Source organism: Rosa chinensis, chromosome 4 (assembly GCF_002994745.2).
Source record: "Rosa chinensis cultivar Old Blush chromosome 4, RchiOBHm-V2, whole genome shotgun sequence".
In the NCBI taxonomy this organism is placed as follows: Eukaryota; Viridiplantae; Streptophyta; class Magnoliopsida; order Rosales; family Rosaceae; genus Rosa; species Rosa chinensis.
In genome coordinates, this window is record NC_037091.1 from 65,958,537 (window position 1) to 66,020,240 (window position 61,704).

The 61,704-nt window shown below is 38.6% G+C and overlaps 11 protein-coding genes across 13 annotated transcripts; 6 read left to right on the forward strand and 5 right to left on the reverse strand.

Moving 5' to 3' along the window:
- Positions 1–7,030: 7,030 nt before the first annotated feature.
- Positions 7,031–8,844, reverse strand: LOC112198017 (protein XRI1). Its single transcript, XM_024339023.2, has 5 exons — positions 8,359–8,844; positions 8,068–8,237; positions 7,893–7,971; positions 7,584–7,787; positions 7,031–7,502 (listed from the first exon to the last, which is right to left on the reverse strand). Exons 1-5 carry the CDS (start codon positions 8,513–8,515, stop codon positions 7,216–7,218), a joined length of 897 nt encoding a protein of 298 aa, XP_024194791.1. The 5' UTR covers positions 8,516–8,844; the 3' UTR covers positions 7,031–7,215.
- A 1,396-nt stretch (positions 8,845–10,240) lies between these two features.
- LOC112198103 (non-specific lipid transfer protein GPI-anchored 15) lies at positions 10,241–11,070 on the reverse strand. The gene is made up of 2 exons (XM_024339153.2): positions 10,652–11,070; positions 10,241–10,481 (listed from the first exon to the last, which is right to left on the reverse strand). Exons 1-2 carry the CDS (start codon positions 10,998–11,000, stop codon positions 10,465–10,467), a joined length of 366 nt encoding a protein of 121 aa, XP_024194921.1. The 5' UTR covers positions 11,001–11,070; the 3' UTR covers positions 10,241–10,464.
- A 2,278-nt stretch (positions 11,071–13,348) lies between these two features.
- LOC112200957 lies at positions 13,349–15,992 on the reverse strand. Its single transcript, XM_040517601.1, has 6 exons — positions 15,945–15,992; positions 15,131–15,286; positions 14,937–15,017; positions 14,717–14,780; positions 13,838–13,900; positions 13,349–13,746 (listed from the first exon to the last, which is right to left on the reverse strand). Exons 1-6 carry the CDS (start codon positions 15,955–15,957, stop codon positions 13,743–13,745), a joined length of 381 nt encoding a protein of 126 aa, XP_040373535.1. The 5' UTR covers positions 15,958–15,992; the 3' UTR covers positions 13,349–13,742.
- Positions 15,993–24,575: 8,583 nt separating this feature from the next.
- LOC112201064 (L-lactate dehydrogenase B) lies at positions 24,576–26,140 on the forward strand. The gene is made up of 2 exons (XM_024342066.2): positions 24,576–25,255; positions 25,516–26,140. The coding sequence occupies exons 1-2, from the start codon at positions 24,647–24,649 to the stop codon at positions 25,963–25,965; spliced, it is 1,059 nt and encodes a 352-aa protein (XP_024197834.1). The 5' UTR covers positions 24,576–24,646; the 3' UTR covers positions 25,966–26,140.
- Positions 26,141–28,435: 2,295 nt separating this feature from the next.
- On the forward strand, positions 28,436–29,708 carry LOC112197538 (probable isoaspartyl peptidase/L-asparaginase 2). Its single transcript, XM_024338264.2, has one exon. The coding sequence runs from the start codon at positions 28,496–28,498 to the stop codon at positions 29,474–29,476; it is 981 nt and encodes a 326-aa protein (XP_024194032.1). The 5' UTR covers positions 28,436–28,495; the 3' UTR covers positions 29,477–29,708.
- A 248-nt stretch (positions 29,709–29,956) lies between these two features.
- LOC112200254 (glutamate decarboxylase 4) lies at positions 29,957–32,690 on the reverse strand. The gene is made up of 6 exons (XM_024341283.2): positions 32,508–32,690; positions 32,204–32,408; positions 31,503–31,706; positions 31,210–31,424; positions 30,867–31,120; positions 29,957–30,782 (listed from the first exon to the last, which is right to left on the reverse strand). Exons 1-6 carry the CDS (start codon positions 32,591–32,593, stop codon positions 30,244–30,246), a joined length of 1,503 nt encoding a protein of 500 aa, XP_024197051.1. The 5' UTR covers positions 32,594–32,690; the 3' UTR covers positions 29,957–30,243.
- Positions 32,691–34,892: 2,202 nt separating this feature from the next.
- On the forward strand, positions 34,893–38,805 carry LOC112200821 (protein NRT1/ PTR FAMILY 8.3). 3 transcript variants are annotated; one of them, XM_040517924.1, is made up of 6 exons: positions 34,893–35,100; positions 35,226–35,305; positions 36,062–36,167; positions 36,245–36,462; positions 36,910–37,466; positions 37,752–38,805. In XM_040517924.1, exons 2-6 carry the CDS (start codon positions 35,246–35,248, stop codon positions 38,572–38,574), a joined length of 1,764 nt encoding a protein of 587 aa, XP_040373858.1. In that variant the 5' UTR covers positions 34,893–35,100; positions 35,226–35,245; the 3' UTR covers positions 38,575–38,805. The 3 variants fall into 3 exon arrangements, with proteins under 3 accessions (XP_040373858.1, XP_040373859.1, XP_024197598.1); XM_040517925.1 differs by having other exon boundaries at positions 35,226–35,296; XM_024341830.2 differs by having other exon boundaries at positions 34,893–35,296.
- A 177-nt stretch (positions 38,806–38,982) lies between these two features.
- Positions 38,983–42,644, forward strand: LOC112200822 (protein NRT1/ PTR FAMILY 8.3). The gene is made up of 5 exons (XM_024341831.2): positions 38,983–39,489; positions 40,430–40,535; positions 40,624–40,841; positions 40,954–41,510; positions 41,609–42,644. Exons 1-5 carry the CDS (start codon positions 39,439–39,441, stop codon positions 42,429–42,431), a joined length of 1,755 nt encoding a protein of 584 aa, XP_024197599.1. The 5' UTR covers positions 38,983–39,438; the 3' UTR covers positions 42,432–42,644.
- A 2,248-nt stretch (positions 42,645–44,892) lies between these two features.
- LOC112197439 (eukaryotic translation initiation factor 3 subunit I) lies at positions 44,893–47,075 on the forward strand. Its single transcript, XM_024338113.2, has 7 exons — positions 44,893–45,413; positions 45,489–45,622; positions 45,696–45,815; positions 45,910–45,999; positions 46,276–46,362; positions 46,445–46,524; positions 46,725–47,075. The coding sequence occupies exons 1-7, from the start codon at positions 45,014–45,016 to the stop codon at positions 46,798–46,800; spliced, it is 987 nt and encodes a 328-aa protein (XP_024193881.1). The 5' UTR covers positions 44,893–45,013; the 3' UTR covers positions 46,801–47,075.
- A 250-nt stretch (positions 47,076–47,325) lies between these two features.
- On the reverse strand, positions 47,326–48,316 carry LOC112197440 (short-chain dehydrogenase reductase ATA1). Its single transcript, XM_040518837.1, has 2 exons — positions 48,221–48,316; positions 47,326–48,136 (listed from the first exon to the last, which is right to left on the reverse strand). The coding sequence occupies exons 1-2, from the start codon at positions 48,283–48,285 to the stop codon at positions 47,326–47,328; spliced, it is 876 nt and encodes a 291-aa protein (XP_040374771.1). The 5' UTR covers positions 48,286–48,316.
- A 236-nt stretch (positions 48,317–48,552) lies between these two features.
- On the forward strand, positions 48,553–50,983 carry LOC112197441 (NADH dehydrogenase [ubiquinone] 1 beta subcomplex subunit 7). The gene is made up of 2 exons (XM_024338115.2): positions 48,553–49,023; positions 50,709–50,983. Exon 1 carries the CDS (start codon positions 48,713–48,715, stop codon positions 49,019–49,021), a length of 309 nt encoding a protein of 102 aa, XP_024193883.1. The 5' UTR covers positions 48,553–48,712; the 3' UTR covers positions 49,022–49,023; positions 50,709–50,983.
- Positions 50,984–61,704: the final 10,721 nt, after the last annotated feature.

Below are 61,704 nucleotides of genomic sequence, written 5' to 3' on the forward strand. Positions count from 1 at the left end.
GGCTGTCAGGATTAAACCAACATTCCTTCTTTCCTCTGATCAAACGACACAACCAAGCATTGTTATCCAAAATGTAGCATTTTCGTTGCAACCAAAAGATTATTGTAAACAATTAGCAGAACAGCATGCCAGCTAGACAAAAATAACAAATACTTGGACTACAAAACTAGAGGTTGGAGTAGCAAAATCATAATAAGAGTTGAAAACAAGCCATCAACACCTGGACTATTAAATTAACTGGTCTATATGTGTTGTCGACATACAGAGGAAGACAAACAGAAAGTAAAGCATTCAAAAGTAGGCTTATCTGATGTGTAGAACTAGAACGAGCAAATGTAAGCTAACATACTGGTGAACAAAAAGAATAGGATGCAGCACAAGGTTATTATCGATTTGCTAACTGATTTGAATATGAGAGATTTTTCTTCTTTTTCTTTTGTAGTCCTGAAGATGAGTCGGGAATAATTTAATTGTCATGAATTTTGTTGGAGTTTTGTTATATTTAAGATGATTGTTGAGTAAAAAAAAAATTCTCTCTCATTGAGTCCTTATTGGTAATTTAATATGAGTTGATAAAGTAAATTATCACTTAGAAAAATAGAGAAGTCCAAATATCAATTTTGGAAGTATGAATAGAAGCCCTCAATCTATTAATAATTGAAAGAATTAGAGATCAAAATATCAAATTTAGAGATCCAATTAAAACCACTCAAATAAAATATATCGGATAACCGAGATGGTCTACTTTTGACTTGAACACTGAATACAAGAAATAAGTGCACATTTTATGATTTTAATATGCCATTCTCTTTAATCTTTTCAGTTTGGGCCTTTTGACAATTTGCATGAACCATGATCCATCTTTCTATTTATACTTTGGGCCGTTGAAAGATATATTATCAGTACATTATTTGTAGTTGGGCCTAATTGAGAGTACTATAAACCTAGGAGTGAGGAGGATCCAGTTTGACCATTTCCCTGCCCACAGCAGCTTACTCCATATTAGGCCTTTTCTTTTCTTTTCTTTTTGAAATTTATATTAGGCCTTTTCTATGGGACCTTGAATTTTCCGGTTGAAACTTAAACCGCGTTGTAATTAACCAACCAGAATCAAGACTTTCCAGTTGAACGAGATCCCAAGAGAAATCATGTCTAGCAATTGGGTGGATTGCTCACGCACAATCACAAATCACTATTTATATATTGAGTTATATAGCTAATATTAATATTAACAATAATTATCTTATAAATTAATAACGACAATCAATGATGTACGTATTATATGCCGAATACTTTTGTTTGTCATCATACTGCATAATTTTCTTTGTCTATTGATGATAGTGTGAAGTATAGTATAGATTTCGGCTAGAAAAAGCTACACAATTGCATAAAATTGATTTTACTTACCATGCTTATGTTTGTGTCAGTTTCATGAACAAGAGAGTGTAGAAATCGGCTTGATACTGCAAATGTAGTAACTAATGAGTAAATATATATGTCACCTCCAAGGCGGAGTACGTGTGACAACAAGCCAAAGAAAAGATGTGACATGGGCAAGCTCCATGATCCAAAACCTTTCTTATTTCGGGGGCCTTGAAATTTGTGCAAGAAACTAAACTTGGAAAGAAAGCGTGTGGATATTGATAGAAGTGGAATGAAGTGACTTGTTCAAAGGCCATAAGGCGTAGACGTGTGTGGGGAATGAATTGAACTGTGAACCGGGAGCAGACTAGGTTTACAAAGCACTGCTCAATAATTGTGGTTGTTGGCTACTCTTACTCGGCTACCTTGCTATGTTTAAAATATAGAGAGAGAATGAGAAGCAGTCCAACTCCAACTTATATACATCTCGCAAAAAAGGAAAAGCAAGAAGATCGAGCTCGCGCGCTCCCACCACAGTACGTACTTAAAGACGCGTGGCCTACTCGGTTAAGCCAAATAAACGCGGCTCAAACACTCTTATTTATATTTTTGCTTCCTCCTGCTGTCGGTATCGATTTTCACCGTCTCTCTTTTCGACTCACCGAGCTACCTTCATTCCTTCATTGAACTGCAGCTAAGCTACAGCTAGCTAGCTCCGTCATTTCTCAACCACAACTGGCACTCACTCGTATCAGCACTACTCGGAGTCATGGCTACTACTGTCGTCTGCAACTCATCAGTCCCCGGACCACCACCACCGAGGGCCGTGGCAACCGCCATTCACGGCGGCGCTTCTGCAATGGTTGCCCATCGCTGGATTCCGAAACGCGGCCAAGTTCTCCGCAAAGTTCTCAAGACTGTCTTCTCTTGTGTCTGCATTAAGAAAGAGGCATCATCAGTGTATCCGGTAGTTAACTAGCTAGGAGCATGTCGTCTCTCTCTCTCTCTCTCTCTCTCTCTCTCTCTCTCTCTCTATCTGATCAATTCCAAGAGGCCTGACCTTAATTTTCCAGCTAGTGTGATCGACTTGGTACTATCGCGCCATTTTCGATTTCATCTAGCTAGCTAGCTAGAACTGTTTAATCATAGTGTTGGGTCAATTCCATTGCTGCATCATACTCGTTCTTGCACTGTACCAGTTTCTTACATTCCTTTTTGTTCAACATAAGGATGTCCCCATTTGAATGTTGATACCATATGTGACCAGTTTTTTGTTGCCGAGGGACTCGATCGCCTTTCGAGTTTCCTCGAGAATTTACTCGATCTGTTGTAACCCTGTAACGTAATGTAATGCATGCTCATATTGTTAATTAGTCCTGAATAATTCAAAATTGGGTCTCACTTTTTCTAGCTAGCTTCTCTCTGTTTCATCTTTACGTTCTTCTTTTTCCATGAAAATCTCTCTGTTAGATCTAAGATGACAAAACCAGGGCCGTTGTTCTTGTTTCTATGTTTTTAATTATTATATTATAGTAAGTTACAAGTAGTATCCATTCTCAAAAAACAAAAAACAAAAAGTTACAAGTAGTACCACAGAGAAATTCTATGGCGGCCGTACTAGCCATTGACTGCGACATGACTTGAACATGAGATGGGCAACCGGGTAAAGAATCTGGAGCAGGACCCGCCGGAATACCCGAAAACTCTATCTGACGTGGCGTGAGCTTATTGCTTGAGAACTCTTTTTAAGAGGATTAATGAATAGAATCTTTGACTTGACTAATATGAGTTTGACTATTGACCATGTCCTTGGTGTAGTTGAAAGGAGCATGGTTGGACGAGATTCAAGTTTAGAATTTAGACTTTACTTAATTGATCCGATCAACTACGACGACCGTGTACGATTGTACCACGGCTAGAATGTGGTCCGTGTTCGGATTGTTTGAGCTCGGTTCGTAAAATAAATTAGCGAAGTTTGAAGTTGAAACCACATCAACAGAATAATTAAAATGAACCATGATATATTCGGTTTCAAAAGGTTATGGAGAGTTCATTTAGTTGGGTCAAAATGCTCATCTCATTTAGAAAAAAGATTCGTTACTTCTTTAAAGAGATTGTAACATGTGTTATATTTTCATATACATTATTTTATTCAGTTCATGTAACATCTTGAACAATTTACATTCATTTGTATGAAAGTACACTATACTAAGAATTCACATCAACATACTGTAAATGCTGAAGTCTTTTGTAAACTTATAAGCCGAGTGTATTATTTGAAAATTACTTCTTTTTTTTTTTTCAAAACTTTATTTTTGGACAAATTCCCCTGAGAAAATGAAGAAGTCAACCACACAATGGCGATATGGAGGAGTTGGGTGCTTCCTTAAATTAACTATAGGTTATGGCCCAATACCTAGCTATATGGACTCAAAAAATCAAGAATACTTTATAGGCGTAAATATGAGTTGCATTTGGATAAGAGTAAGACTGATGGGAGATATAGGAGAGAGAATCTTGCGTGGGGCAACCCTAAGCCCCGTGGTGGAGCGGACCAATCACTACCAGTAGGGGGGTGTTTTGGGTATTGCATTTTATGGAGTAGGAGCAGTTTCGAAAAAGAGAGAAAATTTTATTTCTTCTGATTGGTTGGTCCTAAAGCCACGTGGTGGGGAAACCTCCACCTAAAAATTTCTCTATAAGATCCATTGCCAGTTTCTGTTGTACATTTCTATGTTAGGAACGGCCCAAGCTCGCACAAGATCAACGGTGTGTATATTAATAATGAGGCTGGCTAGATTTCTTGCATGTTTCATACATATTCCAAAGCCGTATAAATGTCTTACACCCACACATGCTGCATGTTGTCAATATAAATTGTCTACGTGTATAATTAGAAAATTTGCTATATGTATTAGGTAGGTTATCGAGAGTGTTAGGTGGTTTTCACATTGGCGAGAGATAATCAGGTCAAACTTATTTAAGAATAATGCTGACTCTTCAAAGTAAATCAATTCGTAAATGAAAGTCGTGTCATTTAAAAGAATATTTTTTAGAATATATGTTTTTTTTTAATCAAACCAGACAACTTTCATTTAACTCAAGCTAGAATGACACGGATACATACCTTCCCTTGCCATCTATGGGCAAGTCTAGGACGTGGCATGCTAGCACCACTCATTAGACAATCAGTACTCACAAATGAAAGCAAGCCTATAACTATGAAAAAACTAGAACATAGTACCTAGGCATAGTTCAACAAGAAACTAAAATCTCTCCTCGCCATCCAAGTTACGACTAAGAGGTTTAGTTGAGTCCAGCCTCATGGATCCCAAATTCGAAACCCCCTAGAACTAGATCCCAAAACTTTGATCATCAAATCCGTAGTAAGTTTTGGCACCAAATTTTGTTTGGGCACCCAAAAGAAATGGGACACCCAAAAACAATTGGGCCACCAAATCGATTTGGGCCATACAACTAATCTGGGCACCCCTCCACCGGCCGCACCACCATTCCTGGGCTTCGACCTTGCCGGCTTCGGGTATAATCGAAACACAGAAGGTCTCGTCACTGCACGATCCAGACGATGTATACATTCACCCTCTGCCGCAGCCATTGAATGGGAATTCTTCGCCGTCCCCTTTGCATATCGGACACCATGTGCCCCGCCAGCTTGCACAACTCCGATCGGCCTAGCGACCGCACCGGTCACGTTTACAGGTTGGAGTGCACCAATGCCCCTCACTCTGGTATAGGGATTGGAAACTTGTCTCCACCAGTCACCTATAGTTTTCAGACCACCTTGATCAGCACCCCGGTTCCTCGTAGCCACCATAATTGGGTCGAATAAGAGACTAGCCATCGCTGCTCCAGTATATGCTCCTTCAACCCAGATCAGGTCCGATTTGAGCCGCGCCCTACCCGGGCTAATCGAAAAATCCCATTCTCGCACCCATCCAGTCTTGGGTCTACTCTGACGTGAAGCAAACATTGTGATGAAACTCTGCAGGCTCGATTTGGTGGTCGCCGCATAAGATCGGTGTTGGAGGGCCATCAATAAATGGCTTAGGAGGGAGGCCGACGCCAGCCGCCATTGGTGAAGCGCAGAGCTCCAGAGCTTAGGGTTTGGGGAGAGTCGAGACATTTTTTAGGGTTGTAGTATACTACTTTTCAGAATATATGTGTCTTCACTCTTGTCCTATATATGGGTGTACTTTGATTTTTCTTTTCTTTTCTCTTTTAACTACTTTTTTTTTTTTTTTTAGAATTCCTCTTTTAACTACTTTATTTTGAAATATTGTATATCTTGAAAAACAATGCTTATCCTTTATATTTCTATACCAAATTACCAATATTGAACTGGTAGGTCTTTTAATTTCTTATAAACAGCATCGCACTAGTCTGCTCGATCTGTGCGGTGTCTTTTACCTGGACCTGGACCTAGATTCTGCAAATCCAAAAGAAATTTGGGAGGGTATAAAGGTCAAAAGTTTCTTCACCTAAAACCAATAATCATTGATATAATGGGACAAAACACCAAATCACACGTCACTCTCTTGTCACTGGCACCAAGTAATTCGGCCACGTAACTACACATGCTTAATTGGCTATGACTAGCTTTAAGCATGTGATGTGCTCCTTCTTTTGTGAGCTTGGTCTACTTCTCAAATTCTGACCAACCGATATATGTATTAAAGCTCTGTATAACAAAGGTCAAAAGGAACCAAGGGTGGTGATGAAGGGAAAGCAATATATTCAAATAGAATCTTGTAAATATATATAAGTTAATTTGTATGGCCCCCTATGTTAGATATTGTCCTAAATCAAGTGAAGTTTGAAATGGTGGGGTGTTGACCTATGACTATATGCCAAGAAGACAATGAAACACATGAAGACGAAGAATGTATGCATTTGGTGAAGGATCAAAATATAAAAAGCCAATGGCCATCCCCATCCCAATGCCTTAAAGTCTTGGTCTGATATATAATGTATAAATTACCCTAATTAATAAATAATGCGGACAATCGATTTTAATTTTAGTGCTAGCTAGCCAGGTAGCTAGTTGAAATCTAGGACAAAAGAGGTCTGCAGCAGGTAGCTAATTAAAGGTCATTAGGTAAAGGATAAAGATGGAGATGGATGATGATAAAGCTTTCATAACCAACATGGCAACATCCATTAAGATTATGAATCATTCCTTATCCCCCAATAATTGTGGCCATTGGGAGTTAGTGTTCTAATTAATCAATTAACTATTCAACACCTCAATATACATCATATTACATTAATGGATCTACGTTGTGAGCAATATTTTCACTATCATCTAATGTATACAATCAAATTTCTCAAATTTTAACCTCAAACGTGTGGACTAATAATCTAACATTAGAAAGTAAAATGCTTGAGGGAATTAATATTTCTTTTTCTTGACATGGTCGATGACCTTTAGGTCTCCTTTACCCCTTGCGAATGAGGAACAAGGTACGTACTGCAGAACCATTACCTTTCACATTGTTTGTGCCGGACAATGTATCACTAGCTTTAATCTTTGACGGACCATTTTCGTTTCTATTCTCTATTCCTTTTCTTCTTTCAGAGTTCAGACTTCCGCTTTTTCTTTTTCGCTTTCCTCTTTTTCCTTACATGCACCATTATGAAGATCACTTCAGAATTAATCACAAGTGTTCTTCCAACTTAATGCCTCAGTACAAAGTTAACCTTTAATAATAGAGCGGACAGTAAATTCTTAACTTAGCATGTTCTATACAATTCATTACATAAATATATAATTAACTAGCTAAAGTAACTCCACTAATGAAGTGCATGACATGATCGATCGACTCGACTGACTTTTTAACCTTTGGTTCTGATAATAGTGATTGTGCCTCTTCCCTGTGTTTGAATTCTGGTAAGGGCCACCACAGCTTTACCAGAAAGTCCTGGACCATCAGGATCAGATACGCATGGCCGACACGCAAAGTCCCCAACGGGGTGTCGTACTGGTCGCGTTGGTGGCATTGAAATCCTCTCGTTGATGTCGTTTAGCGTCACGTCACCTTCTACTCCTCCCGGTTTCACAACCGCAAAGGGATACACCACCCTCGACGTTATCACCGGCCTCTTCTTATTTCTCTTCTCATCTGTTCGAGACGAAACGGCCAGCGTTATTTACTTATCTATTTTGTTGAACTTTAGACGGAATATGAGAAAGATTTAGATACCTGCAGCCAGAGGAGCATTAGCGGAAAAGAGGTTCTCTTTCTCGGCAGCCATGGAGTTGGTGTTGGCTGATTCTTTGCAAGAAGAAGATGAAGACGAGGAATCAATAGCTTCTTCTCTTGCGTTCATCTTTGTATCGGCTATGTTGGTCTCATCCTCACAGATTCTGCTCACTGGTGTAGTACTCATACTTGTAGGATCATCCCCTAGTAAATCCCATCGCTAACTTAATTAGTAAAACGAAATCAACTAAAGTAAAAAAGAACACACACACACACACACACACATATATATATATATATATTATCTACCTGATAGCCCAGTAGAGGTGATTAGTTGGCTAATGCTGTCAAAACTCTCAAGCACTTCCCAGTCTGAATTCCAGTGTCTCTGTGTACATAATTAACACCATGTAGATGTAATAACAAGTTTCGAAAACTGTGCATGCAGTACGAAATAAAACGAAACACCGATTGAATTTAGTACCTTTGAAGCAACAGCGGTGGAGTCTCTGATTTCGTCATCGTTAAACAACAGCATGCGTCTTCTTTTCGAGCGCTCACTGAATTCTACCAAAGCGTCTTCCAAGTAACCGGTCGAGAAATCCGACTCGAGAGTAGAAGAAAATGGTGGTGCGGCATTAAAGTCATCCATCACTGCATGAACATGTGTCCCAATTCCAAGTTTAGTTAGTATACATAAAAATGTAAAGCATCCATTAAAACGAAGAACATGATTGAGTAGAGAAAAACAGTGAAAGGAAAAAGAAAGTGGTACCTAAAGACATCCTGTCTGAGCTGAGAACTCCAAGGTTGAAGTTGTGGCAATTATCCCAATTCCCTCCTCCCAGTCCTAGACCTAGACCTAGTCCTGGTCCTCCTAGGGCTAGGCTACTGCTAGAGTAAGCCATGGACATGGAGTGAAGCTCACCCATCTCTCTTTCTGTTGGTGAAAGAGAAGAGACTGAGAGAGAGTGAATGACCCATGAAATTCGATGGGAAATGCTTCTATTTATGTGCAAAGAAAGCAATGGAGAAAAAGTTAAAGAATGAGTTGATTTTAGAAGAAGCAGTCATCAGTCAACGGCGGGGATAGAAAAATAAAATTAAAAAACAAAGTTGGTGTCTCTTGGGATTCGGAAAATATAGTCACTTTTGATTTTGTTGTGGGGGACTAAATAATTGCAGAGGGTACTCCTATGATGGTGTTGCATACTTGCGTTAAAGATATGCTCTAATAGTCTAATCTATATAAACTAGTCTACGTACTGTTAGTGTTCGAAGACACAATTCAAATTTCAGCTTTTTCTTTTTGGTTTCCTTCAGATTATATATGCTTCCCAACCGTTCCTCTTTTCGGGACTTTTTCTACACCTTGTCACCATTTTCTTCCAAATTTTGTTTCTTTTTCTTTTGTTGGTTGGTTTATAATGAAGCTTTGGGTCCACTGCTTGGCATGCCTTGTGAAAATGAAATAGATATGAGGAGGAAGAACAGAAGAGTTCATTATCATAGTCATATATTCGGTATATTTGGTGGGTATGGGACCAACCTTTTCATCATGAAGTTTGAGGGTCCAAACTTTGTCTAGAGTGAGGCATCATCACCCCCATTGTATTTCGTGTGTGATCAGACGGCAGAGAGCATGTTTGTTTGTTTTGATGAGAAGATAATGAGACGGCCAATGTGACCAATAGATTTGTCTGATCCTAGAATAATAATCACCATGTAGGTAAGGTTCAACAGAGTAAGAGTATTTTAGTTTTTATTTTTATTTATTTATTATTTTATGTGCAAGACATGAAGTATTTGTGGCATAGTATTATTCACTCACTTATGTGACATATTTTTATTGGCCGGTGGCGGTCTGATCAATCCGATGCTCAGGCAGCCCCTTCTTCATGTGATGGGTTTAGTAGACTTATTGTTCAGTGCTTTGTGCCAGAAATTGACCGATGGTTAATCAAACGGTGGGGAAGACTGAAGAGAATTTGAAAACTTCTTTCTGGAAAGTATAATCATATAGCTAAGGCCCATGCACAGCTGGAGTCATAGAAAATTTGCTGCTAATGATAATCAGTGTTTTCACCGTTAAGTGTATTTTTAGGATTTTTAACACTAATCTGCTATTACTTACCCGTGTAGGAGAGAATTTGAATTCAGTGAAAGGGGACCCAGAACTGCATGTGTTTTTGCTAACATTATAGGGGTTCTGTTATTCACTTTCATTCATCGAACTAGCCAAACTTTCAAAATTTCCGTAAGGAAATCATTATGGTTTGTTTTGGTAATGGCAATAATTAATAGGTCAGTGTTTAGCCCTAGCTGAAAAGAAAAAGAAATTGTTCAGTCTTTCATTCATAGAAATGTACAATCTGAATATATTGTTTTAGGTACGTTCATTTTGATTCATTGGTCATTAACCTCCATCAGTTTTTTAATTCATTCAATTATGTAATTTCCAATGTGAAGCAAGGAAGAAGAAAGAAACAAAAAGCATGAAATAGGTCATTCGAATTAAGTGTGGAAAAAGATCGATGACGTTATATTAATAAGTTTTAGAAGTAATTCTTTTGCTAAGCCAGACTGCCATTTTTTTTTTTCGAGTTTTCATTCCTCAGTGCATGGCTCAATTCACTATTTTGTACCTTCCAAATCCGTTACAGCAAATTAAGCATGCAATAATTAATACTAGAATTTATTAAGTAGTACATATATAAACTGAACTCAATGAGTATATGCTTGAAAGGGTCACCAATTAGCTCACTATAACATGACCCTTCATTACATTTTATTCCAACTTTAACACGGTTTTTTTTTTTTTGCCAATCTCGTTTCACATTATTGGATTTATTGCTAGCCAGCCTTTCTCTGTGATTGTGGTTTATGGGACAACGTACCCTGCATACATAAAATTTCAAGGTTATCCACAAAATAATGCAGATTATAATGTTCCCCTAAGAACAATAATAGTGCAAAAGGCATCAAAGTACAAAGCAAATTAAAGCAAAAAGATTATTGCATTATTTGAACAAAAATTAATTATGATGTATGCATGACATATTACTTACTTCCACACTTCTTTCCTACAGGTCGGTTCCTGATGTTGCATCTCTTTGGAATAGTGATGGCAATTGCAGGATTTATACGAGCTTGCTTTGCCAAAGGTGACAACAAAACAGCACAAAGGCATTTCGGGGCAGCCTTTACCAGGGCACCAACTTTGGTGCAGCAAGTTGGAGGAACCTTAGCCCTCGCGTTTCCGGCAGCACTCAAGCACGGGCTCAAGCTAGTCGCCGCAGACCTGATCGGGGTCCTTCCACATTCTCCAGCAGCGCCAACTTCCTCGACGAAGAATTGCGTAGCTACCAGAAACACAAACGCAAGAACAAGGCAGGCTTTAGTAAAGTTGGAGTTCATATTTGCTAGCTAGACTTGCGATTCTTGATATAATGGTGATCTTTAGCTTGTACAGCTCTATGGACTAAGCTAGCTGGGCAAGGCATTATATATAGCATGTAGGAAATGGTGATTTTGCATTTAGTGGGGTGGTTGTGAAAGTGCGGAAGGATGACTATAGGGTTCGTGCTTTAGTTTATTCAACATGTAATCATGAACTGAATGAATTGCATGGAATGTTCACACCGATCGAGCAACTCAAGAGTGGTACTATGACTGGGTGAGTAGTTAGTGATACTTTAAGAAGGTGACACATCAATCTTTAAGATTTTAATTAGTTACCTGGTAGCTGGCCAGAGTATTTCTGAATTCTGATATTTCACGAGCTAGCTTTTTCTCCAGCATGTTCTATACTTCCCATGAACTTGAGCTACATAGGTGGAAGTAATGGCATATAAAACCAGGGCACGTGGAATAGGCATTAGCCAATCTTAGGCCCATGCCAATAGTCCACTACAAAATAGAATATAGAGTTATTATCATGATACCTGAACTATATCTCAATCTTATTGATGGTACCTGAACTTCAATTTTGACCACAACTAGTACCCGAACTTTTCGATTTCATTTTAAATGGTACCTAGAGCCACCTCCGATCACTATTCCGACTAAAAACGGCATGGGAGGCGATCATAGTGATGATTTTTGATGATTTCGAGGGTTGCGATCATATATAGTGATGAATTTTTGGTAATAGACTTGCCTTGAACTTGTTTTTTTGTTTTTTGTTTTTTTAGATTTGGCTTTTTTGGCCGGAATAGTGATTGAAGGTGGCGTTAGGTACCATTTAAAATGAAATCGAAAAGTTCAGGTACTGGTTGTGATCAAAATTGAAGTTTAGGTACCATCGATAAAATAGAGGATAAGTTCGGGTACCATTTGTGATAATAACCCTAGAATATACTAGCAAGATAGCCCGGCGATGCTGCGGGTTTGTTTGCTTGTCGCGGTGTTTCTAATCCAACATTATTATATTTTGTCTGAATTTCTTATATTTCTGAATTCAAGTGTACAATGAAATAGGAATCCCAAAAAGAAAAAGAAAAGGAAAAAAGATGATGTAGAAGCCAAGATTACAAAAATAATGCAACTGATTATTCAAAAAAGTACATGGAAGTACCTATACCTAGAAACCAATCTAAAACAAATCCAAAGACGGAATTATGGTCAGAAATCAACAGCACCTAAAATCCAGATGCAATAATAAAATGTCAAGTATAAAAAACTCTGATCTAAAAATTAGCAGAGAACCAAAATCAGGGGGGAGGGGAGAACAATAAGTTGTGAAGTTCAATATATTGACGACATAACTAACAGAATCCAACATTCATAAAAGAGGGATATAACAATCACCAAAGCTATAGTAATTAATTCTCTAAACCTTTGCATACTTAGACTTCATATGTTGAAATTCCTTGGCTAACGTCCTCTGCATGTGCTCACAATGAACTAATTCTCTAACTCTCTACACTGTGTTCCTGCAATAAATAGAAAGAAAGTTACAGTCTTGGCTTCCTCTACATATTCAATTTCTCAATCAGAGCATGTAGTCTTTTTATATGTAGTACTTCTTTCTTTTACTTAATTTCACAACATCAGCATCAATTTTTTCGACGTAGGAATTAATGACTGTGTAAGAGCCTTATCTTCGAGAGGTTCGAATGATCTTTCATATCCCAGTAGTTTCAAACTTTCAATGCAACAACTTGGTCTACCCCAAAAATCTTAGCTAATGCAAGGTGAATCATAAGCATGTCATATTGCAAATATTGAATACAGATTCTCACAACTCTAAAGGAATGGATAAAGAGCAGGGCCAATCATTAACAACTTTTACAAAATCGGATAACATATCAGATGTCTTTTTACCCAAAAGAGTTTGAAGTACAATACTACCTTTTAGACACAAAAATAGTCAGTAATAAGGGTGGGCATTTTGTACTGACAATGCGGTTACCGACCCGAACCGCACCGAACTAAAACGGTGTCGTTTTATGATCACACCACACAGAACAGTATAAAAGTGGTTCGGTTGCGGTTTCGGGTCATAAACCGACCTACACCGATTTTATTTTAATTACATTTTATTTATTTATTATATCTCTATTGATGGAAATGTTGGTTTTCAATATATAAGAAATCCATTTTTGATTAGGTTTTCAGTTTGTAATAAGTTACTATGTTTGCTTGATCATTGATATATATATATATATATATATGTAATAGTTGCTATGGTCTTTCTGCAAGTTGCTTGATATTTGGGTGACATTTGCCAATTTGTGTGGACTCTAAATGCATTCAACATTTATTTATGCCTTATTGAAATTGTTAGGTAAAAATAAGCCTGATTTTGGCCCTCTCTTTCTAGTTGAAATAAATCGCTCCAAACTGAAACCGACCCGCACCGCACCGCACAGAAAAATGGTGTAACCGAAATAATCGGTCCAGTCCTTTTGTAATGCGGTTGCGGTTTGATATATAGGCCAACCGAAAAAAACGGTTTGGTTGCGGTTTGGGCCTCAAACCGAACCGAACCGCACCGCGCCCACCGCTAGTCAGTAATAGCTGCTCTTAAGTGTCATGACATATCTTAGAGACCAAAAGTACTACCGAGTGATTTACCTTCCAGCTTTCTCATCACAAACCCAATAGTGAACACCATGTCAGCCACTGTATACCCAAAGAATGTCATTGAAACCAAAGTCATCTGCAGAAAAGAAGTTCACAAAAGTGAAAATTCAAGGGTTTTAAGTTCTAACAACAAATAGATCAGATGCCAATGGAAAAAATATTCCTACCTCAAAGCAATTGTCATATGCGGCCAGCACTCCAGGCACACATCAGCTCCTGAGCAGCAACATCTAAGATCATCATAAAAAATAGTTTGTCAAACATGTGGTAAACCATTCATGTCAAAAGTTCAGTTAGACTCTGACTATTTACAATCTTCATAATTCAAATGGTTGATTCCCTTACTATATCAAAAATCAATTACCTCTCCTCAAGGTAGCAACCGTTTTACGCATAAGAATGCATCATGTTCAATTTTTTTGAAATTTGACCCAGTCAAACTTAGTTTCCCTATGAACCCATCATGTTCAATTTTGTATGTCAACAATGATACTCTCCGTGCACTGGTACTTCTGCTCCTCTGGTTATTTTGATTTAACAATCTAAACTTTTTTTTTCAAATTTCACTTGTTATGAAGTAAGGTAACTTGGTCATTGTTGCATCTTGTGTATAACTCTTTGGAAACATATATGATCCTTCAACTGAATTCGTAGTAAGTTTCAATTATACCATGTTTTCTTATTTAACCTTTATTCCTTCAGTATGGGATAAAAAAAATCCTTGTGTTCATTCCATTGAGTTTGTGTATTACTTTCCATGTTAGACTCGAAAAATAAAATACTCAATTAAACAGAAGCAATCCCTTCTGTCATTTTGATACCAACAATGTAATATGAAAAGTGTGAATTATCATTTGGCAAATCATAAGCAAAGTGATAAAAGAAAGGAACAAACTTGAAGCAAAAATAGTCAAACCAAAAGAAGCATAAAATCAAAGTTAAAAGGCAATAATTATGCAATTACTAAAGCATTCACACCCAATCAATTCTAAGATATCAGTAAAACTTGAAACAGAAGGAAGCAACAAACTTCCCAATTAGAATACCTTCTGATGCTGAAGAAGAGCTCATTTTTCCATTCATCTTCTTCAATCAGCAAAGCTAAGCACACTGCAAAAATATCAATACATATCGTTTAGGAAAATTTAGAGAAAGAAAAAGCCAAAGAACTAAATATCTATTCACCAAAATATAAACCTAAATCCAATCCTTCACCGAAAAATTTTAATCAGCAAAGCTGAGAAGGATCCAAATCTACATAAATACCGGAAATCCATAGCAAAAGACCTTTCTTGGCCAATAGAACACCTTGGTGTCCACGATTAAGCCTCCAATGGCAAACTCCACCTAGCGATGAAAACCCAATTCCCAATCAATCAATCCAGAACAAAAAAAAAAGAAGCAAAAAGATGAGTGATTTGCAGTGAAATTAAGCTTTGGGGAGTGAGGGTTTCGCTTACCTTTGAAGGGATGGCCTCTTCTTCTCTCCTTTCTTCCTCTAATTACTTTGCTCCATCTCTCTCTGTGTCGAGCAAATAACCAAAACGCAAAAGATGAGGCCCTCGTCGCTCTCCCTGTGTCTGTGTCAATAGAGTGCAGGTGAAGGCTCAGTAAACCTACAGGTGGCAAGGGATAAGAACGTTATAGAAGAATGGAAAATTGTAATTGAATGAAAAAGCAAGGGCAAAAGTGTCACTTCATTTCGGGCCTGAGTGAACAGTAACTCATTTTTGGTTTATAGTAAATTTGAGAAAAATAAAAAATATACCGACAAGGGCATGAAAGTCCATATTAGGCCCATGCCAATAGTCCACTACAGGGCATGAAATGGACGCCAACGTTATTGAACCTCTAAAAACATTATCACCAGTGAAAGATTATGAATTGATTTCCAAATCTAATTCCAATATTTTGATTTCGAAGGACAATGCATCTCTACTCGAAAGACTAAGTGAATTGAGTTTTTTTTTTTTTTTTTTTATTATTTTTTAAGGGGTTTGGAACCCAGCCTAACTGAGAGGCTTAACCCCACACCCGGTTTCATTTATTATATTAAAATTTTGCATCGGGAGGGACATATAACTTAAACCTCGAGCTATAAGAGAAACATGACAATAATCTTCATAGAGAACATCCTGAATAATAGCAAGTGTCTCGTCTATCCAATACTCATCTAAACCTCTACATCTAGCAAGGTGTGCTAATCTATTAGCCACACCGTTTGCTTCACGAAAGATGTGTCGAAAATTTACAAAATTGAGAGAACTAGCGTACCTTCTACAATCATCCAAAAGACGACCAATAGTAGATAGGTCCTCTTCTTCAGCCTGCATAGCAAGCACAAGATTAATACAATCACTTTCAACCTCTATTTCCTGTCATTCCTGCTTAATAGCAATCAACAAACTTGCTTTAAGTGCTTCAACTTCCATGTGTATAGCAGACTGAGCATGGAAGAATGACCGTGCAAATGCCGCCACATACTTTCCCTCCCAATCTCGCACCACAACACCAACGCCCCCACTTCCACTCTATTTATCAAAACTCCCATCAATATTCAGTTTTAGCCTGCCCCTAGGGGACAGGCCCACTTGGTAATGCCTCTCTTTGTTTTTGCCCATAACGTTGATGAAGTTTTTTGTAGTCATCAAGGAAAGCCACTGTCCATGACACCATATTAATGGGATTGTAATTAGCACCCTTCCAAACCATGTTATTCCTCTCCGTCCAAATAGTCCAAAGTCCCACCAAGAAGTACTCCAACAGATCCCCATGCAAAAGATTTACCATGTCCCAAAACCACTCAATCAAGACACAGGCAGAATGCTTACCAATTTGTAACTTCAACGGTCTATTCATCCAATAGACTTCCACAGCTCTGTAGTTCTTGAATAAGTGTAGACCATCCCCCCACACCTTTGTAACAAAACACGCACTGCACGTCTGGGAGCTGAACCCTAGAGTAGAGGGCAGCCCTAGTGGGTAATATTCCCCTAACAAGATGCCAAGCAAGCATGCGAACCTTTGGACAAACGTTCACTATCCTCATCTTATTCCAAGATTGAGCCATCACTAAGTTCGAACCAGAGCTGGACCCTGACTCTCTAGTCCCCAGGTGATCAGCAATATGGTACCCGTTCTTCACACTATACCTCCCATTCTTATCCCAGTGCCACACCAGCCGATCAACACCCCCATTTAAGCTCAAAGGAATTCTGAGAATGCAATCAACTTCAAGTTCCGTGAATAACTCCAGAAAAACCCATTCAGACCATTCACCGATTTCCCAATCAAAGAGTTCTGCCACTGTTAACTCCTTTGTCCCCTGCATGGGAGTAGAGAACAGTCTAAAATGATAAGATAAAGGAACCCGAGGATCATTCCAAACTGAAATGCTTTCCCCATTCCCAATATGATATCTCACCCCTTTACTAAGCACCTCCCTGCCTTTCAGTACACTCCGCCAAACATAGGACACCCCAGTAGCACAATCAGCCTGCATGAACTCTATGGTAGAGAAGTACTTTGCCTTAAACACCCTAGCCAATAAGGACTCAGGCCTACAAATGATTCTCCACCCTTGCTTCGCCAACAAGGCCTAGTTGAAAAGAGACATATCTCTAAACCCTAATCACTACAACAAATTCTGGCATTAGTGACCAAATTGTCTGTGACCACATTAATGTTGGTCACAAATAGTATTGAATTAGTGACCACTATTGCCAGGTCACTAACACTTTTAATGACCAAAAATTTTAGTAGTAGTGACGATTTATGTTAGGTCACTGATGTTTCTAGACTTTATAACAAGTGATTTTGCTATAGTGACCAAAATTTTTCAGCTGGTTGGAGGGAATTTCACTTCGCACTCGAGCTCCCTCGCTCCCTCGCTCCCCAAATTTCACTTTAATTCCAAAAACAGCTCCCAAATTTCACTTCCCTCCTTCTCCAAATTTCACCTCCCTCCTCATCCAATTTTCAGATTCCCTCCTCCCCAATTTTCAGCTCCCCATAAAAGGTAAAAGCTAAGCTTTATTGGACGCAGCAGGTTTCAGATTTCTTCTTCTCCCAAAAACCTCTCAGACCCCAGCAGCACCGCGATGACCTTGACCGAAACGGAGGAAGCTGTACGACGTCGAACCGCCATAAATGATTACCTGAAAAGGTTACTTCAGCACAAGGAGCTCGACTCTCGAGTGCGCGCAGGTCAGATTCGCACTCCAAACCCTCTTCTATCCAACTACAAATGTTCCCAATTTGTTCAATTTTTAGTATAGGGTTTCCATTCCGATTTTCAATTAAGCCGATTTTGTGCCCTAGCTGTTAATTTTGGTTGATGTAGTTTCAAGGTAGTGGGTTTCTGTGTGAATTGGGAAATTTTAGATGGTATGAGGAATTTGTTTGGGTCTGAATTGCATGTTTCGGGTTTTGCAGTGCGAGAAAACTTGCGAGGAGCTAAGGAGTTTGGGAAAAATGAAGATGATTTGAAGTCACTTCAAAGTGTTGGTCAGATTATAGGGGAAGTTATGAGACCTCTCGATTATGAACGTTGTAAGTAAAGTTTGGACCTTTCTTTGCTTAGAACATAAACATAGTTCCTGGAAACTCCTGATTATGATTTTGTTAGGATTGATTGGCCTCTAAGTAGAAAATGGAAACTTTTGGTGAATGTAATTTGGTTAGAGATACTTTGTGTTTGAGAAGTGTAGAAGTAATTATGTTTTGGATATGACTACTCTGACTATTATGAGGGCTCTTCTAAGAGAGGTAATTACGATTCTAATGATATGAATTGACATTGTATCTGTCTACCCTTGAACATTCTTGCTTAATTTGACTTGCAGGACAAATGCCATAATCCCAGTATTAGTTTTATTCTGAAGCATAAACAACGCAGGTTGTTAAAGTGAAATCAACCATCTCAAGGTCTGGTTCATTCTCTATTATATATATATTGATCTTATTTGCTTTACCTGAAAAGAAAAAAAATATTTGGGGACAAGCTGTGATTAATTAGTGATCTTTTTGATTGACTTTTATATATTGTTTATAATCAACATGCATTTATGCAGAGGGGATTTAGATTATGGCAGCACTCACAGTTCTTATTTTAGTATCTGTTTGATAATCTCAAACCATTTTATGGCTCTACTTTTTCTAATTTTTGGTTGTACACAATGAGACATGGTAGTTAATTAACTGTTATAATTGTCTGTTAGATCATTTTATGGAATTGATCAAAGGTCTTTTGCGGTTATTAGCTGAGTTGATTGAATGAGTTGCGAAAAAAGATTGGTAGAATAAGATTAGTGTTTCTGTCTTAGTTCGATGAGATCAAGTTAGATATTTTCTGCTAAAAAGACAATTCTTTTTGTTTTTCTTTTTAAATAGATACGGTGTTGTGTTTAGATTCATCAAATGTAGGTTCTTTTGGGTAAGTAAAACTCCTTTGCTGACAAAGTCAGATATCACCAGATATTTGAGGGATTGTGAATATGAAACAAACTTAGTCCTCTGCTGCGTCTTCTTCTGCTTTACCAAGCCTTTTCTCTACTCTTTTCCCAGCTTGCCATCACCTGGGTATGTACCTTCCACTATAAATAATTGCTTCACAGGCAGTTGGACCTTTATTTCAAAATTTCATTTCTATTTGAACATTATGTCCACATTAAGAAAGGGTGAGTTCTAAGAGAGAAAATATTGATTACTGTTATGCTTCATTGATATGATTGCCCTCTTATTTGTGGTTTCTGCTTCAGACCGGTTTTCCTTATACTTTCAACTGAATTCATAGACCCTTTTTTGCATGTTCATGATCTTCATAGCTATAGTTTGTGTTCGATATGAATTATATGATAGATTTCTATTCTTAAAAGTTGTCTGCTTAATTTTTCTCTTTGTCAATTGCATCATTTATTCTTCTTTGTATGATATCCTTATTTCTACTTTTTATTGTATTGCAGGTCTGTTAGCAAGAAGAAATAGGTGAGATTTCATGTTTATGTGACTCAATGAAGTATCTCTCACATACAAATAATATGGCATCCAGAAAGAAAATATCTCAAGAAGATTAAACGCAAATAGATTAGTTTATTGAAAATAGGTGCTTCCTCAGTTCATACACAGTAGATCATACATAGAATAATTCATATTCCAGTTGTTTGCTTTTTTATTTTATTTTTTATTTTTTAAACATATTCCAGTTTATTGCTTTTATAATTCATGTTTTGTCGTCTTTCATCGGTTATGGATTTATGTTTTGTGCTCTCTGCTACTTTGTGTTTTTTTTTTGTTTTACCGGAGAACAGTTTTTTGGTGTATGCTTTAGTAGTGGAGTTGAGTTTTGATGGCTTTGTATGGCTCTTCGATTGCTGGTCGGTTTCTGATATGAAATCACTACTCATTGAATCAATAAATGATAGTTCATTTTTTTTGTTTTTGGTGATTTATGTGTCAAGTGCTGGGTATGGTTGCAATCTGAACTGTTCAAAGGTGCAATCATCTATCTTTGGGGCTTTTATCTCAACCTGGTCGTCTTCTTTATAGTTGAGTAATCGACTCTCATTTTTTATTTAGTTTGTTTGGGAATTCCAGGCTATGTTCTCCTTCCTTAATTTCGTTATCTTGCATACCGACTCCTTTGAACATCTAAAGCATTGCTCTTCAGCTCTTCATTGAAATGAGTTTCCTATTTTCTGTCCTGAGCTTTTTTTTTTGTGTCTATATAATTTAGGATGTTGATCTATATGGGCTTCACTGTTAACATCATTGTTCATTAGTGGATTGCTCTGTTTCAAATTTAGTGTGGTTGTGAATATGAGATTTATATGAAATTACATTAACAGCCAAATCAGAACTCCATAACGTTACCAAGAAAACACTACATTTTAATTTCTAGCATCTATTTATAAGAAAGCACATGTCGACCTTCTTAGTGCGGATCCCCGAAAACTTTTAAGGTCTCTCTCCTCATGGATTGAAATTTTCTTCCAAGAGTTTTTTATGGGTTTAATTTCTGAATTAGAGTTCCAATTTCACTTCTGTGTTTAATTTCTGAATAGTTGATGGTAAAACTCTTTCATTCTCTTTTATAGCTTTATCTGTAAAAATTTGCTGATCGAACAAAACCCACATTGTTTCTCTGGTCATTTCTCAATTCTTCTATGACTACTTTCACATATCCTGTGAATATCTTATCAAGTCTTCCTAAGCAGCTAATGAGTCCTCAAGAGTTAGAGGTTGTTCAGAAGAAAATTGTCTCAGAATTGAACATCTTGAATGCAGCCATATATACGGTAAGCAATGTAGATAGTGAACCACCCAATATTTATTTTGCATATCAGTTTTACAAGTATATTAAAAATGTGTGATACTGGCATGTGCGTTTAGATATACTTATATGACATTGCTCACTTTAGCAATAGTTGCCTTCACCTGATATGCAGATTCACAACATGTAAAACTAATGCCAGAGAAAGCGCATCAACAATTTTCCATACAGATGGAGTATGAAAATGCTGGTAGTCAGTTCTGTGCTTTTGTTTTCCCTTGGTAGAAAACCCTATGCTTACATCATTGAGGTACATATATGCATTTGTAGTTATTTTGCATATCAAAAACTACATGCATGACGAATTGAATAACTATTTCTCTACTCTGTGTTTAGGCTCCAAAAAAGCTTTAGCCAAGTTGTTGTTCAGCTGTAAAGTTCCAATTAAAAAAAAAAGAAAAAAAGAAGCAAAGTTCATAAGTCCAAGATTTACAGCAAGGATTTACTACAATTAATCAGGCACCTATTGCCTATCATCACTGCCTTAATCTTTAATTTGTAGGAAGCTAGAGCATTATTAAGAAGATACAGATATCGTACATGAAGCATAGAAGTTGCTTTACATGTATTTGAAGGAGAATAGATATTGATGCAGTGACTCCAAAAATCAAAGTCACCCTTGCTTGAGCAGGCAAACATTGTAGGAGACGTTCTTAAGGTCATTGTACCCCATCTATGTATATAAATCCTGTTAGCTTACTTCTGAAAGCATATTTCTTTAAGGAAAATCATTGCAGAGACATTTTGAAACTCATATTTTGAAAATCATTTCTTCTAATGAAAAGTTTACTTTCTGCTAATTTCTTTTAGTGATAAGAAAGTAGTAGGTATTGTTGAGAATATATATATCCCACATGGGAAAAATGGGACCTTGCCTATGGGTTTATAAGGGTTTGGGCCACTCCATCCATTGCCAATTGGTTTTGGATGTGAACCCCAGATTACTTTATCATGGTATCAGAGCGGGTTACCCACGTGTGCATGCCTAATGGCCACACGGGCTCCACGTCACCCAAAAGTTGTCCATGTGAATGGCTTGAAAATTCGCCACACGTGCGGGGGCGTGTTGAGAATATATACATCCCACATGGGAAAAATGGGACCTTGCCTATGGGTTTATAAGGGTTTGGTCCACTCCATCCATTGCCAATTGGTTTTGGATGTGAACCCCAGATTACTTTATCATGGTATCAGAGCGGGTAACCCACGTGTGCATGCCTAACGGCCACACGGGCTCCACGTCACCCAAAAATTGTCCACGTGTATGGCTTGAAAATTCGCCACACGTGCGGGGGCGTGTTGAGAATATATATATCCCACATGGGAAAAATGGGACCTTGCCTATGGGTTTATAAGGGTTTGGGCCACTCCATCCATTGCCAATTGGTTTTGGATGTGAACCCCAGATTACTTTATCATTCCCATGTGGGATATATATATTCTCAACAGGTATTAGCTTTGTATGAATATAATTGGTTTCCAAGACATTTAGTAATAATGGCACTGCTAAACCATATGGACCAAAAACAATGTTTTGTTATACCATGATCTTGAGTTGTGTTACATTGGGACAGAAAAATTTTAAGTTTTTCTTTTTTGATGATTAATTAGTTTTCTAGAAAAAATCAATGAAATTTGCTTAAAATTATTAAATTGAATGTCATGACACATAAGATGCCAACTCAGACGCCATGTCATTTGGTATTGCTTTTTGGTATAATTTTTTGGTGTCTGTAGCACTGCTCAAACAAAAAATATTATTAAACTAAACTTAATTTCAAATGCCAAAATTACCTAATTAACTAATTATAACTAATATAAAACCAACAGAGTAGTGGACAACCTATCTATCTTTTCCTTCGCATTACTCGGAGCAGAACGTAGGGTTTGGAAAACAGAGGGGCGGGGCTGTGGCTTGTCCGGCGGCGTCCCAGCATCGATGACGACTTTTGCTTGCGTCGGTGTGTGGTGGGCGTTGCCGGACAGGGCGATGGGATGGTTGGCTCTGCCTTGGTTGAGTGATCTGGTACTTTTGGCTTGAGGGGATTTAGGCGGCAGCAGTAGTTTCCTCTTTACCTTCAGACGACGGCGGGTGGTGGATGGGCAGGCTTCACACCGGGGTGGAAAGGGGCAGAAAGGTTGAGAGTCAAAGGTTGGTGGTGGATGGTAGATCCAGGCCTATGGTGGTGATGTAGACCGCTCTCTCTCTCATGTTTTCCGGTCCTCTGCGTTGTCAATGATCCAGGCTTGGTCCTGTTTTTGGCTGGAGACGATGCTAAGAGCGGCGGTGGAAGGCCATACGGTAGGTTTGGGTGTCTGCAATGGGGTGAGTCGGTGTGGATGGGCTCGGTGCAGTGGTTTGCTAGCAGTTGGAGTTCGACGTTGTGGAAATTAGAAGCATGTTGCGGTGGCCGAATTCTTTGTTTTATTAGGTTTTTAGTTTTTGGCTTTTGGTTAGTTCTAATAAGTCTCTCCTCAATTGAGCGAGGGTTTGGTTGTCTTGGTTTCATGGTTGTGGTGTCTTTCTCGTGAACGAGTTGGTTCAACTCTTTTACTTTTGTTGTCAATTTGCCGACGAGCGATCCTTTACACGTGATCTGGTACTTTTTGGACACAATGTTGAAGAGGACGACGTCTTCTGTGCTGTTGACTACATGGTATTACTGGGACTTTCAGGATCACATACTCAGGGTAGCCTTGGAAATGGATGTTTTGCGGTTAGAGTTTGAGCCCATTGGCCTGATGGTATCTATAACCGCGGTTTTTTTGGGTATTGGCTAATGCCCCCACCCCCCCCCCCCCCCCCCCCCCCCAATGTATGCATTTTGGTTGATTGAATGAAAGTTCTATCTCATTCTAAAAAAAAAAACTAATATAAAACCAACATAACCTAATTAAGCACTAACAATCCTAATTACGGCCGAACTTTTTTGGTTATTTATGCTATTATAAGGAGAAGATGTTTTATTAGTCAAAATGAAAAAATTTGATAGAACTAACTCTAAAAGTTAAAAAAAAAAATTAAAATTTGAGAACTAATTAAATCATAAGATTAAATGTGACGGTTGCAAAATAGATCTTTATGAACAAAATGAAAGAGAAAAATGATCTCACGGCCCACTTTTCTCCTCTACTGTTTTTTTTTCTACAATAACTGTTTTATTTCATTTAATAAAAAATTTCTCAAACTACTACACAAACATGTATACATGAAGGCTAGTATATATAAGGAAAGGTAGATATCGACATAAAGAAAATCACTCTGAAGGGAAGAATTAAGCGTGCATCAAAGTTGGGTTCATTTGTTTAATGCACATAGATTTGCCGATTCCCTGTAGTTGGGCTCGAAGAAGGTTTCAAGTTATCAATAGTTATCAACGTTCTGCCCAAGACTCTTCTCACCAAAATGCAAAGTCTCATTTCAATTCAATGATGAAGAACACGTTTAGGGAAAGTTTGAATCCTTTGTGAAGCTTCTAAAGTAATGCCCAAGGCAGCTAGCTCCCTCTTCAAAAAAGGTCATTCTTGCACAGTAAGTTGACCATTGAACTTCTTCCACACTCAACTCCTCTGCATAAAACCCCTCTGTCTCTGCATCACCAACCAAAACCTCAAACTTTATACAGAAACCTAAGCTATTCTGACCATGAACAAAAGCAGTTCGGCTTCGTCATTGGGCCCTGGAGGCCTTGACCTAACCCAGGCCTTCTTCAGGCCCATCAGCCGCGCAGCCCCGCCTTCCCCGACCAAGCGCCACAACAAAATCTCCGTCATTGGCGTCGGCAACGTCGGCATGGCCATAGCACAAACCATCTTAACCCAAGACCTCGCCGACGAGCTTGTCCTCGTCGACGCCAAACCTGAAAAGCTACGTGGAGAGATGCTGGACCTTCAACACGCAGCTGCCTTCTTACCTCGCACCAAAATCCACGCCTCCGTGGACTACGCCATCACCGTCGGATCCGACCTCTGCATCGTGACGGCCGGTGCGCGCCAGAACCCTGGCGAGTCCAGGCTGAACCTGCTGCAGAGGAACGTGGCTCTCTTTAGAAATATCATACCTCCACTAGCTAAGTACTCTCCGGATACCATATTACTCATCGTGTCCAATCCAGTGGATGTCCTGACTTACGTGGCGTGGAAGCTATCCGGATTTCCGAGCAACAGGGTTTTCGGGTCGGGTACGAATCTCGACTCATCTAGGTTTCGGTTCCTCATGGCCGATCACCTGGACGTTAACGCTCAGGATGTGCAGGTAAATTTTAATTAAGAAATATTCTTCGATACATGCATGCATGCTTTTTTTCATACACTGCTCACAACTTTTTATCCTGATAACCAATTACTCTTAACATATACTAACAAAGAAAAAGTCGAGAGTAGAGTAAATGAGGTTATCAATCTACATAACAATATTTGCTCTTGTATAAGTAAAGTGATAATTTCTTATGTCATCCATACATGTATTGCATACGAAATTAATTAGATAAGCTAATCCTAATAATGGAATTGTAGGCTTACATCATTGGCGAGCATGGGGACAGCTCAGTGGCTTTGTGGTCAAGCATTAGCGTCGGGGGAGTGCCGGTGTTGAGCTTCCTAGAGAAGCAGCAAATAGCATACGAGAAAGAGACACTGGAGAAGATTCACAAAGCAGTTGTGGACTGTGCGTATGAGGTGATAAGTCTGAAAGGGTATACTTCATGGGCAATTGGTTACTCAGTGGCAAACCTAGCCCGGAGCATACTCAGAGACCAGAGGAAGGTCCAACCTGTTTCAGTGCTTGCCAATGGGTTCTACGGTGTTGGTGGAGGTGATGTGTTCTTGAGCTTGCCTGCACAGCTCGGAAGGAGTGGAGTTCTGGGAGTGACCAACGTGCATTTGACTGATGAGGAGGCACAGAAGCTAAGGGACTCGGCTCACACCATTTTGGAGGTCCAAAGTCAGTTAAACTTGGGAATATGATTGCGATAGATTTATATGAGTGTATGTTCTTTTTCAGTCTGTTAAACTGAGAAGAAACAAATTACATGTTATATATTTTATTTTTCCAGTTGTTAAACTATACTCCCCGTTGTACTCCACAAAGGGGAGAACGTACATGTTTCATTATCAATTTCTTATTTCAATTCTCATTCCAAATAAGTAAATGTGTCATTAATTAATTTATAAATTTGCAATTGCATGTATGACTGAGTGCCATGGCGTACGTTACGTTAAAGCGTCATGATCCTGAATGTTGATTTCATCAAGCAATTAATTATACCGTGAACACTGATAACAAGAACTAATTTTACTTCATAGATTATTATGTGTTGAAGCCTGTGTAGGAGATCGAGCATCTTCCCAATGTGGGCCGCGATAGCTAGGAAGGCATTGGATTGAGTGGTATCCAGGGCGTAGCTACTGATGAAGCTAATCATGTTGAGAATATATACATCCCAAATAGGAAAAATGAGGGTTATCAGTTTATAAGGGTTTGGACCACTCAATTCACTGCCAATTGGTTTTGGATGTGAACCTCAGATTACTTTATCATGGTATCAGAGCGGGTTACCCAAGTGTGCATGCCTAACGACCATACAGGCTCCACGTCACCCAAAAGTTGTCCACGTGTATGACTTGAAAATTCACCACACGTGCTGGGACGTGTTGAGAATATATACATCCTACATGGGAAAAATGGGACATTGCCTATGAGTTTATAAGGGTTTGGGGCACTCCATCCATTGTCAATTGGTTTTGGATGTGAACCCTAAATTACTTTATCAAATTGAAGTGTTTTTTTCATAGTGAGAAAAGCTTAATTAGCTGTCTGTATAGTGATTGAGTCTTTTGTCTGATGATTGTTGAGAGACTGAGAGACAAAGAGAGGTATTATGTGCGTCTGGAATCTGAGAGACAAAGTTTTGTAACAAAGAATGCTTAAGTTAGGACACACTCGTGTCGAATGCTAGCTTGTAGTTAGGCCATTACTCTTTTTTTTTTAATAATTTAAAAAAAAAAAATACTAAAAGCCGAGTGTAGGAGAGCAATCTCGATTCCTAATACTGCAATTAATCATACTGAAATTTCTCAAAACAAACAAACAAACAATGAAAATAGAACTAATAAATGTTACAAGCTTGTTAATAATGGACATTTTTTTGTCTTTTGTTGGGACATTGTCGGTAAGGATGTTTCTGCAGCGGTTCAATATTATTTCAGATTTGGTATATTAACTCTAGCCTGATCATTCTGATTCTAAAAGTCGAGCATGCAGACTCTATCAAGCAATTTCGCCCTATGGTGGAGTTTTTTGAGACTATAAGGGAGAGGTTCTTGGTGCTTCCTCCTCTAATATAGATATCCCAAGTGCAGTTGCAGCTGAAGTAATGGCGGTAATCAAAGCTATAGAGTTGGCCTGGGTTCGAGATTGGAAGTATGTATGGTTAGAAGTACTTGATTCATCCCTTGTTCTCACTTTCCTTCGCTCTCCTCATATGGTGCCTTGGCAACTCCAAGTAGAGTGGGGCAATTTTCTTCATTGGATTTCTCAAATGCAATTTCGTTCTTCACATATTTATAAAGAAGGAAATCAGGTGGCTGATGCTTTAGAGAATTTTGGTGTTTCATTGTTTGATTTGATTTGGTGGGATTCGATACCACACTTTGCTACTTCTTTTGTGTTAGAGACCATTTAGGTCTTCCTAATTTTTGATTCAGCTAGTTTGTAGTTTTATTGTTCTTGAAGAGGCTTGTCTCTTCAATTTCCGAGGGGCTAGGTTGATTTTTTCCCCTTGCCGGTTGTGATGTATTCTTTTTTCGTTTCATTTCAATAAAGAGAAGTTTTAAATACACACCCCTAATTACTTGATACAAACTCCTTACTCAATACACTTACCATTTAATTTTTCATTCTAACATTTTACTAAATATACAACCCAAATTACCTAAAATATCCTTAAACTAAAAAACCATGATTACCTAAATACACTATTATTTAACTACATCATTCATTATTGTTTCCTTCAAATAGATGCTTAGAAATAAGTTTTGTATTATTTGAGTTCTCATCCATCAAACACCCTATTGATCAAGTATAAAATTTTGAGTCGAACATTCAACCAAAACTGTATCACTAGTTTCTTCACAATGGCGGAACTACAAAGTTGTCATTGAATGGTCAAACAAATTTACAATTACAAAGTTTTATACTTGTGATGTATTATAATAGATAATAAACTGACTAATCATAATTTTTTAAAAAAAAAAATTGAACTAAAAAGTGAGAGTAAAGTGATATGTTTTAAATTCCAATTTTAAAAACATTTAATGCCATTGATTTCGAAATTCTAAATTATATGGTTTCTCACCCAATTTAATTACAATTTATTTAAGAAAAATTTAAATTAGTTGGTTTCTAACTTTACCACCTTAGAGAATAGAGAGCCAGAGGTAACACACAACCCCACAGCAAATCCAGAAGGCCCTAGAGTGCGGGGCAGAGTGAGAGATGGGCGGTTGGGCTATTGCTGTGCACGGTGGCGCTGGTGTCGACCCAAATCTCCCTCTCGAGCGCCAAGAACAAGCCAAACAGCTCGTCACTCGCTGCCTCAATCTCGGAATCTCTGCTCTCCGTTCTGATCTTCCCGCCATTGATGTTGTTGAACTTGTTGTTAGGGAATTGGAAACGGATCCGTTTTTCAATTCCTGCCGTGGATCCGCCCTGAATGAAAATGGCAGGGTTGAGATGGAAGCCAGCATCATGGATGGACCCAAAAGACGATGCGGCGCCGTATCGAGGTTGAGCACCGTCAAGAACCCGATCTCGCTTGCCCGACTCGTCATGGATAAGTCCCCGCATTCCTACCTTGCCTTCTCCGGCGCAGAAAGCTTCGCCAGGCAACAGGGCGTTGAGCTGGTGGACAATGACTATTTTATCACGGAGGAGAATGTGGGGATGCTCAAGTTGGCCAAGGAAGCCAACACCATCTTGTTTGATTACAGAATTCCACTTGGGATGGAGACTTGCGCTGCTGGTGTGGAGAGCCCGATACAGATGAACGGGCTGCCCATAAGCGTGTACGCACCCGAGACGGTCGGATGTGTGGTCGTTGACAGCCAGGGCCGCTGCGCAGCTGCCACCTCTACCAGTGGGCTCATGAACAAAATGACAGGTCGCATTGGGGACTCGCCACTCATCGGGGCTGATACCTACGCGTGTGACCTCTGTGGGGTCTCTTGCACAGGAGAGGGAGAGGCCATCATACGCGGGACACTGGCGCGTGAAGTTTCTGCTGTGATGGAGTACAAGGGCTTAGGCCTTCAGGACGCTGTGGACTTTGTGATCAAGAACAGGCTCGATGAAGGAAAGGCCGGACTCATTGCTGTGTCCAACAAAGGAGAAGTGGCTTGTGGGTTTAACTGCTGCGGAATGTTCAGGGGGAGTGCAACAGAGGATGGGTTCATGGAGGTTGGGATTTGGGATCAGTAGGAGTTTCCCCTTCTTTTTTTTTGTTGTTGAAAAAGGAAGCGGTCTCTGGATTTGCTTTGTGTTTGTGACTATTGGTGGTGCTGGATACTGCAATTCCTGCTTGTGTCTAGTTGGAGGCCAAAACTAGGAATGCATGCCTTCATTAGGTGTAATCTTTAGTTTTAACTGGCATGTACATTATGATGGTGCTAATAAAGTCTCAAAGCATTTTCATTTTAAAAAAAAAAAAAAACTTTATTCTTGTTTTAAATGAGGATGTCATGTATAGAAATTTATTGCTTTTATAATTAGTGTATAATATAAGGAAGATATGATTATTATTATTTTTCTTTTAATACATAGATGTTTATTTTGGTCATTTAAATTTATCTATAAAATCATATTTAAAATATAAATAATAGAGAATTAGAGATGTGTATTAAGTAGTTTGGAGTGTGTATTTAAAATTTTTCTTCAATAAATTATTCTCATTTCGTCGGGAAAAAAAAACTAACAAAACCAAAAGATTAAAAAAGTTAGAGTTACAACACGATCGATAAGATAAAATAGAGGCAGCACATCCCACACCAAACCACTTGCACTTAAAAGTTTAAAACAAGTTTAAACTAATCAATACTTAACTTAGGCCGAAAAACTAATATGACTCAAATTATTTATTAGTAAGATCGGCCAAAAAGAAAAAACCTAATTAAACAAACAAAACTCTCTTAGACACTTGTCTGGAGCCACGCCTTTCGATCAGTACGTACTCCATACCACTTGCAGCATTAAGCACTCTTCGCCAGTTTAGGGATGCAATCCTCTTCCTTTAAATCAATATCAGAAAATTTCTTTTTCGCCACCAAAGTGTTCATGTTTCCATTGCATATGCCGCCATTAATACACACTTGGTCATCACCACCATTTGGACTGACTGATGGCAGCGGCAGTTTGTCGAGCTCTTTCAAGACATGGGTGATGTCGAGCACAAGACGCTCAGCTAGAGTGCGAGAGAAGTCTTCCCTTATCACAACACGGAGCAACGCAACGTGCTTAGCATCCTCCGGCATAGAATATGCCGGCACAATCCAGCCAAAACGACGCAAATGCTCAGACACCATGTACTCATCGTAGTGGCTTCTGTCTTTCAAAGAAAAGGCCACCACTGGAACCCCGATGTCCTTCGACAAGATTTTGAAGCGCTCTGTCTTTTCCAGCCCTGCCTTCAACACCATGGCATTGTTGTGACAGTTTTCCATGATGTTGCGGTATCCCTCAAAACCCTGTCGGATAAGTTGATAGTATTGAGCAATGATTTGACTCGACCCTGTGCGCAAATAATTAACAAGTAAAATTTAGGGCACATACTGTTAGTTATTTTTTGTCTTAACGCAATTAGCAAGGCTATTACCTTTAGAGAAATTGAGGGTGAAGGTGGGTTGATCAGCTCCCAGATAATTGATGTGAAAAATTAGGTCTTCGGGCAAGTCTTCTTTGGACCTCCAAATGATCCACCCAACTCCAGCATACACAAGACCATATTTATGACCACTCACATTGATGCTCTTCACCAGTGGAAGACGGAAATCCCATTCTAACTCGGGATACAAGAATGGCGCTATGAATCCACCACTAGCAGCATCGACATGAATTGGGGTATCCCATCTGTCAAATCAATCCAACATATCATTAACCCAAAGTTGTAACCTAACAAATACACATGCTATAAGATATTTTTATAGCAGTATATGTACCCAGTTTGCTTATTCTTCTCTAGCAAAAGATCATTCAAGAGCTTGACATCTTCGAACTCTCCATTGTAAGTTGAACCCAAGATAGCAGCAACGCAGATGGTGTTTTCATCTACCAATTCCACAGCTTTCACAGGGTCCATTACATAATAGTCTTCCGTCACCTTCACTTCCTTCAGTTCTACTTCAAAATACCTAGCAAATTTCTCCCAGCATACCTATACCATAAATTGTTAAAACATTGATGTTTTTGATTTGCAACTAGAAATAATTTACATATATACTTGTGTGCATACCTGCACATTGGCACCAGTAACGATGTTGGGCCTGTCATAGGGTTTTCCTTCAGCCTTCCTCTTATTCTGCCACTTCCTCTTGAATGCGAGACCTGCCAGCATGATGGCCTCCGATGACCCGACTGTTCCGGTTCCGGTGGCAGCCTCATCAGACTCTTTATGTGGTGCATTGAAAAGATCTGCTATCATGTTCACGCACCGATTCTGTACAAGTTAACACGGATAATTAGCCCCAAAACACCTAATGATGATATTAATTAATTAGCAACTCAAGTAAATCTTGCAAACAATGAAGTCAAGCTTGGTCATTCATTAATGAAGCAATAGTTCTTATATTTTCTGTACACGAAAGGAATTAGGAAAGCTCTTCTAAACTAGTAATTCTTTTATGGAAGGAATTAAAGATCTGATTTAATTACATGATCTGATTCGTTCAGCTCAAAATAATTATAATAATTACTTTTTGATAGAAAAGTCAAAAAGTAAATATATAAGAATATCATTCAACAGTTTTGTAAAAAATCGTCGACCAAAACAATGAGGTATTTGCCAAAAAGGAAAACCAAAACATGACCCTCTAATTAAGAATTTACATCAGTATGAAGTAACATGAGGCCCGCAGTATAACACAAGCAGGCAAGAATTTTACATGCACATCACGTAATTTTGTGTTGTGTATTGAAATTAGATTGGATATATACCTGAAGCTCAGTTGTGACAGGGTACTCATCCATGTCGACGTAGTTCTTGTTCATGGAGTCCATGATGAGCTTATCACACTCTGGCTCCATCCATGTCGTCACAAACGACGCCAAGTTCAGCCTTGGCTTCCCATCAAGCATCAGCTCGTCACTGATCACCTGGTACGCCACCTCCTTTGGTGTCGAATTCTCCGGCATCTTGTACCTTCACACATCAAATCAATCGATTAGTAATCAATCCATCAAATTAAGAACAAGAATCCATCAAATTAAGATCAAGAAGGAGATGTAATAATGTACGTACTTAGCGGGCTTGTCTCGGATATAGCGAGAGGCAAAGGTGGAGTGGACAGACACATCCGAAGCAGAGAATGTCTTTGAGAGCCCCATTGTCTTTTTTTACGAGAGGCTTGGTCTCACAGAGAAGGATCAAAAGCAACCGAAAACTTGGTAGGGAATTGATGAATTAGGATGGTATATATTGAGCTTTGGGATTGCTTGGAGAAGAGGAGAAGAGCCTTAATTGGTATTTATAGGCTATCAGCATATGTGATCTTTGTGGAAAATCTTGGTGGATCTCTGTGTGAACCTTTTAATATTCTAGAAAGTGCTGAAAAAAGAACTCCTAGAAAAAGTTGACTGAAAAGGAATAGGGGTATTGATGTTGCATGATTTCTACAATCTTTTGGATGAAAAACGGGAAGGAAATCTAAAATACCAAATCGACGATGTAAGAAAAGCAAGGGTTACGGTTGAAGAAGTACGGGGTTGAGATTGTAGTCAATCGTAGACCGTTGTGATCAATGGGTGGATTATGGACCGCTCTTCAAGCAAATAGAGGTTTCACAGAGAAAACAGTGGGAACAGAATAATTGTTAATTACATGTTGAGATCTTTTATCATAGCTTAGAGAACCGTATTAATTCCTTTCCAAAGGCATGCCCATCTTAATCTATGGTCGGTACATGAACCCTAAATAAAACATGCCTCTTCTACACGTCAACTTTAAGACATGCCAAGATGAACGAATAAAGCTTCCATTCCATAAACCAGATAACTTCATGTCCTCCTACAACTCATTCTCAATCGTTTGGTATGAACGCAAACAAAGTAACTTTTTTTATCTCTAGTACAACTTTTAAGACTTGTAAACCTACACTAAGGATCGATTTTATTTTCCGGAAATTTACATGCACCAATGTGTAAAAACCTTTTGCTTTTGGTGCAGATTCCCTCATACCATTGGCGTAAAAATATTGAAGATCATATCAAACCATAGATTTCTTTCTTTAAACTTGTTGACTTCAATGGGTGAGAAACTACCTTAAGGTACCTAATTCTAAGGCGTTTGCGTAATGCATGAGCCTGATGGATTTTCATTAGGGCAAATTAATTCAGTTTCACTTTGACATTTGCGACGCGGCGAATCTAATTCGTGGTGGTTGCTGACTAGCGAAACCGGCAACTGGGAGCACCTGGATTTCTTGACAAGCCAAATGGGCTTATTGTACGGGCTAACGCCCAGAGCCCATTGGGTGGGTGTGTCTAGCATGTGGATGGGCTCTATTTAAGTGACAATACTGTCCAATTTTCTTGAGGCCCAAGCTCCAATTATTTTCAATGAATGTGTTAATGCTATTTGGTTCATAAACAATCAAAGTCGTTATCAGCTACATATTGGTTCTGAAAATTGGAACAGTAGACTTGAGAGATTATTTCCACTAGTGAATAGAAGAGACAATACGTGATTATATCATCTCACACAGTTGCACTTGTGTTTTTTATATTCGCGAGTTGCCTTACCTTGTAATCTTCACTGCTCATAGCAAAAATGGTACGTGAATGGCTGTATTTTTATTAAAATAAGTGTACATCATATCATTTACGAATAGTTTATACTAGCAAATTGACCCGCGCAATGTTGTGGGTTTTTTTTTTTTTTTTTCGAAGTTTCATATGTAATAGAAGAATACTCGCAATTTAAAAAACATCAGCATTACTTAGAATATGATTTGCCTTGTTGTTGATAATAAATTAACAACAAATGAGATACAACAAAAATTAAATTTTTTCCATGATTTGTAGAAATTTATAAATACAGTATAGAATTGTTCTCCCTTAAAAAATAAAAAAATAAAAAAACTTTTATGGCAAGATTGTAATTTCAGCCAAATAGCAAGGGCAAAATAGTATTTTCGAACAGTCTACAGTGCTCTAGCAGCTTTAATATATGTTAATATGTATAAGCTTGTGCCGACAATAATCGATGAATTATAGAAGGATGGCACCCTGTAAAAAACGAAAGTAGCAAGGGCAAAACCGGTACTTCATTTTTTGAACAGTGATAAACAGTGGAAGGAGGCCAGGAGCTTTAGTATATTTAGAATGAAAGGGGTACTAGTATTTTTCAGGAAAAAATTCGAACTAAATTATTTCGAAATTTAAACTTACAGTTGTATACGATGTGAATATACAATGTGTATACAATACATCATTTGTAGTGTACAAAAAAAGTTAGTTGCCAACGGCAATTCTTCCGCACAATGTCCTATCTTCTTCTACTGCTCTATATGGGAATTTTGGAAGGCGTGTCATCCCATCCTTCTGCACCATATTTTCTTTTCTGGGCCATAAATGTTTGTCTGAAGCTGAAGAATAGTCGAATTGGTTAGTTGTTGAAACTTGAAAGCCCTGACCTTACCTTACCTTTCTTGGCATGATACCCTTCTTATTTGACCCTCGATCATAGATTCATGGTATATTTCTAAGTCGGTAATATTTTATCCCCGAGTCCCAAGGTGTGTCTGCTTTCTACGTCACGTCACGTAAACCAAGATTCCTTCATGACCCATACTTCTCTCCCCTCTATATCATCTTAAACTATTCCAACTTCCAAGGTAGAAAAACTCCATATATCCATCTATCTGTATCTCTGCCAAGCCAACACCTACTTGTAATTTCTTGTTGATACTGATATATATATTGCATTATTGATATATATATATGCATTATTGATCCCCAGAAAGAGAGAGAGAGAGAGAGATGGGTTCTCATGAGGACGGGAGATCGCTATTGGAAGATGGCCTTCTTCAGGTTCGTAAGGTTTGCTTCTTTTTTTTTGATTGATATGTTGTTTTGCTTTTCAAAGATTGATCTGAATGCGAAAGTAGAGGTTTAGTTTGGATGAATTGGGGCTGCCTTGTAATCTCATATTGCTTTATCTAATAATTTGTGTTCTTTTAGGGACTTTGAGGGTAGTTTGACTTTTGATCCATTTCAAAATTTTGAAGATGTAATTGGGAACATGCCAAAAATAAAATGGAAATTTGTACGAGTTTATCCATAGAAGGGGATTGAGATTAAGGAACCTGGAACTGGGTTTTAGTCAATTTGTTCTTTTCGGGAGAAGTTATTGGAATCAGGTGTATGCTTACAGACTTGCAGTTAAATCATTAGAATTTGTCTGGGTTCCCTATGATTACAGTTAGGAAGTTGGGTTGAATAGCACTCATGAAAATATAACTGTTCCACAAATTTCCAAGAAGCTGTTTTTTTTTTTTGCAGCTATATATATGTAGTAAATAATGGATGAGCTCTTTTCCAGTTTATAGTTTAGTGTAAGAGATTGATTGCAGTGAACATGCCAGAAATTATTTGCATACTCTTGAGTGCCAAACTTTTCAAACATCCGAAATGATTTGCCTTTGTCTTTGTGTGTGTTTTCTTTCCTGAGTTTTTGTTTGAATACTAACTACTCTGTTAGTTATCCATTTAGTCTGCAACGCAATTTGCAATTTTAGTTATTGGAAAGGTATTTTGGTGTTTCTGACACAGTCGTTTACGTGATGTTATCTTCAGGATGAAGGCGAGGGATTGTACACAGGAGACGGCTCAGTCGACATTAAGGGAAATCCTGTTCTAAAGAAAAATACTGGAAACTGGAGAGCTTGCCCTTTCATTCTAGGTTATCCTTTGTTCTGTATGTTCGTTCTGAGTATTGAATAGTATCCAAATTCTTATAGTCTTTTGTATACCTTACAGGTACCGAATGTTGTGAACGCTTGGCCTACTATGGGATTGCCACTAACCTGGTTACTTATCTTACAAGCAAATTGCACGAAGGAAATGTTGCTGCTGCAAGAAATGTTACCACTTGGCAGGGCACTTGCTATCTTACACCACTCATTGGGGCTGTCTTAGCAGATGCATACTGGGGAAGATACTGGACAATTGCTGTTTTTTCCACCATCTACTTTCTCGTAAGTATATAAAGAGATTTTCTTCTTTTCTTTGGTGCATAGAAGAACTGAGACTTCTATACTATTTATGTCCTTTCTAGATCATCAAGTCCCCAGGTCAACCTTATATTTCATCTTGATGAATTTAAGTCTGTCATCCTTGGTTAATTATCACCGAATCTGAGATTCTGTTCTCATCTTTGAATTTGGACAAAGACCATTGAATTCCAGCTTCCTAGATCAAGTATAAAAGAGTTCTGGAAAGATTGAAAGAATAACTATAGTTAGCAATGTTTCCTTGTCATGCTGCTGGCAACACATTTAACTCCAAGGCTCATGCATTTTGTAGCTAGCTGTAACCCCTAGGTGTTGGGAAATGTTTATGTAATTTCCAAACTAGGGATGACGCTTCTTTCTTTTTCTTCTATGTGCATGTGTACTCACTGTTTCAATTGTTGTTTGGTACAGGGAATGTGTACTTTGACTCTCTCGGCAACACTTCCTTCATTGATTCCAACTGAATGTGTTGGTTCAGTATGCCCTGCAGCTAGTACGTCACAGTATGCAGTGTTCTTCTTGGGGCTCTATCTGATTGCTCTAGGAACTGGTGGAATCAAGCCATGTGTTTCATCCTTTGGGGCGGATCAGTTTGATGATACTGATTCCAGGGAAAGGGTAAAGAAGGGATCTTTCTTCAACTGGTTTTACTTTTCTATCAACATTGGAGCTCTGATATCAAGTAGCTTTATAGTGTATATTCAAGACAATGCTGGATGGGGCCTAGGATTTGGTATTCCTGCATTGTTTATGGCTGTTGCTATTATTAGTTTCTTTTCAGGCACACCACTCTATAGATTTCAGAGACCAGGGGGAAGCCCTCTGACAAGAATGTGCCAGGTTTTGGTTGCCTCATTTCGTAAGCGGAGTGTGAATGTCCCTGAAGACAGTAGTCTCCTGTATGAGACACAAGATAAAATCTCCGCCATTGAAGGAAGTCGTAAACTGGAGCACAGTGATGAGTTCAAGTAAATTTCTTCTCTCTTGAAATTAAAGATATATTTACTTTTTAATAGGATTGTTAGTTTGCCATATTTGAAACTGGGAGTATAGTTAAGAGTTGTAGAATTACCCATCACCCATTTTGTTGATGCACTTCCTCTCTTTAAACAATGAAAGTGTTTTTTCAATTCCCTACTATTGATAATACCTACCATGCCACGTTGTGAATATTTACTTTACATGCTTATTGAATAACAGGCTCACAATATAAAAGGTCCCTGCAACTTTTAATGAAATTTATTTTGATTCAGATGTCTTGATAAAGCTGCTGTGATATCAGAAGCAGAGGTCAAAACTGGGGAATTCTCCAATCTATGGAGGCTTTGCACTGTTACACAGGTGGAGGAATTCAAAATTTTAATCCGCATGTTCCCTATCTGGGCTACTGGAATTGTGTTTTCTGCTGTCTATGCCCAAATGTCAACTATGTTTGTGGAACAAGGGACGATGATGGATACATCTATTGGTTCTTTCACCATTCCCCCAGCCTCCCTCTCAACTTTTGATGTCATCAGTGTTATCTTCTGGGTCCCAATTTATGACAGGTTTATTGTCCCAATTGCGAGGAGATTTACTGGTAAAGAAAGGGGGTTCTCAGAGTTGCAAAGGATGGGCATTGGTCTCTTTCTTTCGGTCCTATGCATGTCAGCTGCTGCTGTGGTAGAGATTTATCGATTGCAGATTGCTAAAGAACTTGATTTGGTTGACAAAGATGTAGCTGTACCACTTAGTATCTTTTGGCAAATTCCTCAATACTTCTTGTTGGGCGCTGCAGAGATTTTCACATTCATTGGGCAACTCGAGTTCTTCTACGACCAATCTCCAGATGCCATGCGCAGTTTATGCAGCGCCTTATCACTTCTGACCACTGCACTGGGCAATTATCTGAGCTCTTTCATTCTGACGGTAGTAACTTACTTGACAACACAAGGTGGGAGTTCTGGATGGATCCCTGACAACTTGAATTCAGGTCATCTGGATTATTTCTTCTGGCTCTTAGCAGGACTCAGCTTTATAAACATGGTGGTGTACATGGTCTGCGCCAGGAAATATAAACAGAAGAAGGCTTCTTAACGTGTCATCGGGGAAGCATTTCTTCAAACCATACCCCATCGGAAAAAACCGAAGAAGTATCTGTATGGCTTTTAGCCAAAGCCATTTGTAAAATATCATCATTCAGTTATTGATGCTTTGTAAATAACCACAACAAGCCTGCATTTTTCTTAAGGTACCTTGAGATTTTAAAGAAATTTGTGTTGTATATTGGTTTGAAAAATGCCATTAGTTTCTAATTGTTGAAGCTTTCATCTGTGACTTGCTTTTTGCTATGTGAATAACAGAAAGCATTTCATAGTATGGAGGCTCTTGGACACATGACCCTTGCATTGTATGGACTCTAGTATGATGCAGGTGTGGGTCCCAGTGCCCAGCAAATCTAATCTGTTTTTTGTGTTCAACCTCAGTTGCACTGCTTTGCTTTCTGGGTTTTCTATTCCTCCCTTGAATTTTTGATGCCCAAAGCTCTCCTCCAGGTTTCTACTTCCACTCACTGCACTTAGGGATTTGGTTAGTGATCAAGTCGAATCCTAAGCTTGCCCCATTTGTCAAAACCTACAATACTACTCTAATAGCTCAAGTATTTTATTAATTTGAGCTTTTGCAATGGAATGCTGGTGCAAATGCAACTGGTGCTGCAGACCAACCATTTGTTCTTGCGTGTTATCCTGAAACAGTTCACGAATCCTACCCAAATATTTGGAATTGGGCCAATAGTTTGAGCCATTCTTGTCAACCATCAATTATTAGCCACAGGCCACAACAAATTCGATTCTTAATCACTCCAAAAACTTAAAATATTCTCATCTATCTAATCTTCTTTGGAGTCGATGACACTCTGAAACCAGGAAAAGGAAACCACCAAATAAAAAAGAAACAGAGATGAGTTCTCATGAGGATGAAAGAGCTCTTTTAGAAGATAAGCTTTTGCAGGTTCCATCTCTTTCTTAATCTTAGCATTGCATAATCTTTTTATATATTAGACCAGTGCATGAAGTGATCTTTATTTTGTGCCTTGAAAGTTTTGTCATTCTTGGATTGGAAGATAGTCTTTTGCTGGGTCTGTTTTACTCTCTAGCCTGTTTGCAACTGCTGGTGTATCATAGAACTGTAGAATTAATATAAGGAGCAAAATATTTGACTTTAATTTAGGGTTGGTAGTGAATGAGGAGGAAGATCTGGGTGCTGTGTGCTAAGTTCTACCCTTAAATTGAATATATAGAAAGAAATAAGTCTCAGGCTTAGAGCTGATTCAAAACATGCCACTTCTGACTATATCATGCTGGTTTGGTAAAACTTCGTGCTGGACTGGTAGTTGAGACTAGAGACTCGAGACTCAACTTTCTCACTTTACGTCTTCTTTTCTTTTCTTTATCATTTAAATGGATTTTTTTTTAGGGAATTTTTTTTTTTTTTTTTTGCCTCTATCCATTGAAAGAAGCCTGAATATAAGATTTTGCTGCTTCTTAAAAATATTCTTGGGGTCAAACTCAAAAGTATCTCACAAATTTTGTTTTACATCTAAAAACCTTGGTTAAATCCAATAACTTACTTAGGTGTTAGACCTGATATTTTTCTCCTTCGGTATTCTTGAGACCTAAACATCAAGTTTAACTATTAAACCAAGGTAAGGTACATTTGATAACTCATTCTTGTTAAGAATTTATTCTTCTTCTTAGTTGCTCTATTTGCTTGACATCGGCCATTCATTGTGTTACTTTCAATGCTTGAAACAATATGAAAGTTTGATTTTTGATGCTGTACATTTGTGTATGGACTGCGCTAAAGGCGTAACAAGTTCTGCATCACTTTTCTCCTTCACATTACAATCATGTTTTGCCTGTTCTATATATGAGGTTTTATGTTTCTTCAGAATGAAGGCAGTGGACTCTACACTGGAGACAGTTCAGTTGACAGAAAGGGGAAGCCTGCGCTTAAAAAGAAGACTGGCCAGTGGAAAGCATGCTCCTTCGTTCTTGGTGATATACTGTTTTCAGCATTGGCTATTATTTATCCAAGCAATGTGTTCTATTCATGTCAGTTTATAAATTGAAATATAACATGCAGGTACCTTTTTTTGTGAACGATTGGCCTTCTATGGGATTTCTACCAATCTTGTCAATTATCTTCTTGACACACTACATGAAGGAACTGTCGATGCTGCAACAGCTATTACCAATTGGAAAGGAACTTGCTATCTTACACCTCTCATTGGGGCCATCATAGCTGATACTTACTGGGGAAGATATTGGACAATTGCCAGTTTCACCATAGTCTATTTGATTGTAAGTATAAGCAGAAGTCATCAATAGTGTGAGAGATATTTTTCTTTCTAATAATTGATCACATTCCATGCACTTTTATATATCTCCCTCATATGGTTGCCATTTCCTGCAGGGAATGGGTACACTGACTCTTTCAGCATCAGTTCCTGCACTAGAGCCTGCAGCATGTGTCGATTCTGTATGCCCCGAAGCTACTACTGCACAATATGCTATATTCATCACTGGACTATATCTGATTGCATTAGGGACTGGAGGCATCAAACCTTGCATATGGCCTTTTGGGGCGGATCAGTTTGATGATTCCGATCCCCAGGAAAGGGTGAAGAAGGGATCCTATTTCAACTGGTTTTACTTTTCTCAAAACATTGGTGCTATTATAGCAAGCAGTTTACTGGTGTGGATTCAGGACAATGTTGGGTGGGGAATTGGATTTGGAATTCCTACTGCGGTTATGGGAGTTTGCATTGCAAGTTTATTTTTAGGTACTTCTCTGTATCGATTTCAGAAACCAGGCGGAAGTCCTCTTACAAGAATATGCCAGGTTTTAGTTGCATCATTCCATAAAAGAAATTTGAAGGTGCCTGAGGACAGCAGTCTCCTTTATGAAACACAAGACATAAGCTCTGCCATTAAAGGGAGTCGTAAACTGGAGCACAGCAATGAACTGAGGTAGTTTCTTCTTCATTGTCCAGGATTCGGTTGCATCATTCCACTAAGTATTTCACTATATAATAATTGCTTATAATGTACTAATGTTTTTGCTGCAGGTGCCTTGATAAAGCTGCTTTGGTATCTGATGCTGAGATTGAACGTGGGGACTTTTCAAATCCATGGAGGCTTTGTACCGTTACACAAGTAGAGGAACTGAAGATTTTGATCCGCATGTTTCCAATCTGGGCAACAGGAATTGTGTTTTCTGCCGTTTATGCCCAAATGTCTACATTGTTTGTGGTACAAGGCAAGCTGATGGACAGAGTTGTTGGCTCTGTCACCATTCCTGCAGCATCTCTTTCATTTTTCAATTTTGTAAGTGTTATTATCTGGGTCCCTATCTATGATACAATAATCATTCCAATAGTCAAGAAGTATACAGGCAAGGAGAGGGGTTTCTCACAGTTGGAACGTATGGGAATCGGGCTCTTTGTGTCGATTCTATGTATGTCAGCTGCTGCAGTGGTAGAGATTAAGCGATTGCAGCTTGTCAGGGAGCTTGGATTGGTTGATGATGAGGTTGCTGTACCGCTTAGTATACTTTGGCAAATTCCACAATATTTTTTGTTGGGTGCTGCTGAGGTTTTCACCTTCATTGGGCAGCATGAGTTCTTCTATGAGCAAGCGCCGGACGCTATGAGGAGTTTGTGCAGCGCATTGTCTCTTTTGACAAATTCATTGGGGAGTTACCTCAGCTCTCTTATTCTGACAATTGTGACTTCTATCACAACACAGGGTGGGAGTCCGGGATGGATTCCAGACAACTTGAACGAGGGCCATCTTGATTATTTCTACTGGCTTTTGGCTGGACTCAGCCTCCTAAATTTGTTGGTGTACATGGTCTTTTCCAGAAGGTATAAGGAGAAGAAGGTTGCTTAAGATGTCATCAAGAGCAAGAAATACAAGTTTGATTTCTAATAACTTTCCGAGATGGCTGCAACCGGAAAGACTGGTTACAACTATTGTGTTAAATTGTAAGATTATTATGTATTGTTTTGCTTAGCAATGAGCACTTCTGCTATGCAATTGTAAAGATTCCCTGGTCAAATGATCAACATCACTGAGTACAAAGTGAATAAGCTATTCTATGGATGGCTCTGGTTTGGTACGTGTGCAACAAACCATAACTTACAACTTAAACACATCATAGTGTATTAGCTTAGAATTCAAAGGTCAAAAGACTTTTCCATATCAAAGACCACAAATGCTTCAATTATTAATACCTTAAGTGTTTGGATGAATCATTTTCAATGTTAACAGAAATTTATAAATGACATGAATTACAATTCTATTAATTTAAATTCCATTAATTGATAATTCTATCGTTTGGATGTCTATCATATAGAATTTAAGAAGTTACGTGAATTACAAATTCTTCAGTTTGGATTGGTTAGGGAAATGAAATCAAATTCAAACAAATCCAATACAGATCTGCTGCATAAACCTTTTCCAAAGTATAAATTATAAAGAAGTAAAATAGGAAGCTAAACAAATGAGTTGCTCGATTAACATACATATGCCTTACATAATCAAATGCATAGCTTAGAAGTTGCTGGGATTTCATAAACAGCCATCCAAATAAACCTCAACTTGTGATCCATCAAGATATTAACAATATCACCTTCATACAGTAATATTTTAAAGGGTTATTATCACAAATGGTACCTGAACTATACCTCAATCTTATCGATAGTACCTGAACTTCAATTTTGATCACAACCAGTACCTGAACTTTTCGATTTCATTTTAAATGGTACCTAAGGCCACATTTGATCACTATTCCGGCAAAAAAAAACCAAATCCAAAATAAATAAAATGTTCAAGGCAAGTCTATTACCAAAAAAATCATCACTATATATGATCACAACTCTTGAAATCATCAAAGATCATCACTATGATTGCCTTACATGCCATTTTTAGACAGAATAGTGACTGGAGGTGGCTCTAGGTACCATTTAAAATGAAATCGAAAAGTTCGGGTACTGGTTGTGATCGAAATTAAAGTTCAGGTACCATCGATAAGATTGAGGTATAGTTCAGGTACCATTTGTGATAATAACCCTATTTTAAACTATATATATGTAGCCTCAGTACATTCATGACAAACTCAGAAACACAAAAAAGCATCAAACTTTAATCAATTTAGTAAAGCCAGCAAGCTATAGATTCAACTCAGCACACCAAATTTGGAGTGACAAGCTTCCCTATTCCCACAATAGACCCAACGATCACACAAACAAGGCCCATCAGTTCCATTACACATTGCTTTACAAGCTTCGGAACACTCCTCAGAAGATTTGAACTTAAAAACTCTGAACCCCACTTCACAATAGCACCCCATCTCTCCAAATTCCCAACCCCTCTGCAACACCTCCCACACTCTCCCCCTTCTCCCCACTCTGTTCCACCAATGCCATTGACTTGAGCTCGGAAAACGAAGACATTGGGTTTAAGCACCACAGAGAGGAGAGCGTAGACCAGACCCAAGAGGAGGATGGAGTAGAGTAATGGGTGGCTTCTGGGTCGTTCTGCCTCCGACTCATTTGAGATTTGGTGGGGAAGAAGGAGACCCGTAAAGAGATTTAGGATCTGTGGAGTAATGGCAAAGGAATTTTGGGGTTTGAAGATTTAAGTTTTGACCTTTGACAAAGATCGATCATGGAGTGAAAAAGGTTGGGAATAAGTTTTGCAGCAAGGTTTTGACGCGATGGAATCGAAAAGTTCCTTCCCAGATGGAATTCAAGAATGACATCTATTTTGGGAGGAATTGAAGTCGGTAATCTTGGCCTCCAATTTCCACCGTTTTTTTCCCACGGCAATTGCTGATTCCATGGACGAGATTACCAAACACCGGAATTTAAAGGAGAAATTACAAAATCCTCATTTTTATTTAAATTCCACCCCTTTTTTACCTCATCCAAACACACCATAATCTAACTTCTTCTTTCTTTTTTTTGGAAAAAAAAATCTTAATCTAGTTCTTTATCGGTATAAAGTTGTTTATCATTATATAAAGCAACTTTATAAGTGCATAGAGCATGTTTAACACCGGTTTAAAGTGTCGATACATTAAAAGTAGCAAATAACTAGAAAACTGGTAATTCGCACTCCGAGCTTCAATATTAAATTCAGAAGTGATTAACCGTAAGAAGAAACCTTCAACTTTAACCTTATAAGTTGGGAAACAATGTGGGCTCATTGTCAAAAAAAATGTGGGCGATGAATATTGGGTGCAAATAACAGCTTTTCGTACTGAAGGCCCAATTGGCTAAAATGGGCTTGGACTCTAATTTCCAGAAAGCTCCCCCAAACCCTAGTTTCACAGAAGCAGATAGCCTTAACCAGCTAACCCCAAAACCTTCTTCCACCGTTTGCTTTTCCCAGACTCTCTCCCTCTCTCTCTCTCTCTCTGTGCCTCCGTCGGCCTTGATCGGCCGATTCGTCGTTGCTCGAATCCCAAGATGAGGCCGATTCTGATGAAAGGGCACGAGAGGCCCTTGACCTTCCTCAAGTACAACCGCGACGGCGACCTACTCTTCTCCTGCGCCAAGGATCACACCCCCAACGTATGGTTCGCCGACAACGGCGAGCGCCTCGGCACCTACCGCGGCCACAACGGCGCCGTTTGGTGCTGCGACGTCTCCAGAGACTCCTCCCGCCTCATCACCGGTAGCGCAGATCAGAGCGCCAAGCTTTGGGATGTTCAGTCCGGCCAGCAGGTCTTCACCTTCAACTTCGACTCTCCGACGAGGTCGGTGGAGTTCTCCGTCGGCGATAAGCTCGCCGTCATCACCACCGACCCGTTCATGGAGCTCACTTCTGCGATTCACGTCAAACGCATCGCCGGAGACCCTGCCGATCGTAAGCATTTCAGCTCTTTGAACCTTGCTTTCGTCGAATTTGAATATGAATAATCGTTTGGGTTTCGATTTCCAGAGACTGCCGAATCGATTCTGACACTCAAGGTTCCTCAGGGGAGAATGAAGATAAACAGAGCTGTTTGGGGGCCGTTGAACAGCACTATCATAAGCGCCGGAGAAGATGCTATCATTCGTATCTGGGATTCTGAGGTGATTACTAGCTTTTCTTGCGCATTTCTTATTCTTGGGTTAAGTTTTACTTACTGTTGTTTCGGATTTGCAGACTGGAAAACTACTTCAAGAGAACCAGAAGGAAGAGGGTCACACGAAAACGATCACTTCACTAGTAAAATCTCCGGATGGTTCACACTTTCTAACCGGTTCCCTTGATAAATCTGCCAAGGTGATGTTTCTCATAGTCTATATCTATGTAGTTTGTGTGAGTGCTAGTTTCTAAATGTTTACTCATTTTGTGTTTTGCTGCTGCAAATGTTTAGCTTTGGGATACTAGAACATTGACTCTTATCAAGACATACCGGACTGAGAGTCCAGTCAATGCAGTTGCAATGTCGCCTCTTCTCAATCATGTAAGCCGAACTTCGTTAACGTTATAGTCTTGTTCATTTATTTTTTACATACCCTGAAAAGGCCTTTGAAGTAATAACGGAATCTGTACATAAATGGGAAAATGCTTTCTACCAGTCACATACAGAATAGTTTGTGCTTTTAGTGTCTAGTATGAAGTTGGAGGAATGGACTACAGGTCATTCAGCTACTTAGTCCCTTTGTGTCTCTTGTTTAGTCATTGTTTTTCTGGTACAGTTTAAAAGACTTAAACATGAAACTCGATTTGTGCTTCCCAGGTTGTACTTGGTGGTGGTCAGGATGCAATCAATGTCACCACAACTGATCATCGTGCTGGGAAATTCGAAGCCAAATTCTATGACAAGGTAAATTCTATTCTTTTCTTTAATATAATTTTGGTTTTGTCCACTTCAGTACATGATGTTTTTCCATTGTCATATGCCTTAGATTCTTCAAGAAGAGATTGGAGGTGTTAAAGGGCATTTTGGACCTATTAATGCTTTGGCTTTCAACCCTGATGGTAAAAGGTATGGTTCAATCACCTGCTCACTAGGCCTCTGCCATATGTTTATATATAGAGGATCTGTGTTTTTTCCAGTCATAATGTGGGTTGTTATCTCTGTGTGTGTGTGTGTAGAAGTCAGTCCTACACAGATATGTGCGTCTTAACTTAGCATCGGCGTTTTGGTTTTTGTAATTTTTTCTTTGTATTTTATTTTATTTTCAGTTTCTCAAGTGGAGGTGAAGATGGTTACATACGTCTACATCACTTCGACCATGATTACTTCAACATCAAGATTTAGGTTTGAAGTTAATTTTGATATCAACCGTTGCTCGGGAGCTTGTTGGAAGTTTATTCTCTCCCTTCACAAACTAGCTGTTTTTAGTCATTTACATAGCTCTGTTACTGCAATTAAACCATGTTCCGTATTTGCTCTTTTGCTTCTTGTTGTTGGAACAATGATTTTGTAGAAGATTCTGTAGTTGAGATAATCATATTTATCCTTCCAGTTGCTCAATAGCTGCCCAATTCCAGTTCTATGAAGAAGAAAAAATGCAGAGATATCTGTCTGTAGCAGCTTGGTTTTCTTTATGATGCATAATTTTGTTTTTCACTCCTGTATGCCAATTTAGTTGGATCATAGCTTCCAGCATTTTAGCATTGCTATTTTCGAACTCTCTTAGTGATATCTCCCTTCAGGTTATCCAACGTTTGGTGGTACTTTGCAACTACTACCAAAAGAATTCTCACTATGCTTAAACTCAGGAAGCAGTTTCATGCTTGTATATGTTATATAAGATTGACATTCACTACGTGGTATGTGTGACTATTGTCTATTGGTAAATTGATAAATGAAGCTCATGGTACTGACAGCAGAAGTATAACCCCCATCAAGGACAAGATTATGGGCTGTTATGAACCCTGAGTCTTCACTGGCAAGGAATAATGCAGCTTCTGCGACATCTTCCACGGTTCCACATCTGCCACGCAACAAGCTCGCCCTTTCTGCCACAATCTTGCTTACATCTTCGGCCTGCATATCCTCTTTCCCAAGAATCTCTCTGTAGGCAGCGACCAGCATCTCTGAAGGAACCCCGTGTGGAGAAATACTGTTCACACGAATGCCATGGACTCCCAACTCACATGCGGCGCTTCTCACCAGTCCATTGATGGATTCCTTTGACAATGTGTAGGCATGTCCACCAAGGCCTCCCATGCTAGCTGCAGTGCTCGATGTGCAGATGATGCTCCCACCTGTTCTGGTTTTGATCATAGCTGCTGCTGCATACTTAATCCCATGTAAACAGCCAAAAGTGTTTACCGAGAGCAGTTGCTGCACCTTTCCCATGTCAAGGCTGGTTATACTCCCCGACGGGCCAGAAATACCAGCATTGTTGAACATGATGTCAAGCTGGCCTGTCCTTCCGAGTGCAAGCTCAATAGCTGATTCAACATCAGATTCCTTGGACACATCACAGTGTATGTACCGTCCCCCAATAGAGTCGGCCAGTGCAGCTCCCAAATCGTCAAGTATGTCGGCAATCACAACGTGAGCGCCGTTTCGGGCAAATAGCTTGGCCGCAGCAGCTCCAATCCCTCTTGCACCCCCAGTTATAACTGCGACTTTGTTCACCAACCTAGCACAATTTAAAACCATACACAGCATTAGAATTCACACTTCAGCGGCTAAATAGTACAAACACGACTCAAATTTAACAAACTTCTTCTTCGAAGGCAGTATGCGTGCTTCTTCATCCGGTTCACGCAGTAGAATTTTCGGCTCCATATTAGTTAGTTCCCTTTAAATGTCCAGCAGCAGTTTGATGGCCTCTATATAATGGATGTTCGCAGATTGGGGTAACTCTAAAAAAGTTGAGCGGTACTCCTTAGCAATCTGATTATTCAATTCTGCACACTCTTGTTTCTTTCTAACTACTTCTAAACCATAATGAGGACATCCTAGTTCGATGCGCCACTAAAGCTTGCAATATTTGGGCCCCGCTCACAGTAAAAAAAAAACGAACAAGAGAAGGAAGCTCACTAAAGCTTGTAGTATTTGGGCCCGGCGGCCCGTAGTGAAAAGAAAAGAAAAGAAAAATAAGAACACAGCTCGATCAGGAGAAGGAAGTCGAAACCGTATCATCCTCAATCGCCACCTGAAACTCTAGCTCTGATCAAAACGACGTCGTAGCGCGGAGGGCGGAACCCTAAAAATGGCAGCGGAGGGAACAACGAAGAAGATGATAGCGACGCAGGAGGAGATGGTGGAGAATCGGGTGCCGATAGCGTATCGGGACCAGTGCGCGCACTTGCTGATCCCTCTGAACAAGTGCCGCCAGGCCGAGATGTACCTGCCGTGGAAGTGCGGCAACGAGCGCCACGTGTACGAGAAGTGCGAGTACGAGCTCGTCATGGAGCGGATGCTCCTGATGCAGAAGATCCGAGAGAAGGAGGCCCAGAACAAGGCCCAGATTCAGCAGGGACTCGCCATCCCTCTCATTCCCAAGACCGCCGGCGCTTAGAGGTAATTGGACTCTTCATTATTTGAAATTTCGGTTCGGGTTTTGTTGTGAATTGTTAGGTACTGTGTTTATGTAGAGTTTATTGATTCATTCACAGAAGCGTATTCGTAAGTAAGCCGTTGGGTTTTTGGATGATCAGTTACTTACTGTGATTTAGCTCAGTTCAGTTTGATTTAGTGGATGTGCAATTTGATTTGGAGTTAGCGGATTTGCGATCAATGTGGGAGAATTGAGTAAGGGGAAAGCTGTGGAGCTCTTATTTGCATTTGTAAACAGTATATGCGGATTACTAGCTCTGAGAAGATAAAAAGGTTTTGAACTGATTGGAATGTGGGATTTGTGTTTGAGCCTGGGGAGAAACTGGCGAGTTTTACTTATAGCTGACATTGTGTGGGGGTGTGCCTAACTAGATAAGATCTCTTGTTATTTGGGTGTTGTTATTATTTTCAGTTTGTTAGAGATGGAGATATCTTTTGTGTTTCTTCTGGTCTTTGGTTAAATCTTTCCTTGCATTCATTTGTGAAATCTTGTATGCAAATGCTTGATATGAGAGGTTGAGTAAGGATTGTGTGATGCCGTGCAAGAAATAGAAGTCCCTCATTTGGAGAGGTTGAGTTAGGATTGTGTGATGCCGTGCGAGAAATAGAAGTCCCTCATTTGTTCTGGTCATGTGAGTGTATAAGCTTATTAGGGATTGCAATAGCAGTTTTCTGATTTTAAAATAGAATTTGATTTGTGTCATGACCTGTGCTGATATAAAATTCGGTCATATTAATCTGGCAGTCCACTCAAGTTAGTCATGCATCATATGTTAGTCATTAGGTCGAGAAATTTGTCTGTTGAACTTGAATTTTCTGATTTATTCTCAAAATGATGAAGGAAAATTTAAGGAACAGACAATCCGGGTTCATTTTGGCTCTCTCTTGCCCATCTGAGTCACCCTTCTCTCTTTTTTCGTCAGTGAAACTTTGGACCAAGATTGACGGACCCAAACAGTGAAAGTAGGGATTTCATAATCTTGTCATGCTGAACATGGCCAAACATTTTTACAAATATTGGTATTTTAAATTGTCTCCAATCTTGTCTCTTTAATTTTGTGATGCTTTCAACTAAATGTGTTCTGTTACCCGTCATCGCTGTATATGAAACAGGTAAGTCATTTATTGGTGTGGGAGTCTCAACTGTTGAATATTGTAGGTAAAACTTGTCTCCTGGTACTTTTGCATTAAAGCAAAGTGATGGATTCAGAACTGTATAAATCTTACCCATGAGCCCTACACATGAGGTTAAGGGTAAACATTCTAGGTTCAATCCTACTTGGGATAAAAAAGGACAATGTGCTATTTGTTGGGCTTGCTTTGCTCCATTCTCATGGAATAATTTCTGATGAGTTGGTATCATCATTCTTAGCACATGCATACTCTTAAATTTAGTGAGTCGTTCATTTAAGCAATCTCTGGTCAAAAATTTTTTTGTGGAAATAAAGGGCAATAGAATAGACTGATGACCTGATATCAAGTTTTATAGATGTATTGTTGTTTTGTGTAAGACATGTTTACGAGACTGGTTGAGGTATCTACAGATAATGACCTAATAGCAAGTTTTACATTTACTGTCATGCTTTTTTGGTTGAATTTACGCTGTTTTAGTGATTCTTCCTGTTGATTCCTATGTTAATTTTGAACAGGAAGCTGAATTTCGTGAGCTGTGGATAATTTGATGCTTTTCACCGCTGATGATGATAAATTTCATGGGACTGTACTGAGACAATTGTTATAGACTGTCCTTTTCTTTTCTCAGTTGTGCAACCAATTTCAACATATTGAATAAATTAAATTCCTCATTTGCCGGATTTTGTATTGATACTCTGGAAGGGTAATTGCATGTTTGATACTCTTCTGAGATAAAATTAGAACCCTATGTTTGTTCGGCTGGAAAATACACATCTACTGTTAGCTTGAACTTTGGAGCAAATGAAAATTATTTCGAAAGGACAAACGAACAGTTCTGATCTTGGGAATTTTTCTGGTGGATGTAATTGAGCATTTGAGCTTTATCGTAATTGGGACTTTTTGGTCTGAGGGATCTTTTTTTTTTTTTTTTTTTTTTTTTCGGTCTGAGTATATAATCGAGCCTTTTTTTGGGTCTGAGCGTGTCATTGGGCTTTTTCTGCTCTGAGATCGTAATTGGGCTTTTTGTTCTGCGGATATAATTGGGCTTTTTTGGTCTTAGAGCGTAATTATGAGGGTCTAATTAGGCTTTATGGCTACACATGAGCAAGCCGGTCATTGTCTACCGCTAATTTAGCACCTGTCATCGATCAGGTCTTTAGTGTCGTGCCTTGCATGGCAGTTTACGTGCATGATCGACCAGAATAGCGAGCTTGGGGCATTTAGCTAGCTAATTTCAACCTTTTTTTTTATTCAAAGCTAACTTCAAACTTTGTATTATTCAATTCAAGTTTTCAATTACCTAATTCCAAGTTAGAAGACTTGGGGTTTTGGGCTAGCCAACTTCTTTAATCATCAAATATTCCCTAGATTTGAGTCATTTGACCATGTGATAATTGCTTATAAGAAGGATCAAAAAAGTCATGTCCAGCCAAACAAATCCAAGAAAAAAGTGGGTAGACATATGCTAGGGCTGGTCGTGTGGTATATAAGTTATATACGTTATGTATTTAGCTGCTTATTTTGACCTGCTTATTAAGCTAGGTCCAGCCTTAGCCGCAAGGGTCACAGACTCACAGACAAAGAGCTTGGTCGGTTCCAACTTGGAAAATGACGAGGATATATAAGACTATGATTTCATTCATTCTTGTATAGTGTACGTATTATGTCCTCAACTTGAGGAGTACAATTATGATCGGCAACATTATCCACAACAAAGATGTAGAAAGGAGAGGGTCACGAATTCGTTTGCGAAATCCATTTTCCGTCTGTGTTTTAAGTGTAGTAAAGCGTGCATAACGTAGAAAATATGGGAGTGTAAGCATAACATATAGAATAGCTTGCTGCGGCAACCATGTCAATGACTCAATTCTAGGGAAATAAAGTCCATATATACCCAATTTCGTGCATGGTAAGGCTTCGAAGATAAAGAATCAACCACATATATTACCCACATATGAATATATAACGATGTTAGGATCTTATAGATCGAAAAGTTGAGGTTTAGTAAATGCCAGGGATCATGCTTCTAGTTTTACTATTTTGAAGATAGTCGGATAGTGAACTAAAACAATTTTGAATAAAACTCTATTTGTGGAATATTGGTAATTGGTTATTAGAATCCCACATTGAGAATAAATTGTATGAAATGAACATTTATAAGGAATTATATCATTCTTTTTTATTGTCGAGTCTTTTAGCAGAGACTTGTAATCGAGCAGGGTAGTAAAGTGATTGGCAGGTGAGTAAATTTTCACTTCGATGAAGTGTGGTTGTCTTAGTGTAACGCACACCCCTAATTATCCTCGGGTCAGAGGGTCCCCCACACGATAAGGGTGGGTAGCAAACTACATTGAGTCACTTTTTTTTTTATTGGAATCTTGTAACGAAGGCTTGTAACTAATTGAAGACACTAAGGTGATGGATGTGTGTAAGCTTTGTTCATTTTGGTGAAATGGCACTACGATTGATGGGTGAGTGTAAGTCCTCTTTGATCAAACGTTTCCATGAGATCGGTAATTGATATTTAGCATTAAATATAGACACCAAACCATCTGGAAGGTCGATCTGTTGCACATTATAAATTATTGTTTGTTTCTAGTATCGATCGATCTTATTCTAATCACGAGAATCAGAGTACAAGCAAGAAAGAGACAGATGAGGTAGCAGGTATCGCCAAAAGGCTAGATACGAAAGAATTTGGGGAGACGATGAACTGGAATTTAACTGATTGAAAAGTTCCAAGTTTTTCCACGGCTCCACCTACTTCGATGCCTGGAGCTTGAAAAGTCAATATGGTGGGGGAATCGAACGTACCCCTCCATCGCTTACTCGCTTAGCTCTTCAGTCATTCCTCCTCCTTCGTTCCCAGGCCCAGCAGATGAGTCCAGACTACAGAAAAGAACAATGATGCTTCATATATATCTTTTTATCTAGCTCTCTCCCAAAATAATGTGTGATAGACGACGACTTAAGCAACATACTATATATAATCATTGCAGCTTAATATAATATTAATGGATGTGTCATTTGTCTCTTGTATGTTGTCTTTGTGCAATCAAGTGATTTTCATGAGAGCAGCACTTCGTGTTCTATGACTTCTATGATTCTATCAGACCATCTCTATGAAATGTTCGATGCCCTGACAGACTAGGCAGTAGAAAAATTACAATAAACGAAGCAAAATGACAAAGTCTAGGTCAAATATTATATTCTTGGACAAATCTTTAATTAATTAACTAACGCATGGAGGGAAGACAATTTTGATATTAAGGCTAGAACTTTCTACGTATACATAATATAAAAACAAGTTGCATTGCCTTGATTAACCTAATGTCTTTTTCGATGGAGGTTTGATAGAGATTTATAAATTGTTGGTTTCTAACCTATCTACATAGCTAGCTAGTACGTAGGAATAGAGAAGACTGCAATCAGATATTTACAGATGGAATATACAAATATATAGATATAGATTATATATACATTTATATATGAATTCATATAATAGGTAGGTGGCCATTCTTTTCTTGTGGACAAAAATACGGACATGGATTTGCAAGTGAGACATTGTCAAACTTTGCACAGCGAATTTAAGATCATGCATGTTCTTGCTGCGGGGATTCAGTCTGTAATTTCTTTCTAAAAGGAGAGAACGGAAATGGAGAAGAAAATAGCACCACATTTTTATATATGACTGTGATTTTTGAGGAACAAAATAATGCCTTGAGTTTAGATCAAAAAGTAGTCTTTTGCTTCTTTTGGTAAGAAATTGTCAAACCTAAAACCTAATTCATTGACCTGATCACCACTGGTGTTTTTCTAAACGGAACTGCTCTCTCCATGGATCGAGGTCCGATTTCACACTTGACATGATAATATGGATTATAATAGTCAACCTAATTAATATAATTAAGTTCATTCTTCAAGATTAAACAAGTCAATCCATGCGAATCTTTGCCAAAAAAAAGAAATCCATGCGAATCCTATGTTCTAAAAAGATCATCACATATCCCCTAGAGGAATGATATACAGTATATGGTTATAATAATTAATTACGTGCTAGATACCCTCACAAGATGATTAACCACTTAATGGACATGATTAGTGTGTTCCCCTCATATTTGATCAACTATATATATGTAATATTAACCTCACACGCTACTGAATCATGTAATACTCTAAAATAAATAATAATTTATTTATTGAATCTATTAATAGTGTCACATCCGATATATAAACATAATTTTGCGTTGGATTAATTTTCTATTATATGCATGTCAAAAGAAAAACAAAGTCAATTTTGGTAATGTATAGTCTGATATACTTGATGCAATGCCGTATATGACAAAGGGTGGAAAGTTCTTGCCGTTTTCTTGAAACGACTACAAACAAAAGTATAATTCTTGTGCAAACTTTAGTTCTATATTTCCAACTTTTGAGTAAAACATTCTACCTACGATGAATAAACTTTAGATTTATTATGCGAAGTTGTGAACACGAAATGCCCAAAGCTAGGTATAGAATAACCTGAAAAGCTCACAAGTTCGATAAAGCAACACTATCATTCAAGCTTTCTATCTACTAATTGATAACTTTAGAACGAGAAGTCAAGATTGCGGGAAGTGGGAGCCAATGAGGCATGCACACTTTCTTTAATCATTCTCCACTCTTTTGGTCCTCACGGCAAGATTGAGTTAATGATGAAAGACTTCGCTCCTTAATATGTCAAAAAGAGAATTATAAAGTTTCCCCCAACTATTCCGATTTCAATATATAATGTTGTTTATTGGTGTACGTACGTTGATTGCATTTTCAACCGTTCTATTTGATTTAGGATACCCTCAACATTCACATCTTATCAATCAGCACGTTGCACGTTGAACAAAATGATAAACCAAAATTTATAAGCTAAATTCATTTATACGAAATAAAGAACTACAAGTAATATAAACAATACAAACAAGAGTCACTAAAGGACCTACTTAGAGCAAGTGCACCCGTAGTCAAGAAAATGCAAAGTCGACCAGTCAAGTTACTATTCCCTGCCACTGAACATGGGTTTACACCAGTTATTTTTCTTGCCCGGTCAACACTGTTCATTATTATATAATTTTAGGGGGGTCTCGAAAATTGAATTTTTACACATACATAATTTGGGAAAACTTCCCGGAGAGTCTGCTGTCCACCTAGGTGGTGCTCACCTTTTTGACAATTTACGTTAAGGTCAGTGAAAAAAACTCAAACAAGAAGCAGAGCTTCTCTTCTCCTTTGCCGAGTAACTACTCCCTCCGCCTCCAAACCCTTCCACACATTTGCCCTTGGTTATAGTAAGTCACGATCGAGATGAACTACGATAACGTTAAACAAGCTCCTCACCTTTGCGAACTGAAACTCTTATCCAAGGCACCGGAGATCGGAAAAATTGCCATGGAGATCCAAGAAATCCCAAGACCCAGCAATCCCAAATGTCTCCAAGGAGTGCAAGAAATCCGAATCGACGGCATAAGGAGCACCAACAACCCCCTCGACCCGAAGCACCAGTCGAACCAAAAGTCCTCTTCAAGGGTACCATCATGTAGACCTTGTACAGAATATGAATTTTCATACCTCAATTGCAGCCACCGGCGATCGAACCTACCGGAAAACACGTCGAAACAGCCAGTAAACCAAGACCTATAGCCTAGCCATACCAATTCGCGGCTGTCGTTCGGCCACGTCACCAGGTGAGCACGACCTGGGTGGATAGCAGAATCTTCGAAAACTTCCTTCATGAAAGTTATAGAGATCGTCGATACGATCTCGTGCATACATGGAATGCAATATTCGGAGTTCGTATGAATTTATTATGAATCTTTGAAATCTGAAAATTTTCTATAAATAGCAAAAAAAAAAATTTCTATTTTGTTTCAAAGGACGAAAATTTTTCATTTTTTCATTTTCCCCCCCTCTAGTTCTCTCTCTCGCAGCTGCAGCAGACCTGGCGGGTTTCGTTCGACCCGACCCGGATTTTTCTCCGTCCTCCGTCCAAGGACCCGGCCCCTCCCGAGGTCGCCTCACCTCATCCTGCCTCTCTGTGGCGTCAAACCGCCCAGAAGCTGCCCCCAGGCCGAGATCGAAACAACCCAGGCAGAGCAAATCGTCCGGCCGCTCTATGGCGTAAGATGAAGAGCACCGGATTTAGTCGTGTCTTCCATCCTTGGATTTAGCCGCGTCTGTCTCTTTGCAGCCTTCCTGATGTCACCCACATTCTCCTGTCCTGCAGCGCTGGCAGCTCCATGACTTGGGCAAGAAAAAAGTCACAGCCTTGCCCTTTTCCTTGGCCTGGGTCATCAAAAGCCATCTTTTGGCTGGCACAACCGGTGGAGGAGTGTTTTTGACAATGGTTGGTCAACACATCATCATTCCCTCACTTTGCCCGGGCAAAAGAGCACCGGTGCACTTGCTTTTATAACATAATGTCAGACCAATATGCCTAAACCTAACTATCTTCTTAAGTCCAAAAGAACCAATGTAAAAGCTACATGCTCTCGTATATCATGGGGCTGGAAAAATGATCATACGGACCATGGATATATATTTTCATTGATAACGGTAAATATTGCTATATAGTATGTCAAGCAAAGATTAAATTACCTTAATTTGGTATTGTGCAATTGCCGTTAATGAATGGTCAGACAACTAGTGGATAGATTCATCAGCAGGACTAATCTTGGTAACTATTCATGATCGATGGAGAAGTGGAGAACCGAGGTGGAAGGGATGGAATCCGATGGTTGCTGCTACCTCTTGTCCTACTTCGCAGAAAAGCTTGGTGATGGTGCGTTTGTGCGTTGACAATGAATACATAGCAGTTCGTTCAATGTTCCGTGAAGCAAGAAATTGATGATGCCATGGAATGATGGAATATTAGATCAACTAGAATCTCTGGCTAGCCTATAGAATATGAACCCAATGCCATAGCCACTGTATAGGATCCAGCTCAAAGTAAAGGGTGCGTTGGGTTTGGGGAACACAGAATGAATGTGCACACTGGCTACCCATCATATCAAATCATATCATATCACCTATAGCTATTAGCTAGTCGATCAGTCTTGTTTCCAAGTCTACGTCATCATTATCTAGCTAGCTCGGCGATTGACGAGACTTATCGTGCAGCTAGCAGCTGCCTAGCTTCGGCAATCGATTACTGGTTTAAAACCCTAAACCCTGCACTCCTGCAGCAGCCACAAAATACATTAATTCTCAGCCATCTAGTTAATTAACAAACTTAATGTCTCACTGTCTAGCTCCCTCACTGCCTGTATCGATCTATTACACATTAATTTTCTGATTAATTTACCAACGGCTCATGGTTAATGATCTGAGCAGTAATTGGAGAGTAGAGTACCCAGAAGAAAAGATTGACAAGAAGTAAAACTCGGTTCATTCATTCATTTGGGATATCAAAGAGGATTTTCATGATCCCATTCCTATCCATTCAATTTTTTTGGTAAATTTTTTTGGTTTAAATTAATTACTGCATATATGCTCCTCGTGTTACCATGCAGATACAGATACGGAGAGATATGAGAGATACGTAGAACTGTACAAGTTCAGGTACAAACACAGTTGCCGAGAAACATTTACGTTTACCTGCACACGCCAAATATACCGGCGTCCTCGAAGCCGCCTCCCCCTTACATTTTCAATCTTTCTGACTCTTATTTTTGTCTTTATCTTCATCTGCATCTCCATCTTTTACTTTTAAGTTTTACCAGGCCAAACCCAGTGGTTCTGCTCTACGCCAAGCTAGATATGTGATTATGGTTTTCACTGTTTGCTTTCTTACTTTACTGGGTTGAAAGAAAAAATGTAGACGATCAATTAATTACGTTACTGTTATAATATGCAGGAATTTCAGAAGGAATACAGATCCCTACCTAGCTAGCTCAGAGCGTCGGAGTGGTCAGAGAGAGAGAGAGAAAAAAATCCAGACCAAAAAAGAAAAGAAAAGAAAAGAAAAGAGACAGACAGAAATAATAATAGTGATAATAGTATCGGTTTTTTGGATCCATAGAGTAGAGAGTAGAGTAATGCATCATTCCATTTGTGCAGGAATTTCCATCATTCCTTTCTTCTGTTTCTCTCTCTACCTGACACTTCCATCATTGTTCTTGTTCTGCCAATACCAATACTACTGTCGCTAAATCAACACACACAAAAGAAAAGAAAAAATTAATAGATTTGAAGGCAGGTCAGGGCAGGGCAGTGTGGGGCATGCGCTAGTCCACTCTTCAAGTCCTCCAAATCTTCATAATTTACCTATTCTACCCCTCACCCCACCTCATGATCCTAAAGTTAAGAGTATTCATATAATTAGTAGTTACATATAGCATTAGCAAACAACGTATTCACATAATTTTGAAAAGTTAAGGAACGTATTCATTAGTAAGCATTTACAATTTGAAAAGTTAAGAGTATTCATATAATTAGTAGTTACATATAGCATTAGCAAACAACGTATTCACATAATTTTGAAAAGTTAAGGAACGTATTCATTAGTAAGCATGTAATTTTGAAGAGAACCTATGCATGTAATTTTGAAGAGAACCCATCCATAATTTTGAAGAGTTATGGATTACAAAAAGTATTAATGTCACCAATAATAGCCGTTAAACTTATAATCCCACTAAAATTACAATACATTTAAAAGTTCAAAAACACATAGTAGAATAAAAATGACCACAACACACGTGTAGTTTTTATGTTTCTACAATTTCATATCAACGATACTCAATGATTGTTCTTGTTAGGTACCTATTGGCATGAGCAAAACAGCAAATACCTGTTCAACGATCCTGGCCTGTTAATTATAAGAATGCACGTTTCCTTTTGCAGTGGTGTTCCTTGTTTCATTACCTCTTACTTTTGGTGCTCTTCTGAACAAATATTTTGAAATTCTGATTTTGGAGGGTTGAGGTCGATTTGCTGATCGTAACGACTCGAAATATATACTCAGAGCCACTCAGACTCTCAGAGCATAACGTACTTTGAGACAAAGAAAACTCGACTGGATTCATGGACAGCTTTTAACCTGTTCCATTCTATGTTTATTTCTCAGCCAGCTCCATTTCAATTCCTTCATTCTTGAAGGCTCAACCACCAGCTTCCAATACAGCTAGCTTGTCCGTCTTTTTCCTCAAATTAGAATATAACCATCGACCACACACGCACACACACATAATCGAATTCACGTTGCAGCTAAGCTAACCTAGAAAGAACAAGCTCATACATATATGTGATGCGTGGAAAACGTATACGTCACATGCATTACTATTTACTAACTAAGTAACTATCCTGATCTACTTCTATCCATGTTCAATTTTCCTTCCCCTAAATAAGATGCTGGCATGAATTATATAGATGATTTAAACGCCATCAATTTTGTATTCATTGTCCTCTGGATAGCTCAGACCAATTAAGCCACCCTACAAGGAAATTTAGCTCGAGTGGGATAGCTTTCTTACGCTCTACGGTCTGCCTCCACCTCCCCTAACAAAATCCTATCTATTTTTTATATTAGAAACAAACTAAAAAAATATTAAAAAATCGTCAAAGTCCTATTCTTCTCATTGTTGTGGTCGTGTTTAATTTCATTCTAGATATATAACTTATTCTCTCTCTATAATCCACACAAACATGGCGAACTTTGGAAAATTAAACAAAGTTGCAAGATATCATCCGAACGCTATCCAGTGAAGAGAAGAACAATAATATCTACAATATAATGCTAGGAGGATCGAAAAGAATACCCACAAAAATCGTCAAAGTCCTATTCTTCTCATTGTTGTGGTCGTGTTTAATTTCATTCTAGATATATAACTTATTCTCCCTCTATAATCCACACGAACATGGCGAACTTTGCAAAATTAAACAAAGTTGCAAGATATCATCCGAACTCTATCCAGTGAAGAGAAGAACAATAATATTTGCAATATAATGCTAGGAGGATCAAAAAGAATACCCACAGTTTATGTTTCGTTGACTTGTTTATTTTGCTTATTTATTTTTGAGATTTTAGTTAGGTCTCCCTCCATTGTCATTTGTCTTTTTTTTTTTTTTTTTACTTAATAAATTGGGGTGTTAGAGATAATGTTATCACTGATTGATCCTCTGCTATTACTCATTGCATCAAAAAATAAAATTAAAATAAAATAATGTTAGGAGGATCGAAAAGAATTACCCAATAAACATAAAAGGTTTCGATTTTTCTTATTCTTTGCATGCGTTCTATATTTACTGCATCCAATCCAAGTTGGTTTCTTAATTTGACCTCACCATCTTGGCTAATTTTCACAACTTCATGGCTAAGTAAAACCGAAAAATGAACTGTACGTTTAACCTTTCCAAAAAAAGTAGTAATGCCATGCCTAAAACTAATAGGACTTTCCAATAGTCGGCACCGTCTTTCAGTTATTTCTTTTACGCAATTGAAATTTACAATATAGGCACGTACCGAGAATAATAATAAGAATCACAATGATATGACAGAGCATAGAAAACTCATGCGTGATATGATTTGATTTGATTTGATATATGATGCAATTAAATTCCATATACGGAAATTAACTTCATTACTACCTTCTTGTTTCTACTCTACGTCTTGTCTTTTCCCGCAATCCGAATCGTAGATTCCTCTTTCACGCCTCAGTAGTGGAGGGTGCAGATTTCACAAGAAACACTCATTATGGAGCCTCGTGGTTGACTTTATAATTTTTAAACTTAATTTGACGCATAGAGACAGCCTCAAAATGTATAGTCAAAGTGTTCAACTTTGACCACTTCAAGTTCAACAGTTCAATACCTAAGCTTGGGATACGAGTTTATATAAATTATGGTAAATTGTTTGGTTATGGTATAAGATAATTATGGGTTTCAGTGTGAATCAGATATGTCATATGTGACCAAAATTACCAAAAAAGAAATAAGATTAGGATACATATTTATCATACACATCCATCAGGTTCTAATTCAACAGTTTATAAACACACTTAGTGTGAATTTATTGAAATGAACAATTTAAGAAAACCACATTCTATTAAAAAAAAAATCACTCTAAAAAAAAAAAAAATCACTCATACGCTAGTCACTTTAATCTTTTGTCTAGTTATAAATATTTAATACAAACTCGGCACAGTCTATGTTATTACGATATTACCCGTACTTTATGATGCCTCAAGTCTAAAGACTCCAAGGAGTTAGAAAAAAAATTATAATGCGTTAATGCTGAACTTCTTAATAAAGATTTAGTTTAGGACACTTTTATCCATCTCTTTTTGGGTCACTACTCACTAGGACCATTTGTCCTATAAATATACCCTTCAACCACAAGCCATGGTTAGACAAAGTGGTATTCTTTTATTAATGGATTTTTTTTCAATCTACTAGTAAATATTGAATTTAGCTGGAATTCAAACCTCTCCATCTCCAACCCAAGAATTAATTTGTCAACTCATTCCAAAAAGGTACTGTAGC

Coding starts and splice junctions, on each gene's coding strand:
- LOC112201064 (XM_024342066.2), top strand. CDS start 24,647: ATGAACAAAAGCAGTTCGGCTTCGTCATTGGGCCCTGGAGGCCTTGAC. Junction 25,256..25,515: donor TTAACGCTCAGGATGTGCAG/GTAAATTTTAAT, acceptor ATGGAATTGTAG/GCTTACATCATTGGCGAGCA.
- LOC112200254 (XM_024341283.2), bottom strand. CDS start 32,593: ATGGGGCTCTCAAAGACATTCTCTGCTTCGGATGTGTCTGTCCACTCC. Junction 31,707..32,203: donor CTGTCACAACTGAGCTTCAG/GTATATATCCAA, acceptor TAACTTGTACAG/AATCGGTGCGTGAACATGAT. Junction 31,425..31,502: donor TTACTGGTGCCAATGTGCAG/GTATGCACACAA, acceptor TTTATGGTATAG/GTATGCTGGGAGAAATTTGC.
- LOC112200822 (XM_024341831.2), top strand. CDS start 39,439: ATGAGTTCTCATGAGGATGAAAGAGCTCTTTTAGAAGATAAGCTTTTG. Junction 39,490..40,429: donor TAGAAGATAAGCTTTTGCAG/GTTCCATCTCTT, acceptor ATGTTTCTTCAG/AATGAAGGCAGTGGACTCTA. Junction 40,536..40,623: donor AGCATGCTCCTTCGTTCTTG/GTGATATACTGT, acceptor TATAACATGCAG/GTACCTTTTTTTGTGAACGA.
- LOC112198103 (XM_024339153.2), bottom strand. CDS start 11,000: ATGAACTCCAACTTTACTAAAGCCTGCCTTGTTCTTGCGTTTGTGTTT.
- LOC112197440 (XM_040518837.1), bottom strand. CDS start 48,285: ATGGAGCCGAAAATTCTACTGCGTGAACCGGATGAAGAAGCACGCATA. Junction 48,137..48,220: donor ATACTGCCTTCGAAGAAGAA/GTTTGTTAAATT, acceptor AAATTGTGCTAG/GTTGGTGAACAAAGTCGCAG.
- LOC112200957 (XM_040517601.1), bottom strand. Junction 15,018..15,130: donor AAGAGGCCATCCCTTCAAAG/GTAAGCGAAACC, acceptor TTTCATCGCTAG/GTGGAGTTTGCCATTGGAGG. Junction 14,781..14,936: donor TCTTTTGCTATGGATTTCCG/GTATTTATGTAG, acceptor ATATTTTTGCAG/TGTGCTTAGCTTTGCTGATT.
- LOC112197538 (XM_024338264.2), top strand. CDS start 28,496: ATGGGCGGTTGGGCTATTGCTGTGCACGGTGGCGCTGGTGTCGACCCA.
- LOC112197441 (XM_024338115.2), top strand. CDS start 48,713: ATGGCAGCGGAGGGAACAACGAAGAAGATGATAGCGACGCAGGAGGAG.
- LOC112197439 (XM_024338113.2), top strand. CDS start 45,014: ATGAGGCCGATTCTGATGAAAGGGCACGAGAGGCCCTTGACCTTCCTC. Junction 45,414..45,488: donor CGCCGGAGACCCTGCCGATC/GTAAGCATTTCA, acceptor TTCGATTTCCAG/AGACTGCCGAATCGATTCTG. Junction 46,000..46,275: donor TGTCGCCTCTTCTCAATCAT/GTAAGCCGAACT, acceptor TGTGCTTCCCAG/GTTGTACTTGGTGGTGGTCA.
- LOC112198017 (XM_024339023.2), bottom strand. CDS start 8,515: ATGGGTGAGCTTCACTCCATGTCCATGGCTTACTCTAGCAGTAGCCTA. Junction 7,972..8,067: donor CCACCGCTGTTGCTTCAAAG/GTACTAAATTCA, acceptor TTATGTACACAG/AGACACTGGAATTCAGACTG. Junction 7,788..7,892: donor CACCTCTACTGGGCTATCAG/GTAGATAATATA, acceptor GGGATTTACTAG/GGGATGATCCTACAAGTATG.
- LOC112200821 (XM_040517924.1), top strand. CDS start 35,246: ATGGGTTCTCATGAGGACGGGAGATCGCTATTGGAAGATGGCCTTCTT. Junction 36,168..36,244: donor AGCTTGCCCTTTCATTCTAG/GTTATCCTTTGT, acceptor TATACCTTACAG/GTACCGAATGTTGTGAACGC. Junction 36,463..36,909: donor TTTCCACCATCTACTTTCTC/GTAAGTATATAA, acceptor TGTTTGGTACAG/GGAATGTGTACTTTGACTCT.